Source organism: Corylus avellana, chromosome 1 (genome assembly GCF_965113065.1).
Source record: "Corylus avellana chromosome 1, dhCorAvel1.hap1.2, whole genome shotgun sequence".
NCBI classification, from domain to species: Eukaryota; Viridiplantae; Streptophyta; class Magnoliopsida; order Fagales; family Betulaceae; genus Corylus; species Corylus avellana.
The window spans coordinates 25,172,981-25,245,069 of NC_142490.1; the positions used below are offsets into that span (position 1 = coordinate 25,172,981).

Below are 72,089 nucleotides of genomic sequence, written 5' to 3' on the forward strand. Positions count from 1 at the left end.
GCTCGAGCCGAGCTTGAAACCCCTAGCTAAAGCTCGGCTCGATGACAATTTTGACACACTCGGGATCGCAAAAGAGCACTTTCGAGCCGAGTTGAGACCTCGACTGGCTCGACTCAGCTCGAGCTCGAGTTAGAAAACAAAAGTTTCAAAATCATGAAATTGAGCCCGAGCTTGAGCTCGAGCTTGGTTAAAAAGCCTTTTGAGCCTTAAACGGGTAGCTCGGCCCGATTAAGGCTTGTTAAGATTAATGGGTAAGAGTATTCTAAAACATTTAAAATTCAACAATGAATCAAGTTTATTCCAAAAGCCAATTACAAATCAGGTAAGATTCACTAGATCAAGTAAAAATCAGAACAAATATAGCAGGGCCAAGACCCATTATTCATGGAAAAACCTACAACTCAATAACTTACAAATTACAATTGCAAAAATTATAAACACCTAAAATTACATGCTTATAGGACAAGTGTATCACGGCCTTACAAATTACAAGCAACTTCAAATTGAAAAAAAAAAAAAACAAATTAATTTATAAATAGAATTACAAATCAAATTGAAGAAATTATAAATGACTGAAATGAGTCAAATGACCAAAAAGCAAAATTCATCTAAAGAGACTACTCCTCGACCTAGCTACCAACTGCCCACACCAGTCCACACTGCATTCAATGAAAAAAGAAAGGTGTTAAATGTTTTTAACTCTCTTGCAAGATGTCAATGGAGTTTTATCACTTAAGATTAAGTAATTAGCAAGTATTCAAAAAACAGATAAATAAATGCACATAAAATTAAATATTGCAAAATGTTAAGGATATCAGGATATGCCATTTTTAACTCCCTTGCAAGATGCCAATGGAGCTTTATCACTTAAGAGTTAAGATTTAGAAATAAAACAAAATTGGTAAGGATTTTCTATAGCCAAATAGCCTAAACCCACACATAACAAAGATCAACATGTACATCAAATTACAATAATTAGTAAAGAGAATAACTTATATGGGGAGGTTGCACAAAATGTGAGTTTTGTGCCACCAATCAGAAGGTGACACTTGAGCCAACTTACCAAACTTAAGTTTTTTTAAAAAAAGCACAACTACACTACATTATATCAAATATAAAAAATAAATAATAATAATCAATAAATAAATAAACTTAAAAAATTAACTAACCCACCTTCATGCCTGCGGTGGCCGGCGAGCCACCCCTAGGCCATGGGAGTGGCTGCGCGGCCACCCCTAGGCCTAGGGGGTGGCTGCCGGCCACCCCAAGTAGGGGAGGGGTGGCCAGCCAGCCACCCCTTAATTCTGGATGGGGTGGCTGGCGAGCCACCCCATGGCATGAAACTGTCCTTTTGTAAAGGAGGACTAGAAGCTGTTTCTTTGCAGCTTTTCCCCAACACTGCTGACAAACCCACTGCAGGAGCTGCTAGAGGAGATTATGGGTGACCATGAAATGCTGGTAAAGAATAAATCCCCATGGCATATTGCTTTATCTTCAGCAGATTAGATTGATTTTGTGGCAAAAGATCATCTACTTTTGCAGAATCGATCGTAAGCAAAATCCATATATTGATGAAAAGGGTATGGAAAATATGAATCACAGGAAGACCTAGGGGTGGCCGGTCCCTACCTCCCTTTGGGGTGGCTGCCGGCCAACCCCAAGTGGGGGAGGGGTAGCCAGCCAACCACCCCTTCAATTCTCTCTCTTTTTTTTTTAAAAAAAAAAAAAATTAATTTCTTATTTCATATAGAGTATAATCTGATGTGGTTGTGTCTTTGTTTTAAGTATAAGTCTAATGAAATTGGCTGATATGTCAGCTTCTGATTGGATAAGTGTCAAATATTGCATATTTGGACCCCTTTATTTACATTAGTTACTCCTTTAGCTGCGTCATTATTTAATGTTTTGTATTTTTAGTGTTTTCTAGGTTGTTGAAGAAAAACTGCAGTTTTAAAAGAAAAAATGCAAAGTTTGGAAGAAATCACATTTTAAGAAGACCTAGATGATATGGTTAAGTTTAACCCAATCAAGGAGATGATTAAATCGAAATTTCTCTAATCGGAGTAAAAATGGGATTGGATTCAAAATCAGATTTTGTGCATGTCTCAGTATTTTGACCATAACATTTTGCTCAAATATCATATTGAGATGATTTTAGCGGCATTAGAAAGCTAGCTCAAAATACTACAATTCATTGTGAAATAATATTTTTCTAATTCGGAATGTTACTATGTCAAACTCGCCCTTCAATAAAAGGACACAAATCTGGACGAATCTTATTATGATTTCAAACTTCTATTTGGACTGGGAGACAGACTTCCGAATTATTTAGGTTTACTATGGCTTCTATGACTTCCCTAAACTTATAAATAGACATCTTTGCATTCAATAAAATATATACAATTCTAAAAACTAGTTTTGGGATACAATTGTGTAGACAGAATATAATCCACAGCTTTTTTTTTTAGTTTAGTTTTTCTTTAGGTTTAGGTTTAGGTTTAGGTTTTAGTTTCATAGTCATGTGGAGCTAAATTCTCAACTAAAGTTGGGGATGAAGCCTCACCGATGAAGAACAACATCGTTTTATTGTAAGTTTTATTATTCTGATTTTATTGGTTTTATATTTAAATTTTTTACTTGTTTTCAATTGTGTTGAATGAATTTTGGATATCTTGTTGTGATTCAAGGATACACTTGATGATTTAGGATAATTTCACATGATTGATTGCTTGGTTTTATATGCCTAAAAATTGGATATCCCTTGTGATTTATTTTTTAGATACATCTTTTGTTTCAATTAAATTTGAATTTCTCTTGTGGGGTGCTTATCATACGGAGATGGAGCTATGTGTGTTATCAAAAAGTGGGGGTTCGGGGCACGATCAAAGTACAAAAATTTGTCAGGCTTGTTGGAAGCTCAGAGTACCCAATGTTGTTAAAATGTTCTTGTGGAAAGCTTTGAATAATCTTTTGCCGACAAAGAATAACCTATACAAAAAGGGGGTGATCAAAGATAGCCTATGTCCTATTTGTCGAAAAGCGACTTGCCGGGGTAAGGAATTCATCCAAGTTTTTGAGGACATGGAAACCAAATGTGATAATAAGGAGATGGAAACCTTTACTGTAATAGCTAGGCACATATGGCCTAGGAGAAATTCGGTAGTTCATGGAGACTATTTCACCCATCCTAACCAGGTGGTGAGAGAATCGGTTAAATCTTTGGAGGAATTCTGGGAAGCAAATGAAACAACATGGGAAGTGCCTGAGTCGCAAGCAACACTGACAGTTATTCCATGGCAACCACCTCCGATGACAATGTGTAAGATCAATTGGGATGCTGCTGTGGCGAAAAAAGATGGACGAATTGGTCTAGGGATCATCGCCAGGGACTGCTAGGGCAAGGTTATAGTAGCACGGAGCATTACAAAAACGGTCGTAGTGGACCCGACAACAGCAGAAGCCATGGCAGCAGTATATGGGGTACTTCTTGGTCAAGAGCTGGGAGCATATGGTCTTATATTTGAAGGGGATGCTAAGTAGATTGTTCAGGCAACAAATTCTCATGATCCATGCAACAGTATTTATGGGCATTAAGTGGAAAGCATCCAAACGGGGTTGACAACACTCAGCAATTCGAGCTTCAACTATATACCTAGAGATGTTAATTCTGCAGCACATGGTTTAGCTAAAGAGCCTATTAAACATGTCATAGACACAACGTGGAGGAATGAAATTCACCTGTGTATCTATGGTATTATACAGAGGGAGGAAGTTCTTCCCCCTCTTTGATTGTATCGTTCTTTTTGTAACTATTTTATGGCATGAGATATCCACTTTTCTGAAGTGAGAGATCCTCTTTATATCACCAGAAAGGTTTCCTCTGCTAACGAAGCAGCATTTTGACTCTTTAGAATATCTACTTTTTTTTTTTTTTGAAAAAATCCATTTTATCCTCATGAAGTTTGACCTCGTTTTAAATTTAAACTCCAATGTTTAAAAATTTGCAATGTACCCCACAAAGTTACAAAATTTTGCAATTCGAGCAATCTGTTAGTCAATTCCATCTTCTCAGACAAAAAGTCAAACATATGAGGATTTTTTTTCTCAATTTTTCCATATTACCCCTAATTAAAAAAAAAATGGCCACCCCTATCTAACCGGATTGCCACCCCCACAACCCTTGGGGGTGGTTCGACCACCCCCATTCACCCCATTGGGGGTGGCCGAAACTACTCCCAAACCCCTTGGGGGCTGCTCAGCCACCCCCATATGGCCAAGTGAGCCACCCCCAAATGGCCAAATTGGAGGTGGCGCTTGCCACTCCTATGGCCCATGGGGGTGGTTCGGCCACCCCCATTTGGTTTCTTGGGGGTGGCTCAATCCGGCCAGATGGCCACCCCCAAATGGCCAAAGAGAGTGGCTACGGCCACCCCCAATTTTTTTTAGGGACAATATGGGAAAATTGGGAGAAAAATCTTTACATACGTGGCATGTGTTTGATTTTTCGTTTGAGAAGACGGAATCGACTAACAGATTGCTCGAATTTCAAAATTTTGTAGCTTTGTGAGGATACATTGTAAATTTTTAAATATTGGGATTCAAATTGAAAATAGAGTCAAACATTGGGAGGTAAAGTGTATTTTTTCCTTTTTTATTTGGATTCTAGATGGAATATCTGCATTTATTACTAAGAGAAATGTTATGCACACTCCCACTCCTATACTTTTGTTCACACACTCTCTGACGTGGTTTATAAATTACTATTGGATTAAAATTCAATAATGATTAATTCTAAATTTAATGATGATTTTAAAAGTCATATCCAATAGTATGAAATGGGAGTGTGTGTAGAATTTTTTTTTTTTTTTTTTGACATGTGTGTGTAGAATTACTATATTACTAATGTTTTAGAGCATTTACATTGGTTTATGTATATTTTTATGCAAAATGGTTAATTAAAACTTACTTTATCTGTTTAGCTAATAAGTTTTAAATGACGTCATAAATCCGATTATCTATTTTTTTTTTATCTATATCATTTAATTTTTTTTATAAGGATTATATTTTTTTTTCTAAATATCCTATTTTTCAACTTTTAAGAAAAAAATAGATGTGGAGAGAAAAATAGTAAAAAAAATTTCTAAGAAAAGAGATATGTCGATTGAGAAATAATATATTAATAAGATGAATGTGTGAACCATAAAATTACTGTTCACAAATGCAAAGAAAAAAAAAATATTTTATATTTGAAATGCATAATCCGATATAAAGAGTTTTTAGTGTTTTACTTTTCTAAAACACTTTGATTTAGAATCGGAATACAAACAAATAATACTTTGCAATTTTTTGGTTTATGTGACGAAGGTTATAATCGGTCCATACGTCCCGGACCGGCCGGTCCGGGACCAATCCACCGAAATATCCGTCTAAATTCAAAATTCCTGGTCCTATAGTCTTTTGTCACTCTTTCAGTCTCTTTATCTCCCGCTCTCGCTCTCACTCTCACTCTCACTCCCGCTCCCGCTCTCGCAGCTCTCGGTGAAATCGATCGATCAGGGGCTCTGATTTGATCTGCTCTCAGACTCAGCCTCTCTCTCTTCTGGGTTTTTGATCTGCTCTCAGCCTCTCTCTCTCTCCTCATGTTTGATCTGCGCTCAGCCTCTCTCTCCGTCTCAGGTATGTTTTTCCGACAACTCCTAGATTTATCTGGGATTTTCTATACTTAGGCTTTTCTTCTTCTTCGAGATTTCTTTTCGCGAAAAAAATTTAGGAATTTTTTGACTTGGATTTAGGGTTTGGATCAAAACCCTAACCTTATGCCCTGTCCGCCGTTAATGGTAAGCGATTGAACTTCAACGTCTTTTTTTTTCGATTTCCTGGGCGATTAATTTCAACAACAGTTTGATCCGACATTGGAAACTCTTGAAAGAAATTCAGATCTGGTGTTTGATTGGAATCCAGCGCAATGAAACCCTAATTTCGAAATTCCGAAAGATATAGGGCTTAGATTTAGAGACTGATTGAATTTTATGCTCTATTTTTAGGGTTTTCAATATTTTTGTGGATTACTAAAATATATCAGTGTCATTGGAATTTCCAGATTTTATCAGATAAAGCATGGAAGGGGATACTTTCACGCTGAGCCCGGATGAGATTACTGTAGCTCACGCTCTGATCCAACTTCGTGGTTTAGACTCTGAATCAGAGTCTGGTCGCTCCTGTTTCGGAGTTAAGTGGGGCGTCCGGAGAAGGAGAACGTGCACTCTGGAATGCAACGCAGATGAGTTTTGCCGCACTTGTTTCAGTGTTAATTGGGGCGTTCGGAGAAAGAGATCAGACCCAATTCCGAAACCTTTCAAAGCTATCCAGGTTTCTTCTTCACCGATTGAATCCCGATACTTTGATTTGAATAAACCCATGCCTAGAGTGAGAAGGTTTAAGATCTGCAGGGCCAAGAATTCTAGTGCTGGTTATGGACCACGATACGTGGTACCGTTATAAGGTTTTGGGTGATCAATGATTCCTCATCTCATTTTTAGGTTTTTGTCTTTGTTTTCCTTTTTGTTTCTTTTGGGTTTTTCTTTTTGATTCTTTTTTCCTTTGAGTTTTTCTTTTTGATTCTTTTTTCTTTGGGTTTTTCTTTTGGGTTTTTGTTTTTGTTTTTATTTCTGTTTCTTTTTCCTTTTTTTTTTGTTCTTTTTTTCTTTTGGGTTTTTTTTTTTTTTTTTTGGTTTTTCTTTTTCTTTTTATTTCTGTTTCTTTTTTTCTTTTGGGTTTTTCTTTTCATTTATTCTTTTTTTTTTTTGGATGATTTACACCCCCAAACAAATGGAGATTTTCATTTTTTTTTTCCTTTACAAAACTGAAATTTTGATTTTTCTTCTAAAATTTTGGCGACATGGCCGAGTGGTAAGGCGGGGGACTTCAAATCCTCTTTCCCCAGTTCAAATCTGGGTGTCGCCTGATTAACAAAAAAATGATTCATTCTCTCCTTTTTAGGCATTTCTGGTTTTTTTTTTTTTTTTTGTTGGCTCTCTGTATATGCATATTTCATTTTGTATTGATTTTGCGCAATTTTTATACTGGGAGTTTGGTTTTTTGATTCTGATATGTACTTCTAAAATTTTGGATTTGGAAGATTGAGAAAACATTGCGTAGAATCGATGCTTCTGGCATATTCTGTATTTTGAGCTGCTGCTGTTTTTGGTAGAAGCATAGTCAAACATTGAAGGAAGGAAGGATTAACAGTTTGAGTCTTGGTATTTCTGCTTTTACCATCCTGATGCATTTTTAATGCATGCTTAGTTCTTTTTAAACTTTTTTTTTTTTTTTTTTTTTTGTCTACAATAGTTTGCCCGCTGTATCTTTGGGGGGGGGGGGGGGGGGGGGGGGAGGAGATGAGCTTAGGCCGCTACTCATACCTGATGGAAATTGTTGCAGAAACATTCTATTCCTAACTGATTACAATCACATACCATGTTGCTTTAAAATGTTGAATCTGTTGCATTCCTTAATATAGTTATATAATTTACATAGTGCATGTTTGGTGGAAATAGACTTCTGGCGTTTGCATTTATTTACATCTTCTATATGATTTGCAGGGTACATCTATGGTGCATGATCCATATAATTATTTTACCATAAAATCCTTAAGAAATTTCTGAATTCATGTATTGTTCGAATGTACTTAAATTAAGTATCTGGTTGTGCTATTTTTACCTAGACTAAAAGCAATCTCTGTAAAAATTTGATTTTGCAACTCCCAACTATTATTGCCAGAATTTCCTAATTTTAGTAGTAAATCAGTAAATGCTAAGAAAAAGCATATGCTTCAGAGGTTCAATACCTCAATTGATTTGTCAAAACTTTTGTGACCCTGCAGATTTTGTCCTGAGCTTCCATTTACTCCTTTAAGTACCTACCATGGGAGATAGTCACTAATCATTTTTGCGGTGGGATATAACCAGATCCATTCATGCAAAACTTTTAATCTTACCTGGATGGCTCTAGTATGTGATTGCAAATAATGAGCCATATAATATAAAACTTGATTGTGTTTTCCTTCCTTATTTTACGTGTTTCCAGCTTGTGCCTTTTCTGCTATACTTGAGATCGTTGTAGACATTACTAACAAGAGCACTTTGGTGTCTAAGATTTCATGCTTCCATCAATTTGTTAGGCTTGCCAATCATATTTTTATTGGTCTTTACTGTGGAGTTTTTTGAACTAGGGGTAGTGAAGTCGATTTTGCATTTTTCCTCAAATTGAAAATTCAACTTAAAACTTCAATTTTCTCTCATTTTCTTTGCAAATTGAAGAAACAATTAACCTCTTGATAGCTATGAGGCCTCATTTGATTAATTAGGCGAAAATCATTGATCTAGGACCACACTGCTGCATTTGAGCAAATATTTAAGCATGCAGATAAGAGAAGTCCATATATAGCATGGTCTTTTGTGTACAGCAGCGACAAATTCATCATTTTTCCATTGTGTATTCTACAATCGGTTCACGCTCGGGTGGTGTATTGTATTGTGGTTGGTTGAATCAGTTGATTCACTCTTTCCTCAGCATTTGTCAATTGGTGGTGTGGGAAAGAGGCATTCGATCAAAGGCAAAGATGTCAATGCAACTCATTATGCAAATTATGAATTCAAGGTTGGGGAGCGGAAATCCAGGGAATGCCTTAATTTATTTATTTCTTCATTATTTTCCATAAGGACAGTAGTGATTAGCTTTCTATTTCTAAATGCTTTAAGTTATTTATTTTTTCATTATTTTCCAGTGTCTCCTTTTCCTCTGCACACACACAGGCTTTACTATCAGAACAAGGGCAAAATGGATATGAGAAGAGAAAAAAGGGATTTCCTGATTCGACAAAAGCAAAAGCGGACTCGCTAAGCATTCATGCACAAACTTATGACTTGATTTTGCATAAGTCCATAACAGTTCAGCAAGATTTTTAGTACTCTGCTCAAGTGGGGGAAAAATTTGTTAACTGTATGGATTGACTAGCTTAAATGGCCAATTATTAATGCATGTAATCAGTGCTTTGCAACTAAGCCAAATCCTAACTGTCATTGTTCATTATCTGTTTGATACATGAATGTGTTACTTGATTGAGATGTTTCCACTACTGCTATTATTTTGCAGATAATAGTTCTATAGGTCTCACTTGGGGTTGCTCTAGATGATATGTAAGAAGAGAGCGCATTTCAAAGTGACTCATAAGCAGCAAAATTGATCGACCAACTGGGATTTCCAAAGGTTTGTTCCTGTCAGACCCTTCCACCTATGTGTCTCTGTGTTTCATTTTCTTGCAGGCAATTCCATAAGAACAATGGTGATTAGCTTTCTATCTCTAAATGCTTTAATTTATTTATTTTTTCATTATTTTCCAGTTTGTCTCCTTTTCCTTTGCACACGTGGATTTGCTTAGTTATCAGAAAGAGGGTAAAATACATTGATTTATCTTGATTTCTCTGTGATATATGCTTCTGATCCTTGACTTGGAGTACCTCACTATAGTTTATTGATGCTCCAAATTCTTGAAGAAACAGAGTGCAGTGATTTCACGTATGGAATATCAACATTACTTAATAGTGTCTGAACTGCCCAATTAATAGTCTGTTGTCCACGTGACTCAATGGACAGTAGTTGATTTCTTAGTACAAAGGGGTTGAGGTTTCCTCTGAATCTGCTTTCCTTAGAAGTACTTATGCTTCAAATGCATGAAATGTTTGTTATTTACCCCTTTCTTTTTATCCTGTACCACAACTCTTGGTCTTTCTTCCTTTTAGATAGTTTTTACTTTTATATATATATATATATATATATATATATATATATATATATATTTTTTTTTTTTTTTCTAGACAAATGGAATGAATAATTGGCCATGACACTATATTTTTTTATTTTTATATTCAGGCACTAAAAACAAATATGGTAGCCATGCAAAAATTAAATGTATGCAATGCATATATTCTCTCATTTACTGCATCATATGCACATTCTATTGCCACCCATCCCCGCAAAGCCACCAGCACCCCCTTAAATAAAATTCTTCTTTTGTTTTTTATTTTTTATTTTTTAACTTTTTCATGGGTCTAAACAATGGTTATTTCCATTTTAGAAGATTGATTCATTGAATCTTGGTTTTGGCTAAAAAAAGAAGAACTCTTTTGCTGCATGAAGAGCGTTCATTATTTTCTTTTAATTCATTCTTTTATTTCTGTTTTTTTTTTTTTTTTTTTTTCTTTCATTTCCTTTACGAAAATGAAAAATTGTTGTTCTTCTAAAATTTTGGCGACATGGCCGAGTGGTAAGGCGGGGACTTCAAATCCTCCTTCCCTAGTTCAAATCTGGGCGTTGCCCGATTAACAAAAAAATGATTCATTCTCTCCTTCTTAGGCCTTTTTTTTTTTTTTTTGGCTCTCTGTATATGCATATTTCATTTTGTATTGAGATTTTGGGCAATTTTTATACTGGGGAGTTTAGGTTTTTGATTTCTGATATGTGCTTCTAAAATTTTGGATTTGGAATTTGATTTCTGATACTTTTTTAAGTTCTTGAGTCTAATAAATTAATCTCAAGTACTTATCAAAAAATAAATAAATTAATCTCAAGTATTTACAGTGCATTATGGGTTCATTAGTTTGAGTTGTATTATGTTTGGTTGTTGAGAAAGATGAGGGAAAGGGAAAAAATGTGGATCTTTTGGGCCGTCTTGTATTTTTAGGGTTTTATTGGTTGTTTTCTACTTTTTGAACCCAAAGGGCCATTTTGATATGGTGATTTTTTACTTCATGTTTTTCCTACGGATCGGGGTCTACTGCCAAGATTGGGAATGGTTTTTATTCTGATTTTGACCATATCCAATACTGAATGCTCATTATGCCTGTACTTACAACAATTTAATGCCTGGGAATTGTGAAGTTTTTTGAATTTCTGATTAGAAAACATTGCGCAGAAATGTAGAACGGATACTTCTAGCATATTTATGTAGCTGGAGCTTAGGCAATATCTCTAAGTCAAAAATGAAGAGAAGAGAAGAATGTGAGGCCAAGATATTTTGACTTTGTAAGGCAGCTTAGGTAGCTACTCATACCTGATGGAAATTGTTGCATAAACTTTCTATTCCCAACTGATTACATTAATGTGATTGTCAACCGTATTGCTTTAAAATGTTGTATCCGGTGCATTTCTTAATATAGTTATATAATTTACAAGGTGCATGTGGGGTGGAAGTAGACTTCTAGCTTTTGCATTTATTTACATCTATATGATTTACATGATCCATGTAATGTATTTTACCGTAAAATACTTATGAAGTTTCTGAATTCATGTATTGTTCTAATGTACTTAAATTAAGTATCTGGTTGTGCTATTTTTACCTAGACTAAAAGCGATCTCTGTAAAAATTTGATTTTGCAACTCCCAACTATTATTGCCAGAATTTCCTAATTTTAGTGGTAAATCTAAATCAGTAAATGCTAAGAAAAAGCATATGCTTCAGAGGTTCAATACCTCAATTGATTTGTCAAAACTTTTGTGACCCTGCAGATTTTGTCCTGAGCTTCCATTTATTCCTTGTTGAAGTACCTACTATGGGAGATAGTCACTATCATTTTTGCGGAGGGATACATTCAGATCCATTCATGCAAAACTTATAATCTTACATGGATGGCTCTAGTATATGATTGCAAATAAAAAGCATATAATATAAAACTTGATTGTGTTTTCCTTCCTTATTTTACATGTTTCCAGCTGTGCTTCCTTATTTTAATGGGATGTCAACATTACTTGGTTTCTGAACTGCCCCCGATTAATAGTGCCTGTTGTCCTCGTGACTCAATGGACAGTAGTTGATTTCTTAGAACAAAGGGGTTGAGGTTCCCTCTGGATCTGCTTTCCTTAGAAGTTCTTGCGCTTCAAATGCATGAAATGTTTGTTCTTTACCCCTTTCTTTTTATTTTGTACTACAACTCTTGCTCTCTCTTTTTTTTTTTTTTTTTTTGGAAATTACACTTTACCCCCAATGTTTCGGGCATTTTGAATTTAACTTCCAATGTTTCAAAAATTGTAATGCGCCCTATCAAAGTTTCAAAAATTTTCGCTGTGACCAATTCATTAACCATTTTTGTTTTCTCTAACGGAAATAAAGGAAAATACAAATTGCCCCTACAATTTTGTTTTTTTTTAAAAAAAAAAAAAAAAATCTCAAAAAATAGAAGGAAAAAAAAAATGAATGGTGTCCAATTCCACATTCTAGCAGGCCTTCTTGGAAAGTGTTGGAGTGGTTCCGGACCTTCTTGACCTTGGGAGGCTGCTCGCAAGGACAAATGCATAAGAGCTTGTCGGAGTGGGCCGGCAAGAGATAGCTCCGATGTTTAAGTTAGAATCCTCATAGAAAAATGATTCATGAAAATACTCTAGTGATTTGAGTTTTTTGATCCTTTTACGTGTGGCGTTGTCACTCTTATTTATTTTATTCTCTTTTCCAGCGAGGTGAGCGGGCCCACCTTCAAGGGTATTGTGATGCAAAATTGACCTCCTTGGCCACCACGACTTGCAAAACCAACCGAAGATGACGACTACACTACTCCCGTAAAAGCTCATAACTGAAATACTTTATCAACTACTCATTAAGCCTCTAGTGCGTTTTCAGTGCATTTTGAAGGCATGGTCTGCTGTAATCAACGACACATTTCATCAAGATGCACCTTAATTGCTCCATTGAGACCAATTGAGAACGTGCGCTCATTGTAGTGACACAGAACAACGTTCCGTCATAGATTTCTACTTGCTAAACTTTTATAACGAGGAATGGTTCAACGAGGCCGTGGAGATCTTTTGGCCATTCTACCATCCAACAAAAGTTCTCACTACAGTTGTAGGTCATTGCAAGGGATTAGTTTGCATCCACAACTATCCCCTTTATTGGTCAATTTGAAAAAGAAACAAAAATCCCAATGAGACTGTTATTTGGAACCCATTAATCAAAAAATGCAAGAAGTTATCCTTTGAGCCGATTGAAAATATTGATGATTATGAATTAGAAGTAGCATTTGGGTACGACTAGGTCAACGACGATTACAAGGTTTTAAGGATTTTGAAGCAACATCAACATCGTCCCTTTCATATTGCAAGTGTCATTGCTGAATTTGGTCATCATGTATATAGTCTTAGAGGAAATTCTTGGAGAAAGGTAGAAGACAAATGGCCATATAAGGATTCATATTTTCATATTTAAGGCACAACTTCCTCGAATGGTTCTTTCCATTGGGTGATTGGTCGAAGGGGGTTGACAAGTACTATTGTTGCATTCGATCTCAGCACCAAGAAATTTCGAGCGCATGCGCTTCCAATTGAAATTAAATTGTTTAGCACATACAAACTCAATACCTGATTGGAGATCTTGGGAGGATGGCTTTATGTTTGGGAGGCTAATTTTGGACAATTTTGTGACTTTTGAGTGATGGAGTGCGGAGCGGTGGCGAGTACTTGGACATGGCTTCATACGTTGCAGCAAGCTCCGCACTAGACTTCTTCCTACTCCAAGCCTTTAGTCCTCTAGAATGACGGCAAAGAGGTTTTGATGAAGGAATACGATGGGAAACTATTTTGGTATGACATAAAAAAGAAGAGAAGAAAGATTGTTAAGATTCAGGAAATGATAAAAAAAAATGCAAGATAGTCACTCTTGTTGTGGGAAGCTTGTTTATCCTTGAAGGGGAGCGTATGCACGTGTTCTTCTATCATCTTTTGGCTTGAGAAATTTTTTGGGCATTTTGATGTTTGTATTCTTGACTATAGCCGATTAATAATGGTATTTCTTGTAAAAATTTTGGGTTTAAGTTGATTGATAACAATTGCTTTGAGTGTTTCAAATTAGAGATTGGCTGAAATTGGGGGTTTATTTGTATGCCTTTGATTTTCATTTGGATGATAGAATGAATTAGAGGGAATATATGGGCTACGGGTTTCTTCGGTTTGAGAATGGGTAGAACGAGTCTCTTTCTTTGAGTAAGGTTGGTGAATAACTTGGAATTATGGAATTATCTAGCAGCTAGAAATGCGTAGAGTGTCTGTGGACAGAAGCTAAACAAATGTAGCAAGATGCACGGTGAGTTTATATCATTCGTAGATGCTATGTGCAATAACTTGGTTAAGGATACTTTTTGAGGCAATGGCGGTGGTTGCACGGAATTTGTAGCTAAGAAGAAATTCTTTGGTCCATGGGGGCTTTTCATCATCCTACCCTACTTGTACGAAAGGCTATCGAGTCCATATAGGAATACAAAAATGCACAAATAAACATGTAAGAGAAGGAAGTCAGAGAAACAATGGTTTGCCATTCCTAGACGGCTCCTTCAGATGGACTTGTATAGGTAAATTGGGATGTTGTGATAGATATACATAATAAGAAGATGGGCATGAGTGATTGTACGTGATTCTATGGGTGTGGTGTTGGCCACTTTGCAATCCTCAAAAGTTAATATTACCGATCCAATTGTTGCTGAATATATTGCTGCTTTAAGGGCAATAGTTTTTGCTAAAGAGATCACGTAGAACAAGGTAGAATTGGAGGGACATATGTTACAGTTGGTGCAAACATTAAGAAATGACGGCAAAAATTGGTGTCGCTATGACTAATTAATTGATAATACCTGTATTGTATTGCAATCTCTTCAAAAGTGGAGGGTATATCAAGTCTAATGCAGTGGCGAAGTCAGGATTTTGGTTCAGAATGGTCAAAAAAAAAAAATTTATAGATGAATTTTTTTCTTTTTTTGAGTTGAACAAAAATTATTAAAGAATATAACTAACGAAATAAATAAACAATTCAATACAATTTAATTATTATTTAAAACTTATAAATGTAACTTACAATTTATTTTGTCATGCGTAGTGCGACAAAATCACGATTAACTAGTTGACAAGGTTCTTTTTGTAGATATGCTATTATGTCCCAAGTTTACTTGACAGTAACTAGTTGACAAAATCATGGTAACTACTAGGGGAAACTTCACTAAGGCCCCCTGAACTTCCGGCCGATTTTACAGACCCCCCCTGAACTTCAAAAACTCTCATTTTGGACCCTTAAACTTCTATTTTCTCTCACTTTGGACCCTTTAAACTTTTTATACCCATTTTACCCTCGACTAAAACTACGCCGTTTTGGACTTAAACAAAACTACGTCGTTTTTACTCCAAAACTACACCGTTTTGAGCTTCAGAACTACATCACCACCCAACCCAAAACGACGTCGTTTTGGTCATTAATATTAAAAAAATAATAATAAATAAAATAAATTAAAAAAAATAATTAAAAAAAAATAAAAAAAAAAAAAAGAAAAAGAAATCGGGGGTGGCTTCAGCCACCCCCTTGGCCAAAATGGGGTGGCCGGACCACCCCATTTTTGGCCAAGGGGGTCGCTCAGCCACCCCTGGCTGGTCTGGGGGTGGCCGGACCACCCCCTTGGCCATGGGGGTGGTCCGACCACCCCCAAAAGGCCGAAAAAAAAAACGCGGGGGGGGGGGGGGGGGGGGGATCGTGGGGGTGGCCGGACCACCCCCAAGGGGCTGGGGGTGGTTTCGGCCACCCCATACGGCCGGTATGGGGTGGCCGAAACCACCCCAGCCCCTTGGGGGTGGTCCGGCCACCCCCAAAGCACCCCGATCCCCTTTTCTTTTTTTTTTTTTTTGGGCCACGGGGGTGGCCGAACCACCCCCTTGGCCATGGGGGTGGTCGAACCACCCCCAGATCGGCCAGGGGGTGGCTCCAGCCACCCCCGATTTCTTTTTCTTTCTTTTTTTTTTTATTTTTATTTTTTTTTTAATTTATTTATTTTGCTTTTCTTTTTTTTTTTTTTTTTTAAAAAAAAAAAAATTAATGCATAAAACGACGTCGTTTTGGGCTGGGTAGGTGTTGTGATTTTAGGACACAAAACGACGTAGTTTTGGGGAAGGGTAAAATGGGTATAAAACATCCAAAACGACGTAGTTTAATGTTAAAAGGGTCCAAAGTGAGAGAAAATAGAAGTTTAAGGGTCCAAAATGAGAGTTTTTGAAGTTCAGGGGGGGTCTGTAAAATCGGCCGGAAGTTCAGGGGGCCTTAGTGAAGTTTCCCCTAACTACTACTAAGAGGGCAATAAGGCATGGGTCCTAGGTTTACCTGATAGGAGTGGGTACACTAAATGGTCATGTCTTAAAAGGGTTCACGATCATAAAAAAAATAAAAATAAAAAGATCTACAATTTGATTAGAGCTCAATAGAATAATTATTGTTGTTCATAATCTCATGTAACAAAAGTTATATATTTCATACAATTAAAATATGTAATAAAAACTATATATATTTATAAATAATTAATTTAGAAGAGCAATCTAAACATAAAAGCTTAATCAAAGTAACGTCTTAGGCTCTAAAAAAAAAAAAAAAAAAAAAAAAAAACTAAAAAAATTTATTTGAATTGTTGAAAACTTAAAGTAAAAAGAAATACTATATAAGAAAAATTTAATCGCAAATTGTTGAATTACTTATAATTATATAAAGAATGACAATTTGAATATTAGCAACTTTTACTGTTTGGCTAATCAAGATTTTAACATATTCCTCAATTGCAGTCGGCAAATGATTCAAATTGACAAATAAAGTCAGCATTCAGCAACATTAGCAAAGGCAAATAAATAAATAAAGAGAAATGCTGGGATAGTTTTAGTAAAACAGTGCCGCGTGTATTAAGCTTAACCCAGTTAAATGGTGCGACCCAGTTAAACGGTGCGTTTCTTTACATTTGTTATACGATAGTTTTAGTAAAGTTAAACGGTGCGTTTTTTAATGAACTAAAAAGACAATTTTTATCCTTCCTCTTCAACCTTCATCAGTTCCTCCGAACCTCTGACCTAATTACAGAACATAACGAAAATGGCATAAGTTGTGAATCTCATTTTTCTTGAATAATACTTGCCTCTTGATAAATGGTTGAGGGTGGGCAACTAAGATATTAGAGAAATTCTAGGGGGTGTTAGGAGAATTTTTGAAAGGTAAGGGGCATTTGACAACTCTCAATCCCTCCCTCCGCCCCTGGTTTGACTGGAGGTGAACGAAAGAGTGCACTCTACGGTATTGAAGCAGTGATTTATATAGAGGAAACTCCTTGCTGTGTTGCGATATTGTAATTTCACAATAGTTTTCAGTAATGAATGAAATGATGAAATGATTTTTTTTTTGTTAATTATATATATATATATATATAAAAACCATTTTCACCATATGTTTTCCGATTATTTTGGTCTTCTACATTTATTTACTTGATAGAAATGCCATATAATGCCATATTTATTTTTAAGTATTTATTTTATACCGTCATTTTTATTTTTATTTTGGTAGGAGTGAGCTTTTTTTTTTTTTTTTCTTTTTCCGACCAATCTAGCTCTGCCCATTCCTTTGCTTATGCTGTGTTACCTCCGTCCGCCCTCCACCGTACTGCGTTGCTTTTCGCCTCCTGGGAATCGATTGTGCTTTGTATCTAATTTTTCAAATATAGATCTAGTTTCCTCAATTGGTTTCACTTAGTCACACCCCAACCCACTATGCTCATTGGCTTCTCAGTTGCCTATTAGCGCAAAACAGTTCCATCTTGTCCACCACGCTTTGGCCAGTGCGCTTCACTTCCTTCGGCCCGACTGTTGTAGCTGTTTGCTGATTTTTTTATTGTTTGCTGTTTTTTTATTGTGTTCTTGAATAAGGTTTTGGTTTCTCCTTACATATACTTTCTTGAGTGATATTTTGAGGTGAATGTTTTTATCCTGGCCTTTGGGTCGAGAAGGATTAGTTTTGATTTGAGGGTTTTACTCCCATGGATGAAAAAATAAAAAGTTGTGAATATGGATTACCTATGTATTAGATTGAGTCTGTCTGAAACAGATCTATTCTATAACTAAAGTTTGGATATGGGTTAAGCGAATGATGAAGTCATAAATATGACTTGATTGTAAGATATTTATATTTATCTCTATGATGTTATAAACTCATAACTTTTCTATGATTTATTAGAGCACTAGTAGCAAACTCTGTATAGTCCATTCCCTTCTCTATATTTAAGGAAAATCTAAAAAAAAAAAGCACAAAATAGCACCCACACCAAAAGCCTAATACATTATTAAATTATAAAAAAACGATTCTCTCTCTCCTCTCTCCTTTATCATTGGTTGCAATAATAAAAAGAAATAGTATTTAATTCATATGAAAAAAAAATAAAAGAATTTATTGTGAAGTGTTTGTTTTTTTATAGGGAATAAAAAACACTATAAAAAAATGGTTTTAAAGCTACTGCTAGTGCTTTTAGAGTTTTATGCTGTTTGATATAAGAGTTTTATGCTTTTTACCTTTTTTTTTCAAGGAATGAATAAGAAAGATTCTTCTAAAAAAACATAAGAGTATTTTACTTAAATAAAATTGTTATTCGACTAAAAAAAATATATTGTTTTAATGTTATAGTTAAAATTACGATTAATATATTATATACAAATTAATTTATCCAAGAATTTAATAAAAATTTCCAAATTAAAGAATAAACAATTAAAAATGCATGATTCATTTTTGGTGACGTAATAATGACAGAAATTACACACTGCCAACCATGGAGACCATTCCTCTATCATTGCGCCTCCCACCTACTTCACCTCCCGTGTCTCAATTTCACATTGGGACTGGGGCCAGTAAACAAATATGCAAGAAAGGAACCCTAGTCAATGGGGCAGCTGTGGGGCCCAATCCTACGAGGCACATTCCACCACAACAGTTCTCTTCCTTCCAGAAAAGTGCAAAATCTTAAACTGGATTTGATATCCTTTGACGTCCACTAGGAAAGTGACGGATTCTTTTTTTTTATTATTATTTTTTTTTGGCGGGTGAATCCCTCCAGTTACACCAAATTACACCCAAAAATGAAAAAAAAAAAAAAAAAACCCTAAAGATTTTCCCGCTTACTGTTTCACTAGCTGACACTAAACCCCCTAAAAAGACTGAGCAAAAGTTAGGTGTTTTTTCCTTTTAATATTCATCCAATGCACAAACAATTTATGGGTTTGTTTGGTTGTCTTCACAATCTCACATGCACCTGTAAAGTGTGAAGAGAGTAGTGGAAAGGGACAAAGGCATTTTTCCTTCAAAGGTTTTTGTTGTTACATAAAAGGGTTTTGTAGTTACTTTCCTTAAAGAAAGATTAGGGCTTTTGTACTGTTTTTAAGAGCTTTTATGCCTCTCATGGCTAAAAAATTCCTGGGTCCCTTGTCTTGAATGCATTCCCTTTGTGTATTTGGTGGAGGCCCATTTCTTGTTTCTTCATGGTTTTTTTTTTTTGCTGCTGTAGTGCATGTGGAAGTTTATAGTATCAGATTGTTCAAAGCCCCGAGGTTTGCAAGGAAGTGACTTTGTTTGTCTCTTCAAAGACTGAATCTTTGGGAAGGAGGGTGGTGAAGCTACATTGTTCATCGACGAAGGGTATTGGTAAGAAAATGCTCTGTTTGCTTTGGTTAGATCTCTGAAAGTGACTCTGTTTTCCTAGCACATTCAGTCATTTAATGCTCTGGGTCAGCTTTGTGTTGTTAATAATTGTTGTTTGCTGAAGCAATAATGTATTTTCTGAGTTTTATCGGAGGAGGAGCAGTCTTTTGAGGCTCTGGTTGTTTGTCTGGAAAAAGTATTGGGTTGGTGAATACATTTGGGGGTTTTGGTTGCTTTGTTTTGTTCTAAGTTCTTGTTTTGCTTGCCGAAGTGGTGATTACTCACATTTTTAGGAGAAAGGTTGTTGCATGCCTCTTGTTTTACTGTAAAAATAGTCTGCGGCTTGGTTGGGTTTGTTTAAATTTGCGGTTTTGTGAGCTTGAAACCCCATTATCTTGACTACATTAGGTTGATTTCTCATAATATGGAGGGAAGGGTTGCTGAGTTGTTGCTGGGTTCTGTTCTGTTTTGAATCTGTGGGTTACAAGCCGGAAAGCTCTTTTGTTTTCTTCACATTGAGCTTTTTCATTACTTTGGTGAAGCCATTGACACAACTATATGAAGCTCATTAAGCTTTTAGTGGCATCCCTATTTTTCCTCTGTGCCTTGGGGCAGCTTCCTTCACAGGACATTTTGGCGCTGCTCGAATTCAAGAAGGGTATCAAGCATGATCCCACCGGTTATGTCCTTAGTTCATGGAATGAGGAGTCTATTGACTTCAATGGCTGCCCTGCTTCTTGGAATGGAATTGTCTGTAACGGTGGAAACGTTGCTGGGGTTGTTCTTGATGACTTGGCTCTCTCTGCTGATGCAGACTTGAGTGTATTTGCAAACCTCACGAAGCTTGTGAAGCTCTCCATGTCAAACAATTCCATAACGGGCAAGATTCCTGACAATGTAGCTGACTTGAGACGCCTTGAGTTTCTGGATTTATCTGATAATCTGTTTTCCTCGTCTTTACCACCGGGGATTGGTAGCTTAGCTAGCCTACAGAACCTCTCATTGGCTGGGAACAATTTCTCCGGCTCAATTCCGGATTCGATATCTGGTCTTGCATCAATCCTGAATTTGGACTTGAGCCGCAACTCCTTTTCTGGTGCACTGCCAACATCATTGACGAAGCTGACTAACGTGGTATCTCTAAATCTCTCTTTTAATGGCTTTACCAAGAGAATCCCTACAGGGTTTGATCTGATTTCTGGTCTCGAGGTGCTTGACTTGCATGGAAACATGCTTGATGGTCAGCTGGACGTGGAATTTTTGTTTCTGTCAAGTGCCACTCATGTAGATTTCAGTGAGAACATGCTAGTTAGTTCGAGTTCACAGTCGCAGAAGTTTTTACCGCGAATATCTGAGTCTATTAAGTATTTGAATCTTAGCCACAACCGGCTCATGGGATCACTGGTGAGTGCAGGTGCTCAGGTCTTTGAAAACTTGAAGGTGTTGGATCTGAGCTACAATCAATTGTCTGGAGAATTGCCTGGATTCAATTTTGTTTATGAGCTTCAAGTCCTCAAGCTCAGCAATAACAGATTCTCAGGGTTCATTCCTAATGGCCTATTGAAAGGAGATTCTTTGGTATTGACTGAACTGGATTTGAGTGCCAACAATCTGTCAGGTACTTGATCGGCTAACTTTGGTTTTTCTGGAAATAGTGGAATTTATATTCATATTATGTTCACTTCAACTGGCGCATGTCTGCACTGCTACTATGTAATGTAAATAATTGTCTCTCACATTCATGTTCATCTTTCAGGGCCCATAAGTATGATTACGTCAACAACTCTGCACATTCTTAATCTCTCCTCGAATGGGCTCACAGGAGAGCTTCCTTTGCTCACTGGAAGCTGTGCTGTACTTGATCTATCGAATAACAAATTTGAAGGAAATTTAAGCAGGATGGTAAAATGGGGGAACATAGCATTCCTTGATCTGAGTCTGAATCATTTGACGGGGGCTATCCCTGAGGTAACCCCACAGTTTTTGCGTTTAAATTATCTCAACCTTTCCCATAATTTGCTTAGTAGCTCTCTGCCAACTGTTATCACTCGGTATCCAAAGCTTAGAGTTCTAGATCTCAGCTCCAACCAGTTAAACGGACATCTTCTTGCTGATCTGTTAACAATGTCTTCTTTACAAGAGCTTCATCTTGAAAATAATTTACTGACTGGTGATGCTAAGTTCACTCTTCCTTCCCCCCCTGGTGAGCGCAATCTTCAGATTATTGATCTTTCTCGTAACCATTTTAGTGGCTATTTTCCTGATCAATTCGGGTCATTGACTGGACTTCAAGTGCTCAATATTGCTGGAAATAACTTTTCTGGTTCTCTGCCAACTTCCATGGCTGACATGAGCTCATTAAGCTCGTTGGATATATCTCAGAACCACTTTACAGGCTCTTTACCGGACAACTTGCCTAACAGCCTTGAAAGCTTTAATGCCTCGTTTAATGATCTTTCGGGGGTTGTCCCTGAAAACCTGAGAAAATTCCCAAGTTCTTCTTTCTTCCCTGGAAATACTAGGTTAAGTTTTCCTAGTGGTCCTTCTGGAGCAACCAATTCTCCAGGTGAAAATCACAAGAGGAAACCAATGAACACTATTGTCAAAGTGATAATTATAGTTGCATGTGTGGTTGCTGTGTTCATTCTTATCCTGCTTGCTATCTTTGTACATTACATCCGTATATCAAGGAGAACTCCACCAGAACGTACTATAAATAAAGACATCCGCAGGCAAGCGCCACCAAACCCCTCTGGCATTGGTGGAACGGATAGTGGTGGTGCTGTGGTTGTTTCAGCGGAGGATCTTGTGGCTTCACGGAAAGGATCATCATCCGAGATAATTAGTCCCGATGAGAAAATGGCAGCTGTAACTGGCTTCTCCCCATCAAAAACTAGCCATTTCTCGTGGTCACCAGAGTCTGGGGATTCGTTCACTGCTGAGCACTTTGCAAGACTAGACGTGAGGTCACCAGATCGATTGGTTGGTGAGCTGCATTTGCTCGATGATACCATCATGTTGACACCTGAGGAGCTGTCCAGGGCCCCAGCTGAAGTTTTAGGACGAAGCAGCCATGGGACTTCTTATAGGGCAACACTGGATAATGGGCTGTTCTTGACTGTGAAGTGGCTGAGAGAAGGGGTAGCAAAACAGAGAAAAGAGTTTGCTAAGGAGGCTAAAAAATTTGCGAACATCAGGCATCCAAATGTGGTGGGTTTGAGAGGGTACTATTGGGGCCCCACACAGCATGAGAAACTCATTCTTTCAGATTATATTTCACCAGGAAGTCTTGCAAGCTTCCTATACGGTAACACTTTTTCATTAACCTTGCTTTGATTATACAGTTGTCATGGAGCATAATTGTTCGATGGACATTAATGCGAAGCAATTTTGACCGCAAATTACGATGAGGATGCTATACTTATCAAAAATAAATGCCCATGCTTCCTTTTAATCTATAAATCTAAGCATAGCTTTTGGCATACACACCAGATCAGTTTGTAGGGGACCTTATATGAGTCCAACTGTCCAACTAAACAGTTCTTTCGTATGGGATTCCATGATCTGGTGAGAGAAATAAAGGTTAAATAATTTCAAAGTTTATCAAGCTTGTGTTATTAATTGACTGGTAGAATGGCATGATTTCAGCATCCTTTGTGCTAAATCTAATTCATGATGTGCAAAACAGCAGTGCTAAAACAGTAATTGGTAGCATCAATACTTACAAGAGCAACTAGATTTGCATACCATGGTTGTTTCATATAAATTACTTTGCCTAACTTAGCTTAATAATTGGCTTTATACTTCTAAAGGGCCTAAAAAATCAATGTTTCCCTTGAGACATTCTTAGCAGCGCCAAATAGGATAAACATTATCAACTTTTCTGGTGAATTGGGAAATTGGGTTATTAAATTCTTGTATAACCAGAGACCAAAACTTTAAAATCAATTATCCATTCAGTCAGCAACTTTGGTCATAGCTTGAAAGGATCATCCTTTTGACACTTCTGTTATTGATTCTTTCTACTGGCATCTATCTTGAGGATCATTCAAGCACTGGTAAACAATTGATTGAGTGTTTGGCATGAATCACTATGGTTAGTCACTTGATTGCACCTTATAGGTGTTACCCAAGATAACTTTAGGATTCAAACAATACAACTCTCTTATGTGGCAGCCCCATGCGCGCCATTCTCTTTACAAGCTTATGCGAAAGTTCTACTTTAACCCAGATGAAAACAAGTTATTCTTTTAATAGAATGTTAGATTTATAATATCTTCTTTTTTTCTTTCACGCTTCAGTGCTTGGTTTTTAATTTCTGATGCATTCCATTTTCAGATCGGCCAGGAAGAAAAGGCCCACCATTAACCTGGGTCCAAAGGCTCAAAATAGCGGTTGACGTTGCACGTGGCCTGAACTATCTCCATTTTGATCGTGCTGTACCACATGGTAACCTTAAAGCAACAAATATTCTGTTAGATGGGCCTGATCCGAATGCTCGTGTTGCTGATTACTGCCTTCACCGCCTTATGACCCAGGCTGGCACCATTGAACAGATTCTTGATGCTGGGGTCTTAGGTTATCGGGCACCAGAGTTGGCTGCTTCAAAGAAACCAATGCCCTCTTTCAAGTCTGATGTTTATGCCTTTGGAGTGATACTGTTGGAACTTTTAACGGGAAGGTGTGCTGGTGATGTTATTGCTGGTGAAGAAAGAGGGGTTGATTTGACCGATTGGGTGCGGTTGAGGGCAGCTGAGGGCCATGGCTCGGAATGTTTTGATCCTGCAGTGATGCTAGAAATGGGGAATCCAGCTACTGAGAAGGGAATGAAGGAGGTCCTTGGAATAGCTTTAAGATGTATAAGATCAATTTCTGAGAGGCCAGGTATCAAGACCATATATGAAGATCTTTCGTCTATATAGTTTAGTGTTGAATCCAATTTGTCTGGGGATTAATATCTTGTTGGCCTCCCTTTCTGAATTCTTGGTTGTGGCATTTTTTGCGTGCTCAGCTAATTATATTACCATTGTTGTAAAATTGGAGCATATTTCAATGGAAAAATTCTAAATGTTGCAATCATGATGAGCCCTGACCTTTGCTTTGTTATTTGGCTTCCCGAATGGCAATGCAATTGAGAATTGGCCTAGGAAATAGTTTCAAAAAAAGTGATCATTGACTGGTGGCCTATTCCCATTTCCCACCATGTGATTTTTGTACAGCCAATTTTGTAACTTCTGGAGACCATCTCCCTTTCAAAAACTATCCTGTTTAACTGAGTGCTCATATGCTTGAAATATTTGTTTGCTTACAATTGTGGTTGTTTACTGGCGGCTGAAAAATCTTACAGGAGGTCCAGTAAGTATAATCCTTGGGGAATGGTACCCTAAAAAATCTATAAGATAAAAGTTTATGGGTGACAATTTGTGTTTGTGTGTCGAATTTAGATTGTACTGATGTATGGATATAAGATTATAGATGTCAATTTTAATCTGACTCATTTAATTAAACATGTTAGACTTCTTAACTATAATCAGTTAATTTCGTGTTGGCTTTGTGTTAGGTTTGCAGGTCGTGTTAAAAATTGTCAACTATTATGTTGTGTGTCAGGTTTGGGCCATATCAAAACATGAGTATAAGATTATATATATCAATTTTAATTCGCTAATTTTGTGTTGAATACGTGTCAGATTCGCAGGTCACATAAAAAATTGCTTGTCCTAATAAAAGTGCGGTAGTACCAAGAAACAGGTAATGCTAATCTAACATCTATCTTTGCCAAATATTAGAAAATGAGCCACATTTAAATGCCAATGGACCTAAAGTGCTTTCTTATAAACACTTGTGATTAATATTCTATTACAAAATTGGTAACAATATTCTATTAAAAGCTTGGTATTATAATTGTTTGTTTAAGATTGTGATTAATATTCTATTACAAAATTTTCAATAACTTACCACTCTAGCTCCCATATGCATTTGTTATTATCAACAATTACTCTATTTCTCAAGGACTTGGTACCTCTAATTTACTTTTTTAGTATTGAGACTTTTTAATTTTATTTTATTTTATTTCCTAATTGAATAAGGAAAAATGATTACAATGGAGGATATTTTCCACTCCCGGAAAGAAAGAGAGATTGAGCAATCCTAAAAACGAAAAATGGGTGGGGTTCTCAACAACATACCCAAAATGAAATACAACAGTTTTAGTATTGAGACTTATGCGGGAAAGGAGTTGGCTCTGAAAACAACTAATTTTAGGAGGGTCTAGAAAAATTAAGTTGTGTTAAAAAAAAAAAAAAGGGCAGAAATTTCCTCTAAACCAGTTTGAAAGAAATATCATCCAAGCCCATTTATTTATTTTTTTTTGACATGTCCTCACATGAGGGGGGGGGGGGGGGGGGCGGGGGAGAGAGATTCGAATTAGTGACCCCCGTTTTATTAGACGTGGTCTTAACCGATTAAGCTACCTCTTGGGGACCCTCCAGCCCATTTAAAATAGTGTCAAATGTCTATAAACATTTAAAAGACACATTAAATTATTAACGTTATTAATAGTAGTTTACTAACTTAGACTAAATTTAATGGAGAAAGATTCTCTTCATTTCAAATAAAATAGAGGGAATCCATTTAGTTACTTTTAGGGGGCATTTTTGTCAAAAAAAAAAAAATGTAAAATGACAAAATTACCCCCTTAAAAATAACTAAATGGATTCTCTCCATTTCATTTGAAATAAAGATGATTTAGGTCCAAATTTAATGTGCCTTTTAAATATTTATAGAAACTTGGTAATATTTTAAGTAGGTTGGAGGATATTTCCTTAAAACTAGTTTGGAGGAAATTTGTGTCCAAAAAAGAAAAAATTGAATCCGATGATTTGCACACAATATCATAAGTAAAATCCTTATGTATTTTAAAATATATGATAAAATTATTTTCTTTCTATCTGCTTAAGTTTTTGAGATAATTATGTAATTTAATATGGTATTAGAGTAAAAGTTAGAAATTCTTCTCTGTCATTCACCATACTTCCCATTTTAATATGATTAAATTAATATTTTCCTATCAGATAAAACAAAATGGAAGTTACCTTTAAATAGATTACAAGCCATAATGTTAAGCTTATTAGGAGATAATAGTTTATTTCAAGTCCAGGGAAAGACATAATACCATATGCAACTGTGTCCCTTTTGTCTCCAGCACAGGAATATTAAAACAAGTCAAGTTGGCTTCTAGAGTCCAATAATCTGTTAAAATGTTAAAATAATTATTGGATCAAAATTTAATAGTTATTTATTTAAAATTTAACGGTAATTTTAAAAGTCACGTCAGTTAAAAAAATGACCCCTAACATTACTTGTCATTGCCGCTCTCTCTTTTTTATTTTTTTAAGGAGGGGGTCACGGGATTTGTTTCATTTCTTTAGCGTCTTAATCAATCTCAACAGAAAAAGTATTTGGTTTATTGCCCAAACTATTTATCTAAAATATTGATTATATAGATTTTAACTTTTACATGTTGAAATTCTTCCGGATGTGTTCAATTTTTTTGTTTTAATATTTTAGGGTAAAGTCCACTTCACACCCCTTCAAACTACCATACCAATGATAATTTACCCCATAAACTATCAATTGTGACAATTTATCCCACAAACTAACAAAACAATGACAATATACCTACAATTTTAACAAAATGACAAAATTACCCTTACTAAAATAAAAACTAAAATACTAAAATATAATTTTTTTTTTCAAAATTTTAAGGGTATTTTTGTCTTATAAAAATTTTATAAGGGTAATTTTGTCATTTTGCTAGCATTAGGGGGTTGCACTGTCATTGTTTTGGTAATTTGAGAGGTAAATTGTCGTAATTGATAATTTGTGAGATAAATTGTCATTGGGATAATAGTTTGAGGGGTGGTAAGTACACTTTATCCAATATTTTACTATAAACAATTTTTTTTTTTTTTTTTTTTTTTTAGCTTTTGTACAAATTCCCACTTTTGTTCTGTTTCAATTTCCTTTTATTTCTCTAATAAAAATGCTTTTCATGCTGATGAATTTCATAAATTTTTTTTGTAGGGAAATGTTTTAAAATTTCATTATATTATGATAGAAACGTAAAATAATGTTTAGAAACTATTTTTCATATTTTTTAATATTTTGATGGACCTAAAATAATAATTAATTAAAAATATTTTTTATTGTATCAAAATTTTATGGGGTAACTTTATTAAAGACTTCTCAATTTTCACTCGATTTGACAAACACTCTAAACTTCAAAATCTTTCAATTTAGTCTCTTGAACTTTTAATTGCTCTCAATTTGAACCCCTTCGTCAAATTTTGCCATTAGAAATACCAAAAAAGGCCAAAATATTCATGATTTTCGTTTTTTTTTTTTTTTTTTTTTTAAATAAAAAATGTTTTGAAATTAAAGGTAAAGCTGAAATTTTATAAAAAAATCAAGAGTATAAATGTCATTTAATGTTTAAAATCTGATATTGGGATTCAAATTAATTATAATTGAAAGTTCAAAGACTAAATTAAGAGATTTTAAAATTAAAAAAATATGTCAAATCAAATAAAAATTAGGAGATCTCCAGTGAAGTGGCCCCAAATTTTATTGGATAAGGCACCTTTTGCATGTCATTTTTCAAGAATATTTTCAGCAAAACAAAAACAAAAGAGTTGGCAAGAAAAAGACAGAAAACAATTAAATATTAATTTTCTCGTTTATCATCTTCTCTGAACGTACTACTGGATTAGCCAAACAATAGTAATTAAAGCTTATTCGTAGTGAACGCGATAACAATGGCGATTTGCAGAGCAAGAGCATTGTTTTCTTTCTCCAAGTGCAACTCTGCTCTCGTATCTCGTCCCTTTCATTCCTCCCCCATACGCAGTTTTTCCTCATCCCAGTTTGAGGTGGGTTTTTCTTCTTCTTCTTTGCTTTAACAGCTTTAGTATAACCTTTTCGTGAAACCATTGGTTTCAGGTCCTTTGGGCTTCTAGATACGAATAATCAATCTTTTTTATGCTGAATCTCGATTGAGATTGTGGGAAAATTGATGGGCTGGTTTTGTTTTGATGGAATTTCTTCTGGGTACATGTATGAGGAAATGATGAGCTAGTTTCTATCGTGTGAACGACACAACTTCAGTGTGTAAAGGAGGAAGATCGTTGCTTCACGTGCTTTTGTAGTTCAAACTTTTTTAAGAATATATGTTTTTAAGGTGCACAATCAGGCTCTTTTATTTAATTACTCTGCGAAACTGTTGATGGATTTGGTCTGCCAATTCTGTGAAATTCAAAAATCTTGCCTTTAGTTTGCAATTCTTTGAGGGGTATGGAGACTTCGAAAATACTGAGATATTATGTTATATGATGCTACTATATAGTTGATGCGGAATTGAGGCCTGGAATTTCGTGTTCGAGGCAGCTTAAACGAGTTACTCTCTGTTAGACAATGAAATCTGTGATTTCATTGTTTTTCTTTGATTTGAAATTTTGAATAGATTTAATGCTTTATCTTGTGGCCTTCTGGGGAATTCAAGCTCTAAAAGATTTATAATCAAGCTTACTTCAACTTTTCTCAAACCATTGATGTCTTACAGAGTGTTGGGTTCATAGGGCTGGGAAATATGGGCTTCAGAATGGTGAATAATCTAATAAAGGCTGGATACAAAGTTGCTGTTCATGACATGTAATGTATTGGAACTTTTTCTTTTCCTGAAGTTAGTATTTTGATTTCTTCATATTCTTTGAATTTCAAGTCTTTTTTTTTTTTTTTTGGAAATAAGAAATGCTCAAGTCACTGCAGACTTCGAATCATGCTATGCATCTGTGGAGAACAATGAACATGTAACTCATGGCAATGAAGCCCTATCAACTGTGCCATTAATTATATTGGGGTTTTATGTTCATGAAAAATTGACCATGTATATATATATTGTGAACTAATGCAAAAAAATTTCTTGTTTCAGAAACTGTAGTGTCTTGAAGAAGTTCTCTGACATGGGAGTTGTGACGAAAGAAACACCTTTTGAAGTTGCAGAAGCAAGTGATGTTGTAATTACAATGTTGCCTTCTTCATCCCATGTGAGTTCTATACTTCTATAATTCCATCTGCTCTTTCTCACACAGAAAATCTATTCCATTGTTTGCACAGTTTAATACTATGGTTTTCCATGATGTAGTAACTCATCAAAGTTAAAGCTTCATCTTCTCCAATATGTTTACCATCACTTTTATTGGATGTTAATGTGAACTTCTCATCAATTAATTTAAGGAACATATATTTAGCGGATTACTTCCATACAGTCTAATCAGGTTTCCTTTCCATTTAGAGGTGATTAATTATCCATAAATCTTTATTTAATGTGAAGTAGTCATTACCAATATTTGATTTGACTTTTATCTAACTTGAACTTCACATACTCTAGCTTAGTTTGGCTCATCCTCAATTCTCGAGATTCTAAATGTATGTCCAATGTTCTAATTTAGAATTGTCTTTACTCTTTATTCATCAACTGAACCTGTATTTATGGCCGATGATAGGCACTTGGGAACTCTTTTTATATATGCCCTTGTAATTATATCCTTATAAATTACAAATGGTAAGGTCCCTTGGGATCTTTAGTGAAAGCCATTGTAATTTTAAATCTGCCAATATATCTAGTTGAAGGCCCCATCTCATCAAAACCTATTAAAGTATATCTTCACTGTTGAGACCCCACCCCTAGCACATACTTTGCCTACACTGCTTTTCTTTTTTTGCTTCTTCATTTCTTCCAATTGTCTTATAAAATCTTTTCATCCGTAATGTGAGTGCTAACAAACAAATGAGTTAAAATATCTTTGAAATTTGATGAATTAATGTCAATTTCTTTCTATAATATCATAAGCTCCGGTTCCAGAGAAGTGAAACCATATTTGTACTAAAGATTGTAAAGATATGCAAAAATTCAGATTTTATATTAGCATAATTCGTCACTATTTGAAATTAGTAATTGCTAATCTACAACTAAACTACGAACATAATACTTATCCCTGTATTCAGTGGACAAAATAAAGCTTCGTTTCTTCTTATTCTTCTCAGGTTTTGTACGAGGTCCGTCTATGTGCATTAATGATTGTTGAATATGTAATCGGAATAAGAAAAATGCATTGAATTAAAGATCTATCTATCTTGATTATCATAGTAATCACTATCTGCCTTCCTTTTGCATTTTATTTGCTTGTTTTTGAGGATATGATCATTTTTCTTGGTTTTCTTCACTACATACCTGATTATCTGGTAAAAATTAGCCTTACAGGCATTGCTATATGTACGGTTCGCTTGTATGTAAGTGATGCCTGTTAGGCTATTTTGATAAAAAAAAGAAGTTTTTCTTATTAAAAAAAAGAAAAAGGAAGAGAATCTAGAAGATATCATTGATCTATCAACTTTGCTAAACTGTTTTTAATGCCAACCTCAAGGGGTAGCTGCGTCAGATAGGGATCATGTCTCATGAAGCGGAGGTTACTAATTTGAATCTCCCCTTCCTTCATCCTCTTGGGGCCAAAAAATTACTTATAAAAAAAAGAAAAAAAAAAATTAACTTGTTTGAAGTCATTTATGAATTAGATAAGTCTATAGGTTCATAAATCAATCACTAAAACATACAAATGAAAATTTGTATATTCTCTGGAGAGTCCATATTGCAAATCAAATAATTGAAATAACCACTCGTTTAAATTATTGACAGTATAAGACATCTTCATTAGTGCTGTTCTGTTTTCTAATCGAGCACGAACTCAAATTTTGATAGGTTGAGTTTAAGTTGAGGAATAGTAGAGTATAGACTATAGACTTGAATTTGTTTTGTAAATGTTTATACAATGCTTCTCACTTCAGACATTTTTGTTGTCATTAACTATGTGTAGATGTCAGAAGGATTTTTTTCCCTGGCATTGATGCCAGAATCATCACGCTGATAAAATTTATGTAGGTAGTTGATGTTTTCACTGGACCAAATGGTTTGCTTCATGGTGGAAATCTCCTAAGACCCTGGTTATTAATAGATTCGTCTACTATTGATCCACAAACGTCGAGAAAGCTTTCTGCTACTGTATCTAAATGTATTTTAAAGGAAAAGAAAGGTAAAAATAGTTAATTAAAATACTAAGCAGACTGTTTTAACTCCACTTGCTAGCTAGTCATAGTCATACTTACTCTGCTATCATATATGTTAATTTATCATTTTGAATATCATAATTTAGCCACTTTTGAAGTTCTTGTCTTGTTTGTGTGTGCTGATGCTGATTATAAAGTAGTGTCCACAAAATAGGGATGTGGAGCACTCCTCAGGACTTCTTTGTACTCTCTCTCTCTCTGATGCAGAGGTGTCACGCAGTCCAACAAATTGATAATCACGAAACCAAACAAACCAGTTGGAGTAAAACAAGCATATCTTTTGATTCCAATATCAGATGAAGGCCAACTTGGTGGCATTGTAAAGCTGATTCAAAGGGCTACAATTTTTTATTTTGCAAAAACTTTCCAATTTTGTGAAATAAAAAATTGTATCCCTTTGAATCAAATTTCCGCCACCACCAAGCTTGTCTTCATTTGATATTGGAATCAAAAGATATGGTTATTTTACTCCGACTGGCTTGGTTGGTTTCATGATTATCAATTTGCTGGACTGCATGAAGCCACATGTAAACCAAACTGCATCATCCTCCCCTGGTTGGAGAGAATTCGCCCACAAATTTGCTTTTTCACCTAATGAATTACCATGGAAATGAACCATATGCTTGACGGTATCCTTGGGGATATTCTGAATCTGAATAACTAGACCTGCTGCCTTTCTGACTTCCTTCTCCGGATTGTTTCTAATTAGTTTTGACTCCTTATATCCCATCTTCAGTTCATCAGCAATTTTACATAATGTCACATCCAAGCCTTTGTAACCTTAAGCTGTAGTTATGTTTCTGGAATCTTTACTGTCTTCTGTCCCTGAAAATTCTCTCCAATGGGAGTTTGATGACATGCAGAATCATTTACAATGTTGTAGATATTATTTTTCCCATCATGTATCGCTGCCTTATCAAACTGCTAGTGTCTACCCAACAGAAGGTGACAAGCGTTCATGTTGACGTCAACCACACACTATATCCTTATACTTGGACCCAAAGGAAAAGGACACCGAGCAACACTTGTTGAAAACTATTCCCTTTCCTTTCCTATTTCCAGCCAACATGTAGGGACTAGGGTGTTTCTCTGTTTCCAACCCCAATTTCTTGACAACCTCCTCAAAAATAATGTTCTAACATCTCCCTAAATCAATTACAAGCTGACATATCTTACCCCCACTAGTACAGGTGGACTGAAAGATAATGTTGCCACGCCAGTCATCCCCCTCAGACTTACAGGGTGTGAAGAATGCCCTCTTCATAACTAACAAAGGACCCTCATCTCCCTAGACAGACTGATCCTCTCTCTTTCTCCTCATCATATGTAGGCCCTTGTGCAGTATCAACCAAATTATTATCCACAGATTATTCCTTATCTACAAACAACCCTTTATCATAACAGTCTCACGTCCTACAATAAGTCATCCTATGACCCACTTCACCACATTTGAAACACCCTGTAGGGGCACTAGTCGAAGCGGCCCTATTAGGTTGCGCATTTGCTTGCCCTCTATTCTCTCTATTATGTGTAGGTGGTGGAACAACATTGCAAATGGGGTGTGGAGTTTGCGTGGCTACTACCTTTCCCCTACTACACCCATTGACCTCTTAGATAGTCTTCTTCAAATGAAGGGCCATTTGATGGGATTCAGATACATTAACATTATCAAAGAAATTCAAGGAATCTTGAAACTTTTGCCTCATACATCCGATGTTCCTTGAAACCAATTGATTGTCTGATTCTGCAAGATCAACATGCACCACCAGCCTAAAGAACTCTGCAATGTATTCACAAAATGCGTTCCCTGCCTGAAATTGTGAAGTTAATGATATATCTTCCTCACATAATTTTGGGGTAAGAACGTCACTCTCATGTGCTTCAACAATTTCTCCCAACTATTGATCTTTGACAGTTTGACTTTCCCTAGTGGACTCAACTTTGCTTCGCCTACCGCATCCACGCATCGACTCTCCCTTTGTACTAGCCACCAAAGGAACTTTCCTATCGTTAGGGACCTCCTTGGAATCCAAGACATCCTCCATAGCCGCGACCCAATTTAGGAATTCTTCTAGCTTTGAACCCATCCTCCCCATTTTCTAGCGTTGTTAGACACCAAGTGACAGCTCCCTCCTCGCTCTATGCTCCGTAAATGGATTAATGAGCTTTTTCTTTGACACTATCCTCATCATCCTCTTCTGTAGAACACATATTTGGTTGACAATGATGCTCGTTAGCAATGGCAGTAGCAGCAAATTGAGCAGCCAATGCTTCAATCGTGTCACCAAACTGATCAAATCACTACTCCATTCATTGCAAACATTGCTCTAGTTGCTCATCATGTGTTGCCTCATCGCGTTTATACACACCGCCAATGGTTGCATGTCTTCCCCCATGTGCTCCTCTGCGTGCTATGGTAGGAAAGTAGTTAGGCTTTGATACCAATTGATGTAGCGCAACTGAGATTTGATTCCAACTGATACAACATGGCATAGTGAGAAGCAGAAGTTGCATGCACTAAACTTCATAAATCTTCTATAAATCCTAGAAAATTCTAAGAATTATAGGGAATAGTAGAAAAATCTCGCAAGAGTATTTCTTATTAATAAAATTGAACAATAACATTAACTCGGGGCCCAAGCCATCCTTATTGTGCTTAAATAGAAGTTAGGGACACAACTTTGAAAAGAAATTTACAAAACTAGCCTTTATTGAAATATTCGCAAACTCGCTCCAGCAAAGGTCGAGCTAGAGTCGAGCAAAGCCTCTGTCCCACTATTAGTCACTTTGCTCGAGGGAGTTTGCAATTATTTCAATAAGGGCTAGTTTTGTAGTTTTCTTTTTAGGGCTGCGTCCCTAACTTTTTAAACACCATAAGGACGGTCTGGCTGCCCAGTTGATGTTATTTTTTAGTGTATCAATAACAGCCACTCTTGAGAGATTTTTCGCCATTTCCTAAAATTATTAGAATTTTCTAGGATTTGTAGAAGAGTTGTGAAGTCAAGTGTGTGCAGATTCTGCTTCTCACTACGCCTCTCTCCTTGGTTCAAGATCCATACACATGAATAGAGAAGGAATCATCAAATCAATCACAATGGACGAGTTACATAAGTAAACAGTTAAGAAACACACTTAGAAAACACCAACGTTGTAAACTTAAATACAATCCTTAGAAAGGGCCAAGGTCTTAGAATGTGACACTTTAATGCTAAGTTGAAAAGAAAGATTGCAGAGACTGACTAACTTGCTTTTGTAGTAAGTTTATACGATTTAAGCTAGATTATGAAATTGATGAAATATTCAAAATTGTTGTGGTGCAACAGTGCCACTCTGCTCACTTGGATGGCTCTTATAACATGCATTATGGGGTGCGATTTCAAGTGCCATAAAAGGCTTTGGCTTCCCTCACTGTAGATTGGTTTTCATATGAGATAATCAAAGGCCTGATTTAACAAATGGTGTCAAAGTTAAGAGTCATGGGTTTGAGTCGTGGGAGCTTCATGTTGAGGGAGGGATTGTTGAAGTACAACAGTGTCGCTCTGCTTATGTGGATGGCTATTGGAACGTGCTTGGTGGGGTGCAATTTTGAATGCCATAAAAGATTTTGGCTTCTCTCATTAGACATCAATTGGTTTTCAGATGAGATGGTCAAAGGTCCCGATCAAACAAAACTGAATATTGAGGGTACTAAGTTTTGTCTATTAAGAAGGTAAGAAATATAAACCAAGAATCAATTTACTATGGAAGTTAAGGAAATGCTGAGTGTAACTAAATAGCGCTGCATCTGAATAATCAATTGTTCGTGTATTGGTTCCTCCTCCATAATGTACCATAAATCTAACATTACCTTGAAAGTATGGATCACCTAGTAGGTTATCATATGTTATAGGATCAGACTCATCTTAAAAATTAGGAATTATCTTCTAACTGCATTTCTTGAACTTTCTTTGAGTCTTAAACAAATACTTTCTTTGAAACTTACCTTTATATTGATATGAACCAGGGATTTGTCAGCCCCTTTACAGTTTGAAATTGGTTTATATTATTTTTATTTTAGTGGCGAGAGTGAAATTTTGATACATTATGTCACCGATTTTCTCTTTAGATATGTTGACTGACTTTTTATTTTTTCCTATATTTACGAACTGACAGGTTTTATTATTTGTAGATAACTGGATGAACCCTGTAATGTTGGATGCTCCTGTATCTGGAGGTGTTCTTGCTGCAGAAGCTGGGACACTTACTTTCATGGTATAATTTCACTTCTGACCTTCAAAGTCAAGATATTAAATTCCTTCTGCTTTAATTATGGTCTTAGAATGGAAAGAATGACACATTGCTTAGTGGAAACACTTTGGACTTGTTCCCTTAGTGATGTACATCATTTTTGTTTAATCTGCATAACCTGAACTCAGTATATGGCTGGGGAGTGGGGAATGACATTTTTTTATAATAGCCATTGCAGGGTTTGATTTGTTAAATGTTTTTGTAAAGCATTTGATGAATGGACGCTGATCAGAATATGGTACTGATTTTAGGCTATATGGAAGTAAATGAGCTGAACTTCTCTGATACAGTTATTTACCTCATCCATTGTTTCTTTTTGGTGCTGTGAAAGTAGTCATGTGGGGTCTTAACTTGGGTGGGTTTAGTAAGATAGAAAAGTAAGAACCTGGGCATAGGATTATATCTTTTTCCGCCATAAAAGTAACATATTACATTTCATACTGCACTAATTACAATCGAGAACTGTTATGGCTTCCTGTTTTTCTCACCTTCTTTGGTGACTTCTTATCACATATATTTGTGGCTGGAAATGAATGGCGTTGGTTTAAGTCCATATCATCCACCTAAACTGTACTCTACTTGTTTAAATTGGACAAAAAATCTCGAAATTCACCTATCTGAGAAATGCCAATCCTGGATCAATCTGGCAACCTACTATTTACTTAAATTCAAGAGTAATGTGTCAATAAATGCTAACCAAGTTGGCAGGTCCAGCATTCTAACCAGAAGCCAACTTCTTTAGGCCTCAAACATTAAGAATTGCACAATTCAAACACTTATACGTTAGTAAATTTGCAAGCCCAGCAAAGTTTGCCAGTATGGATTTCAACTATACTATATCTAATTATAGCCTCTCTCAAAGATATTAATTGGTAATGCCGTTGCTTTAACATTTTTCAGAGTTTCTTTTTCTTTTTAGAAATATATTCAGTTATCATAGGGGGCAATTTTTCATGTAAACAAGGGGATTGTATACAGCTAAGACAAGTCTCTGGTGCTAGAGGTCGAGGAGGCTGTGTTAGGTTAATGGCACCAAAGTTTTGTGCTCTGATAATAATCAACTTATGAACCAAGGCTAACATTTTTTCCAGGTTGGTGGATCTGAGGAAGCCTACCAGGCTGCAAACCCCTTATTCCTTTCAATGGGCAAAAACACAATATACTGTGGGAAAACAGGAAATGGTTCGGTAAGTTCTCATACATGATGTTACTACATTCTGGTGTTATTTTTTGTAATTTTTTCATACAGAGTATTTAAATGTTATTTAATGATTGAAGAAATAATTTCATATTCTCAGTATACACGCTTACATTATTTCCTTTCCAAGGCAGATCTTACTTTGCTTATTGACTTGGACTAACAAAGAAGTGTGCATATGACCACGTATCTAATAAAATGCAATGAGTTCTCATAAATCATGCGATTTATTTAATAAAATACAAGTTAATTGTTGGTTTGTTTGCATGCTTTGTATTCTCATCTTTCTAGGCAGAACTGAAAGTTCAAATCTAGCTATTCTGAAATTTAAATGAGCGAGTCATGAATCATAGAAATTTGTAGTGCATACCAGACAATGGGTTAGGTGTTATATAGCATCTTTTAGTATTGTTAAAGTAATGATTAAGTTATTAAATTTATCTCTTCCTATGAGCTTAAGCTTTTGGGATAAGTGGTAATTTAACATGGTATCAAAGCCAAAAGGTCCTGAGATCGAACCTTGACTCCGTCAAATCACTCCCCATCTAAATTAAATATTCCACGTGTTGGGTCTCACCTATTAAAAAGGAGTTTGTGCCCACACGTAAGGGGGAGTGTTAAAGTAATGATTAAGTGATTAAATTTATCTCTTTCTATCATATTAAGCTTTTGGGATAACTGGTAGTTTAACAAGTATTTATAACCATTTATGAAGAAAGCCTTATTGCTTTGCCATTAGAATATATGATCAGGATAATCTCTGTATATCCAATGGATAGCTAACAGAATCACTTAGAAAGCTTAAAAAATCAATTAGATTGATAGGTTGGTTTGTTGAATTAGTAATTTTCTGATTCATGTGGCGATATGAGCTGCAATCACCTGAATTTACTTGGTTTTCTATCCAGAGATTCTGTGGCATAATTTAGCATAGTTTGCCTCTTGGATTTCATCACCAATACAACACTGGTTGTATTGTGTTTTGGAAAGGTTATAAGCTACTGCTTATTTATAATCTAGCATGCCCATGCCAACATGTTTATTTGGATAAGAAGGTATAAGTCATGCCCTTGGAAATGGGCATAACCCATCAACTCAAATGGGTCTGAACCTGGTCTCAACTGAAATTTGATTTTTTTTTTTTTTTTTTTTTAAAAAAATCACCTTGATCATGCTTATTAGGTCTTTAACTTGCTTTTGTGGTAGTTTGCCAGTCATGAATGACATGATGCAAATGTTGTACTCCTAGAAAGATGGAAACTGTTAAGAAAACATCAAAATTATCTGTTTAACGACACTCTTCTCAGGTTTCCTTCCGTTATCCTTAATCATTATGAGGATACACTTCCCTGTTGCCTGTGTGATAGTCACAGCAACTGAAGGAAAATATAATTGTTCTCAGCTTGTTCTTGAACTTGGTGCTTAATGCTTAGCCTATCAGAATTTGTTGCTAGTATTTTAAATTTTTGAGCATGGTTTGTTGTTTAGGCAGCAAAGATCTGCAATAATTTGGCAATGGCTGTAAGTATGCTTGGTGTCTCTGAAGCCCTTGCTCTTGGTCAGTCTCTGGGAATTGCTGCCAACACTCTGACAAGAGTATTGAACTCTTCAAGTGCTCGCTGTTGGAGTAGGTATTTAATACTTCTCTACTATTGATCTGTTAGTGAGATTTGATGCTCTTCTTTGAGCAAGACTACAATGGAAGCACCAATACCTTATACCAGTTCTGAAATTTGAGCTAAAAGACTATCTTAACCTGACCAAATGTTTGTAGCTGTAGAATGAAATAGAACTAAGATGGTAGCTCTTCCTTGAATTACAAACTAGGTTGCGCTGGAAAGTGCTTAAAATATCCCAAAAAATAAAAAATAAGAAAAGGTTCCTTGCAGACCCATATGTGGCCTGGATTCACCTCCTTTTTTCTTTTCTCCTCATCTCTTTTAAGGACATAGAAACAAACTCTCATTGAAAAAGTAATTTGGGTAAAGGCATCTGCCCATCTGTAGTAGAAACTGTTACTAACCCTCATTAAGAAGTGGGCCACCAATGCATATCAAGCACGCATTATTGCATTAACTGAAACAAATCAGAAACACAGCTTTGCTAAAGCATGAGATACCAACAGATTATAGTTGTCTGGCTAAAATTTAAGTAAATTTTGCATTTCATCTAGATTAATTAATATGATGTATGCTAAGGACATTCAAATGACAGTGACAGCTACAATCCAGTTCCTGGAGTGATGGAAGAAGCACCCTCTTCGAGGAATTATGATGGTGGGTTTGCATCTAAGCTTATGGTAAGTGATCTGGGACTGTTGCTTTTGAAATTATGTTTTTGTTAATATTGAAGTACAAAACATGGCCATGTGCAATAAGAATAAGACCAAAAGAGTCTTCATAAGAGACCATTTAAGCTGCAGATTATAATGCTCCTAGAAAGGCATATTTCGAATAGAGAGGAGTGGAAGTTCCCAAATAGTTCAGTGGGCCACCACTTGGATGGGATGTGAAGACCTTTTTTGTGTTCAGCGCAAAGATTTAGCTCTTTGTTTGCAGTGAACATAACTATTCTGGTGTTATGGCTTGCTAACATCTAAGATGAGTCAAACAGTCTTGTTGATGCATCTTTGATTACATTGACATTTTAGGTATATCATCCTTGATCATAAAGTAACACTACTACGTCCTTATTATCAAATCTATAGAAATGGACACCCGTAAAAGTTCGTATAGTAAGTAAGTGCTTCTGTATTTGATCTCTCATTGGAAAATGTCAATAAATCTAACATTTTTTTAGTGCATCTTATGTTTTAGTAGAAGGCTATATTTCTCGCCAAGAAAAAAGAAGGGAAAACTCACTTACACCCTCGAAGTTTAAGCGGTTTTCTAATGTTGGTATTCCATATTTCAGCTCCTTTTAATTTCACCTCTATTTTGTTAAAATGCCCCATTTTTTTTTTTTATAAAAAAAAAAAGTGAATTCACCAAATGAGTCCAAGGCATTTATTATTATTATTGTTTTTTAAAAAACAAATGGGGGGCATTTTGACAAAAAATGGTGAAATTAAAAGAGGCTGAAACATAGGATACTGACATTGCAAATTTTTAAAGTTCGAGGTTATGATTGCAAAATTGTTTATACTTAGGGAGTATAAGTGAAGTTTCTCAAAAAACAATGAAAATTATGCACTCAATTGGAAGATATGATTATTGGTTTTTCATGCCTTCAAATATTATTGAAACATGCCTAGCAAATGATCTTGAATTTCTCTTCTAATAATCGTTGGACCCGTGTGCTGACCATGAGTCATTGAGCATTGAGTTTATATTTTTCTGTATGACGCAGGCTAAAGACCTAAATCTTGCTGCATCATCAGCCAAAGACATTGGTCAAAACTGCCCGTTGACATCCCAAGCCCTAGAGATGTAAGCCGTTTTGCCTTTTTATACCAACTTCTAGGCCTTAAGATTGTAGTGTCAGGTGTGATTCAGTTTCTTTTTTCTTTGTAACAATAGTTTGGGTAAATTATACATTTTCGTCCTAAACCATGGGGTTATAGAGTCCCACATTGAAAATATGTAATAAGTTTAGGTCAAAAAACTGATTTGTCGAAAAGGTATAGAGTCCCATATTTTCAATGTGGTACTCTATCAACCATAGCTTAATTTCCACCAAAAATCAACCATAGGTCAAAAAACTTATGAACCATTTCTTTGCTGCAGATATACAAAGCTTTGCAAGGATGGCCATGAAGCCAGGGACTTCTCCTGTGTTTTCCGTCATTATTACTCTGGCAAGGATGAGCAATAGTTCAACCACTAAAGTTTGCTTGAAAAGAATCTTAAGTGCTGGAAAACTTTGAGCTTCCTTTTTGTAGCATCCTACCTTGCTATTTCACAGGCCTCATGGTTCAACTCTGTTACGGATTGTTAAAGTGGTTTGTTTCACATGAAAATAAGCTGCGTAAAGCACTAGAAAATCTCTCTCTCTCTCTCTCTCTCTCTCTCTCTCTCAAACTGGTTGTATTAAAACACTTTATTATTTATACTAATAATCTACAAAACCTCAATTGAATTGAAGTTTAAGATAAGTTTCAATTTCTTTTTGCTCTTCAAGTGGGGTATAGAGTGGGAGGGGTCTCTCACACACATGCTGCCTTTAAGCTCAACTCTCTCTCTCTCTCTCTCTCTCTCTCTCTCAAACTGGTTGTATAAAAGCACTTTATTATTTATACTAATAATCTACTAAACCTCAATTGAACTGAAGTTTAAGATAAGTTTCAATTTCTTTTTGCTCTTCAAGTGGGGTATAGAGTGGGAGGGGTTAGATTTTGGATATCACAAATTTTGGATTAAGCAATGGTCATAAGGTTGGTTCAAAAAAAAGGCTAGACCGCTTGAGCTGATGAGAAGTGATTCGTTTTACAGGTGGTTCTTGTTGTAAACCAAAATACCGACTTGCACCTTCCATTCTAGTTTCGTCCATTAAAATAATGGAGATCTACGTCAACGCTCTTGAAAACACTACACTCGTCCCATGTGCCACATATTTAAGCCAACTTAGCATATCCTACAATGTGTCATTGTATCACACGTAGTATTTGTTGCATTTAAGCCATGTTAGATGCTAAAAATGTTAAAAAATTATCGAGACTAAGTTTTACCCAAATTTAAACAAAAACAAAAGTAGTTCCATTTATCCATTATTCCAAACATATTTGACCCTTAGGTTTCCACATACACCTTTCATTTCTCCATTTTTTTTTTAAGCTTTAGCATCACAGTGTAGTTGTGAGTATGTGAGATACGAGACAAAAGAAAAGAAAAGAAAAACTAAACTAAACATAACCTTATACCAAATCTAAAATGACATCATTTTGGTGAATATATATATATATAGCGAATAGCGAATAATTGCGGTTAATATCTGCTTTCATGTACAACCCTAAGTATAGGTGTGACAATGGGTTTGTTAAGGTTTTACTGTTGGATGTTATATGCAAGGGTTACAATTTGAACAATAACTTAAACATGTTATGTAAGGGTTTTCTGCCATATTGAAGTGTTGACCATTTGAACAATTACTTTAATGGATAAATGTTATATGTTGACGCAAGTTGTCTGTTAATCCCCATGCTCTAAACATGTTGTATTCAACACTTGATGCCTTATGTATACATGATTGCAAACAATTGATTTCAACACATAAAATGTTCTAATTCCATTACATAAGTCAACTGAATGTAAGTCAAAGTACATATTACAAAAGTCAAAGTACTCCAGTACAGAACGAGTTAAAGTTATGCATTAAGTGCAATACAAACAACCGGCTAACAACATCAAAGCAAAGACTAAAGATTTCTCCCTTGCCTTATATATGTCATTTTCTTTCTCTATGAAATTAACTCTTCCGTCTATGTGTCACATTCTTTCTCTTGTTGCATCTCTAGTTGGGGTTGTACATGCGAATGTGGTTATTGACAATAACCGTATCTGTATCCATATTATGCGGTTATCAATATTAAGTAACTGCATCCAAATGTGGTTGATAACTGTTTTTCGCGTGATTTTATATCATGTATTGGGCTTTGGGGCATATTTTAGTCTTTTGTGCCTTCTTTTGACCTTTATTATGGCATATTTTAATCGATTTTGAAAATGTTTTGGATGTGTGTTTTTTTAAGCCCTAGTGTTTTGGTGAATTTGTGTGTGTCAGGTCTCTATAAAAGTTATTCTTTATGTATGTGTGTGCTAGGTCTTTATAAAAGCTTGTGTGTCTATGTATGCCAAGTCCTTATAAAAGTTATTCTCTGTGTGTTTGTTCCAGGTCCCTGTAGAAGTTTGTGTGTCTGTGTGTGCCAGGTCCCTATGTGTGCACGCTCCAGGTTCCTATAGAAGTTTGTGTGTTTATCTGTGTGCCAAGTCCCTATAGAAGTTATTATGTATGTGTGTGTGTGTGTGCTATGTCCCTATATAAGAGTGTGTGAACGCGCGTGCTAGGTCCCTATAAAAGTTATTGTTTGTATGTGCCAGGTCCCTATGCGTGCAAGGTCCCTATAGAAGTTGTTTTGTGTGTATGTATGTTAGGTCCCTATAAAAGTTATTTTGTGTGTGTGCCTGTGTGTGTCATGTCCCTATAGAAGTTTTTTTGTGTGCGTGTCTGCACATCAGGTCCCTATAAAAGTTATTGTATGCGTGTGGGTGGGTGGTGGGGGAGGGGGGGAGTTGTGTGTGTGTATGGTTATTCTGTGTACGAGAGCTAGGTTGCTATAAAAGTATTTATATTTGGTTATTCTGTCTTTATGTGTGTGCGCGTGTCAGGTTCTTATAAAAGTTATTATGTCTGTGTGTGCATGCGCGCGCGAGGTCCCTATGAAAGTTATTCTCTGTATGTGTGTGTGAGCGTGCATGCGAGGTCCCTATAAAAATTATTTGCGCGAGGCCTGCAAGATTCCTATAAAAGTTATTCCGTGCACACCAAGCCCCTATAAAAGTTATTTGCGCGAGGTCCCTATAAAAGTTATTTTCTGTGTGTGGTCAGATCCCTATAGAAGTTACTATGTAAGTTATTTTGTGTGGTGTGTGTGTGAGACTGAAAGCTGAAACGCACCTTCCTCAAAAGTTGGATACATTTTTTCATCATATTCAAACACAATGAAGAAGCTGCAATTATTTAAATCAATAGTTAAGAACCAACTAAAGAACATGGAGCAAAAAATGGATAGGTTATGATAAACATCTTGCACTGATACAAAATGGGATGGATAAAAAGGTGGGGCCATTTCGTAGAAGTTTGTGCTCAAAATACAGGCCTTAAACAATAAATTGCAGGCATATCTAGATGGGAAAGGGTGCTCAAGTTTGAAAATTAGCTTATAAATCATTGATGCCATTGGCTTGCCACAGTATAACCAACAATGAGTCATCCAGTGTGAATAATAACTATATACTTGCAAACATTTGCTAACCATCAATGTTTAAATATCCTCTTGGCCTGAAAAATTATGAAAAAAGCAAACAAATGAATTTTCTTTCCTTCATACAAGAAAATGGGTTCATAAATTAAGGAACAATTCCTACAAGGATTGGAACACAATCAATAAAAGAGAGGAGAGGAGGAATATTGAAGGTTATGAACCGGTAGAAAATGCAGAAAAGTCAGGCATAGCAAGGGATTCAAGGAAAAGCTTGTTGCCCTAGAAAGCTTTCTCTTAATATTGAGATTAAACGTCATCAACAATTGAACAAGTAAATTGTTCCCCTTTGTCTTTTATGATGCCTATGGAAAGAAAGGAACGCGAGATGTTTCGAAGATTTGTTGAGGAATCTTGAGGACCTTGTTCATTTCTTTTTGTACACGCTTTTCACATATGGACCGAAGGCTGGCTTGCTCTTTTAGTGATTAATTTTCCTGATTTTCTTTTTATGTTCTTTTCTTCTTTCTCCCCCACTTAGTCGCTCTCTTGTATACTCCCTGTGTACTTGGGTTGCGCCCCTCTGCGCTCTTTAATGCATTATTACTTATAAAAAAAAAAAAAAACAATTGAACAAGTAAATATTTTTTATCCAAGTTAATATAGAAAAAGGAAAAGGGTGAATTACTGCCACAAGCAGCCAGAAAATACCAATGTGCTTCTGCAACTATTCAAATCTTAACTACTCCGGAACTCAAAACAATGCAACTGAAAATGTGGCTTATCGGCGAGTATCTGAGAGTGAGATTTGGCAACTAACCACTCTTAAGACTCAATGTAAGGATTTGACAACTAACCAATCGTGTGAAGCAACATAGTTCAGAAGGTAGGGGAATAAATTCCAAAAAAAATAGAGCTTCATATGCAAAATGACTGAAACATGGAGAGATATACCGAGACAAAACTAGGAGCTCTATTTCTATATTGTAAGGCGCCAAAAGGGAAGTAAATAAAAAACAAAAACCTTTCTAAACAAAAAGCACCAAGAGTTATCATCTAGAGTGGTGGTTTAGTGGTCTCAAGAAAATCCTCAAAAGTGATCAGGTACACACTATGGCCTGAGTTCGAATTTCGTAATAAAAATCTTTATGCCTAATTAGTGTAAATCATTATGGCCCCACTAATATCTTGATGGGACTAGGTCAAAGCGTAGTTCAATCAGACTTGAGGAAGCGCCTGCGGTCCAAACGAAGAGGTGTTACCATGATCACGTCTAGGTAAAGTAGCCACTCTAGTCGCCTCTTCCTATTTTTTATGCTTAAAGCGAAACTTCACTTACCCCCGAGTTATCACCCATTTTTCAATGTCTCCCCTAAAGTTCAAAAACCTCTTAATCTAGTGTATCAAACTTTTAATTTTTTTTTCAATGTCTTCCCTGGGTTAAGATTTTCCGTTAAATCCCAAAAAAATTCCCAAAATACCCCGATTTTTTTTCAGAAAAAATATTTAAAATTTTTGCCAAGGGCATGGGTATTTTGGTGAATACCATCAAATTTTGACCAACACCGTAATCTTTGCAACTTGTTTTTTTTTTTTTTCTAAAACAATATGGGTATTTTGAAAATTTTAACTCATCAGTTATGAGTCAAAGGAAATCTTAACGAATGGGTGACATTGAAAACAATTGAAAGACGGATACACTAAATTGGGAGAAATGAACCTCAACCCCTTTGTATTGAGAAATCAACTACTGTCCACGGAGCCACGTGGACAAAAGACACTATTAATTGACAGTTCAAATACTATTAAGTAATGTTGACATCCCACAAGTGAAATCACCGCACTCTGTTTCTTAAAGAATTTGGAGCATCAATGAAGTATAGTGAGGTACTCCAAGTCAAGGATGAGAAGCATATATCAAATAGGGATATGGAGAAATCAAGATAAATCATGGCATTTTACCTACTTTCTGATAACTAAGCATCCATGTGGGCAGAGGAAAAGGAGACACGCTGGAAAATAATGAAAAAATAAATAAATTAAAGCATTTAGAGATAGAAAGCTAATCACCATTTTTCTCATGGAATTGCCTGCAAGAAAATGAAACACAGAGACACATAAGTGGAAGGGTCTGACAGGAACAAACCTTTGGAAATCCCAGGTTGGTCCATCAATTTTGCTGCTTATGAGTCACTTTGAAATGCGCTCTCTTCTTCCACATCATCTAGAGCAACCCCAAGTGAGTCCTATAGAACTATTATCTGCAAAATAATAGTAGTAGTGGAAACATCTCAATCATGTAACACATTCATGTAGCAAACAGATAATGAACAATGACAGTTAGGATTTGGCTTAGTTGCAAAGCTGTGATTACAAGCATTAATAATTGGCCATTTAAGCTAGTCAATCCATACGATTAATAAAATTTTCCCCTACTTGAGCAGAGTAATAAAAATCTTGGCTGAACTGTTATGGACTTATGCAAAATAAAGTCATAAGTTTGTGCATGAATGCCTAGCGAGTCCAACCTTTTTTTTTTTTTTTGATAAGTAATAAGAAGTTTTATTAAAAAGCGTATAGGCGCCCCAAGGTACACTGGAAGTATACAATAGGATCACCTAACTAGAAGGAGAAAAACGAAGAAGAAAATCATCATAACTAATCGAAACAGGAGAGACATGCGCAACGGTCCAAAGATACAAAGTTTGAAAGCAAGAGGCTAAAATGTCTTCCCAAGTCCCCTCCACATCCTCAAAGCACCTATTATTCCTTTCCCTCCATAGACACCAAAAAAAACACGTAGGCACCATTTTCCACACCGCGGCACTCTCCCTCCTCCCCGAAGACCACCAACAAGCGAGAAAATCCGAAACCCTCTTCGGCATCACCCAAGACAACCCAAACCGACCGAAAAAGGTGCTCCACAAAGTATAAGCTACCTCGCAATGAAGGAGAAGATGATCCACCGTCTCCTCGGACTTCTTGCACATACAACACCTATTTGTCACAATCACCCGTCGCTTTCTAAGATTGTCCAGGGTCAAAATTTTTCCCAAAGCCGCCGACCACACAAAAAAACTCGCCCTCAGAGGAGCTTGGGTACGCCACACACTCTTCCACGGAAATCCTCCCCCAACAGGACTCGCCAAGGCGGCGTACAGGAGCTTGACCTTGAATCGGCCTCTTTTGGAAGAATTCCACCACAACCTATCTTCACACCCTCTCCTCACTTGAGCAGCATGTAACACCTGGAAAAAAGAAGCCAACACCTCCACCTCCCAATCATGCGCTTCTCTAAAAAAGCTCACATTCCACTGGTTAGTGCCTCCCAGCACCTCCAGATGCTCCGCCACTGAAGCATCCTTAGCGCAGGCAATGCTAAATAAACCTGGAAAGGCATGCTTAAGAGCCAAATCACCACACCACAGATCGTGCCAAAAGCGCACCTTAGACCCCTCCCCAACCTGAAATCGAGTAAACCTTTGGAAATTGGCCCACCCCTTCCTGATGTTCTTCCATAACCCCACCCCCAGAGGACCCCCCGGCTCCAAGGAACACCACCCTCCCCAAAGACTACCAAATTTCGCATTCACTACAGCCCTCCACCAAGAATCTCTTTCTAACCCATAACGCCACAACCACTTCCCTAAGAGGGCGCGATTGAAGACCGTAAGGTTCCTGATACCCAAACCTCCCTCCTTCATCGGAGTGCAAACCTTCGCCCACCCCACCAGGTGGAACTTGAACTCATCGCCTAGACCTCCCCATAAAAAGTCCCGCTGCAACTTCTCGATCCTCATTGCAACACTACCTGGAATGGGAAAGAGTGACAAATAGTACGTCGGCAAGTTGACGAGAGTACTCTTGATAAGGGTTATTCTCCCCCCCTTAGACAGATAAGATCTTTTCCACCCGGCCAACCGACGTTCTATCTTCTCAATAACTCCATCCCAAATATGTGTAGCCTTGCAAGAGGCCCCTAACGGCAAACCAAGGTACCTAACAGGCAATGAAGCAACCCCACACCCCAGAATCTCAGCTAACCTGTCCACTTGGACCACATCCCCCACTGGAATAATCTCCGACTTGGCCAAATTAACTTTTAACTCGGAAGCAGCTTCAAACAACAGAAACACACTCCTCAAATACCGAAGCTGGGCAGGCCTAGCATTACAAAAAATCAAAGTATCGTCCGCAAACAAAAGATGAGACGTAGTAATATGACCGACCTGAAACCCCTCAATAAAACCCCCGTTCACTGCCGCCGAAATCATTCTGCTTAGAGCTTCCATAACAAAGACGAACAACAGAGGAGATAAAGGGTCCCCTTGTCTCAAACCCCTGGAGCTGCTGAAGAAACCATTAGGCAAGCCGTTGATCAGGATTGAGAACCGCACCGAAGAAATACAATGTTCAATCCAAGAACACCAAATCCCACCAAAACCACACCTCCTAAGCATGTATAACAAGAAACCCCAATTCACATGGTCATAAGCTTTTTCTAGATCCATTTTGCATATAACCCCTGGTTCCCCAGATCTCAGCCGACTGTCTAGGCATTCATTAGAAATCAAGACAGGATCGAGAATCTGCCTACCTTTAATAAAGGCACTCTAGGATTGAGAAATGACCTTATCCAGCATAACCTTCATTCGATTTGCTAACACCTTTGCTATGATCTTGTACATACCTCCCACAAGGCTAATAGGCCGAAAATCTCTGAGATTAGTAGCTCCGGGAATCTTCGGAATTAGCGAAATGAAAGAGGCATTAAGGCTCTTCTCAAACCTCTCCCCAGCATGAAAAGCATAAAACACCTTCATTACATCCTCCCTCACCACCTCCCAACAAACTTGGAAGAATGCCATAGAAAACCCATCAGGACCCGACGCCTTATTGCCATTCATTTTAAACACTACCTTCCTTACCTCCTCTTCTTCGAAATCTCTCTCCAACCATCTAGCCTCCTCCTCCGAAATGGAATCAAAGGAGATACCATCCACCATAGGCCTTCAGTGACATTGCTCCGAAAAAAGTCTTTGATAGAACTCAACCACATACTCACTAATCTCGGACGGATTTGAAGAGATGCTGTCTCCAATCATGAGAGAATCCATAGAATTGTATCTTCTATTAGAATTAGCTATGGAGTGAAAAAATTTCGTGCATTTGTCTCCTTCCTTTAGCCACATCACCCTGGACTTCTGCCTCTAACTCACCTCCTCCATAAGCATGCAATTCTCTAGCTCTCGAGCCACATCCGCCTTCCTCCTAACTTCCCCTTCCTCCAAAGCCCTACTTTCTTCATTCGCATCCAATAACCGAAGCTCTTCAAGAAGCATCCTCTTATTCCTATCAAGGTTACCAAAAACCTCTTCGTTCCAAATCTTCAAATTCAGCTTTAAGGCCTTTAGCTTGCTAGCAAACACGAAACTTGGCGAACCATGAAACTCATAGGAATCCCACCATTGTTTCACTTGGGCCACAAAACCATCTGCTTTAAGCCACATGTTCTCAAACTTAAACGGCCTCTTCCCTCTTGACACTTCCCCCATCTCTAGTAAAATTGGGAAGTGATCCGAGCACAGGCGAGAGAGTCTCTTTTGCTTAACCCCTGGACACCGTGCCTCCAACTCCGGAGAAATAAGAAACCGATCAATCCTTGACCATAGGGGGGATCATTTGAAATAGACCATGTATACAAACCCCCAATCAAGGGAAGATCCATGAGCCCTTGATCCGAAATGAAATCCGAGAATTCCATCATGGACGAGTCTAAATGAGCATCACTTGATCTCTCACTGGGAAAGCGAGTTACATTGAAATCACCCCCAATACACCAAGGCATATCCCACCAACTAATAACACCCGCTAATTCCTCCCATAGCAGCCTCCTGTCCCTATAGAGATTCGGGCCATAAACCCCAGCAAAAGCCCAGACAAAAAGATCTCCACTGTTTCTAAAAGAGATTGCCAAGGTGTAAAACCCCACACAAACCTCGACCTTCTCCACCACCCTATTATCCCACATAATTAAAATACCTCCCGAAGCCCCACTAGAATCCAAACAACACCAATCCACATGACTCCTCCCCCATAAGCTACGGACTATACTGCGAGACATCTCCTGAATCTTGGTTTCTTGAAGACAAACAATATCAGCCTTCCAATCCCTAAGCATATTACTCACCCTCAGGCGTTTATCCTTCCTGTTCAGCCCTCTCACATTCCAAGAAAGTATTTTTAACTTCATAATGACACCACCTGCCCCCTCCCCTTCCTATTTCCGCGACTTGAACTCGCCCCTTTAGTATCATAGTTCACAGAACACTCCAAATTCCTAATCTCCCTCTTACCCTTGGCCCCACTACTCGTATTCAAAATCATCTCATTGTTCCCACGTTCCTCTTCCAAGAAGGTCAAAAGCGCAAGCAATTGTAACTTGTGACCCGTGTAAGAGATCCCCACAATCGGATAAATCTCATTAGCACACTGGATTACCCAATCCGAGTATCCCTTCACACCCCCATCATTGGGCCCGTACGACTTCAAGGGAGAAGGCACACTGACCTCACAAAAATCTGTGTCTACAACTCGAGCTTCACCCTCCCTGCCCACCTTCCCAGCAGAGTAATCAGCTATGATCCTAGTGTCCTGCAACAAGCCCAGCCCCTCACAAGCCTCCAGACCTGCCTGAGACCCTTCTCCCTGCGCCCACGGCACCAGCCCATTATCCTCGGTCAGAGCCTGAACTAGAACTCCCTCCCCTCTGACCTGCGACAGCAACTCCGACTGGCTAGGAGGCTCACCAGGCAGAACACGAGACCCCACACTGCCAGCATCCACTCCCGGCGCCACCTCCACTGTTTCTGCGATCTTCACCATCGTCGAGCACTTCTCTTTCAACAACTGGGCCTGACCTGCCGAGCCTTGGACCACCAAACCCTTCAACGACGCACTCTGGGAAGCTCCGGCAAGCACTGAGTTCTTCTTGCCAACAGAATGGGCTTCGGCTAGCGAGTCCAACCTTGAATTCATAACTTGCATAATGAGTTGCATCGACATCTTTGCCTGGGATCAAATGCCCCTTTCCCTTGCCACCAATTGCCGAATGCCGAGGAAGGAGTGAATCAACAGATCCAACCAACCACAATACAATACACCACCCGAGCATGAATCGGTTGTAGAATACACGATGAAAAATGGAGAATTTCTTGCTGCTGTACACAAAAGACCATGCTATAGATGGACTTCTGTTATCCATGTTTCCTGACATCTAAAATTTATGAACTATTGTTCTCATTTTGCTTCTTGTCGTATATTTCACATGAACTTGAATGCTGTGCAATCCCCCCCAAGCCCATTGCAACCATTTTTCTTCTTTTAAAGATTATGTTTTACTTACTCTTATCTGCATGCTTAAATATATGCTCAAATGCAGCAGTATGGTCCTACATCAATGATTTTCACCTAGAAAATTTGTGTACCTCATAATCCAAAGAGTTGTTTTCTATTTCGAAGTCCCAGACACCCTTCTACAGCATTAATTTAAATCTTCCATTCCAACTTATTCCACCATTTCAAAAGAATCACCTTTTATTTGCTCCCTAATTAATCAAACTAGCTTAGAGCCCGCGCTACGCGCCGGTTTTTTTTTTTTTTTTAATTTTATTTTGTAATTTACTCAAAAAGTCTTTAAAAGATTATCAACAACAACTTTTATTTTCTTCTCTTAATTAACTAATTAGCTACCAAAAATGACAAATGTTCATAAGATCTTTTTAAACCATAGTTTTACTCAATACATATCTAATAAATTTAAAAATTTAAAAATTCATAAATTTTAGTTCTTATAAACTGAAACATATTAAATATTTGTTCCCATATATGTAGTTTAAAACGAAATATAAAGGAAAGAAATTCAAAATAAAAACATAGATTAATCAATTATACAAAATGATTGATTAATCATTATATTCCAACAATGACACCACTTCTCCTCCATTACACAATCCAATCCATTATGGTAAACTTTTGTCTTTCAGGAGTTAAACTTTCTCCTCATAAACAATTTTTTTGAAAAATTTTTCTATTACACTAACAAAAATAAAGAAGTGTTCTAAAATATATGAGCATATTGATATTTGATTACAGTTATGTTTACTAATTTTGTAAACAAAAGAATGTTGGTAGTTTAATTTTTCTTTTTAAAAATGAAAAGAGGTGAAAAACATTGACAGGAATATTGACATAATCTAATTATACATCGTACCAAAAATAATGATAGGAAACTTTTTCACTATCATTTTCCTTAATTCAACGTGAAATTTCCAAAAGAAAACTAATCAATTTGAATAAATAATATATAAATTAGTATAAAATTTAAGGGAAAAAAATGGAAGAACATAACCACTTTTTTTTTTTTTTTTTTTACAACCATCCTTCACATATATAAAGTAAATGAAACTAATTTTAAGACATACAGGAAAACAAAGACGAAAAAATCTACACAATGAACATTGACATAATCTAAAAAAGCATCATACACCGTACCAAAAATAATGATAGGAAACTCTTTCACTATCATTTCCTAATTCAATGTGAAATTTACAAAAGAAAAATATTCAATTTGAATAAATAATATATAAATTAGTAGAAAATTTAAGGGATAAACAAAAGAATGTTGGTAGTTTAATTTTTCTTTTTAAAAATGAAAGAGATAAAAAACATTGACAGGAATATTGACATAATCTAATTATACATCGTACCAAAATAATGATAGGAAACTTTTTCACTATCATTTCCCTTAATTCAACGCGAAATTTACAAAAAATCAATTTGAATAAATAATATATAAATTAGTATAAAATTTAAGGAAAAAAAATGGAAGAACATAACCACTTTATTTTTTTACAATCATCCTTCACATATATAAAGTAAATGAAACTAATTTTAAGACATACAGGAAAACAAAGACAAAAAAGTCTACGCAATGAACATTGACATAATCTAAAAAAGCATCATACACCGTACCAAAAATAATGATAGGAAACTCTTTCACTATTATTTCCTAATTCAATGTGAAATTTACAAAAGAAAAATATTCAATTTGAATAAATAATATATAAATTAGTAGAAAATTTAAGGGATAACAATGGAAGAACATAAATACATTAAATAAAGATAAAATAAAAAACTAAAAATAAAATTTTAATATAATTGAAAGAATTGTCTTTTTCTACTGTATACGTTTCTCGATTCCAATGAAACATTAAAAACCAATGTCATCAATTAATTAAGCATGTAAACAGATAAAAAAAAAAATTAAATAACTCAATGAACAACATGTACAAACTAAAAAATTATCAACCAAAAATAACGATAAGAAACTCTCTCTTATTATTATTTCTTGAGTTCAATGTAAAATTTACCAAAGAAAAGTAATCATTTGAATAAAAAATAATATATAAATTAGAAAAAAAAAATAAGGGGCAAAAAAAAATGGAAGAACATAAGCACCGCAAATAAAGATTAAAAAAAAAGGAAAAAAAATGAAAATACTAATTGAAAATAACTATTGTAGATAAAAAAAAAAGAAAAAAAATTATAGTATAATTTTTCATTAAGAAACAACGATTGGAAAATTGAAAAGAACTGTTCTATATATATATATATATATATATAAAAAAAAACTGTAGTATAATTTTTCATTGAGAAACAGCAATGCAAATCTCTCTCTCTCTCTCTCTCTCTCTCTCTCTTTCTCTTGTCTTTTTCTAAATTGATTGTGAAATTTACAAAGGAACATTGAGATATAAATAGAAAGTAAGAGAAGGAAAAAAAATTAGAAAAAAATATAAGGGACAAAAACAAAAATCGAAGAACATAAGCACCGAAAATAAAGATAAAAAAAAAACGAATAAAATGAAAATACTAATATAATTGAAAATAACTATTCTACTCTTCATTGAGAATAGTATAATTTTTCATTGAGAAACAACGATTGGAAAATTTAAAAGAACTGTTTTTGCAAAAAAATAAAATAAAGAAAAGAAATCATTGAGAAACAACGATTAGAAACTCTCTGTACCTCTCTCTTGTACTCTTGTCTTTTTCCTGATTTGAGTGTGAAATTGACAGAGGAACATTGAGATATAAATAGAAAGCAAGAGAAGAGAAAAAGAAAAATAAACAGAGAGAGAAAGAGAGAATTTGGGAACCTTTTGTTTTCTTCATTAAGACAATTAAATATATTACAAATAAAACTCATATATTTTAATTGTCTCATATTGAGATATAAACATAAAGCAAGAGAAGATAAAAAGAAACTTAAATAAAGAGAGAGAAATAGAGAATTTGAAAACCTTTTGTTTTCTTCATTAAGACAATTCAATGCATTACAAATAAAAAATCAAAAAATCGGTTCAAACATAAATTATGGGAGAGAGAAAGATTTAAGACATTTAAGTGGAGATAAAGGGAGAGAGAGAGAGAGAGAGAGAGAGAGAGAGAGAGACCTACGGATTTATGGGAGAGAGATTTAAGACAAAAAAAAAAAAAAAAAAAGGTTTAGGACACGTGTCGCAATTCTCTCTGAGCCAAAACTTGGCTTTTATATATGATGATGATGAATATATATAATAATATATCTCACATTGAGATATAAACATAAAGCAAGAGAAGATAAAAAGAAAATTAAATAAAAAGAGAGAAATAGAGAATTTGAAAACCTTTTGTTTTCTTCATTAAGACAATTCAATGCATTACAAATAAAAAATCAAAAAATCGGTTCAAACATAAATTACGGGAGAGAGTGAGAGAGATTTAATTTAAGCGGAGAAAATTATGGGAGAGAGAGAGAGAGAGACAAAATTATGGGAGAGAGAAATAGTTAAGACACTTAAACCATATAATTAGTTTAGAGAGAGAAAAGAAAAGGTTCAAACATAAAATTATATTAAAAAAAAAAACGGTTGAAACATAAATTATGGGAGAGAGAGAGGGGGATTATAGGAGAGTGAGAGTTAGCACAATTAATTAAAAAAAAAAAAAAAACAAATTCAAATATAAAATTATGGGAGAGAGATTTAAGACAATTAAGTGGAAATAGAGGGAGAGAGAGAGAGAGAGAGACAAAAAACGGTTGAAACACAAATTATGGGAGAGAGTTAGCACAATTAATTAAAAAAAAAAACGATTGAAATACAAATTATGGGAGAAAGATTTAAGACAATTAAGTGGAGATAGAGGGAGAGAGAGAGAGAGAGAGAGAGAGACAAAAAACGGTTGAAACACAAATTATGGGAGAGAGTTAGCACAATTAATTTAAAATAAAAAATAAAAATAAAAAAACGATTGAAACACAAATTATGGGAGTAAGAGTTAGCACAATTAATTGTCTTAAACCATAGAATTAGTTTAAAGACATTTAAGTGGAGATAGAGGGAGAGAGAGAGAGAGAGACAAAAAATGGTCTAAACACAAATTATGGGAGAGAGTTAGCACAGTTAATTAATTAATTTTTTTTTTAAAAAAAAAACGATTGAAATACAAATTATGGGAGAGTGAGAGTTAACACAATTAATTGTCTTAAACCATAGAATTAGTTTAAGACATTTAAGTGGAGATAGAGGGAGAGAGAGAGAGAGAGACAAAAAAGGGTTAAAACACAAATTATGGGAGAGTGAGAGTTAGCACAATTAATTAAATGTCTTAAACCACAGAATTAGTTTAAGACATTTAAGTTGAGATAGATGGAGAGAGAGAGAGAGAGAGAGAGAGACGTGAGAGATGGAGTTAGGAGACACGTGTCGCAATTCTAAGCATTCCCTACGTCAAAGCTCGGCTTTTATATATATACTAGCTTAGAGCCCGCGCTACGCGCCGGTTTTTTTTTTTTTTTAATTTTATTTTGTAATTTACTCAAAAAGTCTTTAAAAGATTATCAACAACAATTTTTATTTTCTTCTCTTAATTAACTAATTAGCTACCAAAAATGACAAATGTTCATAAGATCTTTTTAAACCATAGTTTTACTCAATACATATCTAATAAATTTAAAAATTTAAAAATTCATAAATTTTAGTTCTTATAAACTGAAACATATTAAATATTTGTTCCCATTTATGTAGTTTAAAACGAAATATAAAGGAAAGAAATTCAAAATAAAAACATAGATTAATCAATTATACAAAATGATTGATTAATCATTATATTCCAACAATGACACCACTTCTCCTCCATTACACAATCCAATCCATTATGGTAAACTTTTGTCTTTCAGGAGTTAAACTTTCTCCTCATAAACAATTTTTTTGAAAAATTTTTCTATTACACTAACAAAAATAAAGAAGTGTTCTAAAATATATGAGCATATTGATATTTGATTACAGTTATGTTTACTAATTTTGTAAACAAAAGAATGTTGGTAGTTTAATTTTTCTTTTTAAAAATGAAAAGAGGTGAAAAACATTGACAGGAATATTGACATAATCTAATTATACATCGTACCAAAAATAATGATAGGAAACTTTTTCACTATCATTTTCCTTAATTCAACGTGAAATTTCCAAAAGAAAACTAATCAATTTGAATAAATAATATATAAATTAGTATAAAATTTAAGGGAAAAAAATGGAAGAACATAACCACTTTTTTTTTTTTTTTTTTACAACCATCCTTCACATATATAAAGTAAATGAAACTAATTTTAAGACATACAGGAAAACAAAGACGAAAAAATCTACACAATGAACATTGACATAATCTAAAAAAGCATCATACACCGTACCAAAAATAATGATAGGAAACTCTTTCACTATCATTTCCTAATTCAATGTGAAATTTACAAAAGAAAAATATTCAATTTGAATAAATAATATATAAATTAGTAGAAAATTTAAGGGATAAACAAAAGAATGTTGGTAGTTTAATTTTTCTTTTTAAAAATGAAAGAGATAAAAAACATTGACAGGAATATTGACATAATCTAATTATACATCGTACCAAAATAATGATAGGAAACTTTTTCACTATCATTTCCCTTAATTCAACGCGAAATTTACAAAAAATCAATTTGAATAAATAATATATAAATTAGTATAAAATTTAAGGAAAAAAAATGGAAGAACATAACCACTTTATTTTTTTACAATCATCCTTCACATATATAAAGTAAATGAAACTAATTTTAAGACATACAGGAAAACAAAGACAAAAAAATCTACGCAATGAACATTGACATAATCTAAAAAAGCATCATACACCGTACCAAAAATAATGATAGGAAACTCTTTCACTATTATTTCCTAATTCAATGTGAAATTTACAAAAGAAAAATATTCAATTTGAATAAATAATATATAAATTAGTAGAAAATTTAAGGGATAACAATGGAAGAACATAAATACATTAAATAAAGATAAAATAAAAAACTAAAAATAAAATTTTAATATAATTGAAAGAATTGTCTTTTTCTACTGTATACGTTTCTCGATTCCAATGAAACATTAAAAACCAATGTCATCAATTAATTAAGCATGTAAACAGATAAAAAAAAAATTAAATAACTCAATGAACAACATGTACAAACTAAAAAATTATCAACCAAAAATAACGATAAGAAACTCTCTCTTATTATTATTTCTTGAGTTCAATGTAAAATTTACCAAAGAAAAGTAATCATTTGAATAAAAAATAATATATAAATTAGAAAAAAAAAATAAGGGGCAAAAAAAAATGGAAGAACATAAGCACCGCAAATAAAGATTAAAAAAAAAGGAAAAAAAATGAAAATACTAATTGAAAATAACTATTGTAGATAAAAAAAAAGAAAAAAAATTATAGTATAATTTTTCATTAAGAAACAACGATTGGAAAATTGAAAAGAACTGTTCTATATATATATATATATATAAAAAAAAAAAACTGTAGTATAATTTTTCATTGAGAAACAGCAATGCAAATCTCTCTCTCTCTCTCTCTCTCTCTCTCTTTCTCTTTCTCTTGTCTTTTTCTAAATTGATTGTGAAATTTACAAAGGAACATTGAGATATAAATAGAAAGTAAGAGAAGGAAAAAAAATTAGAAAAAAATATAAGGGACAAAAACAAAAATCGAAGAACATAAGCACCGAAAATAAAGATAAAAAAAAAACGAATAAAATGAAAATACTAATATAATTGAAAATAACTATTCTACTCTTCATTGAGAATAGTATAATTTTTCATTGAGAAACAACGATTGGAAAATTTAAAAGAACTGTTTTTGCAAAAAAATAAAATAAAGAAAAGAAATCATTGAGAAACAACGATTAGAAACTCTCTGTACCTCTCTCTTGTACTCTTGTCTTTTTCCTGATTTGAGTGTGAAATTGACAGAGGAACATTGAGATATAAATAGAAAGCAAGAGAAGAGAAAAAGAAAAATAAACAGAGAGAGAAAGAGAGAATTTGGGAACCTTTTGTTTTCTTCATTAAGACAATTAAATATATTACAAATAAAACTCATATATTTTAATTGTCTCATATTGAGATATAAACATAAAGCAAGAGAAGATAAAAAGAAACTTAAATAAAGAGAGAGAAATAGAGAATTTGAAAACCTTTTGTTTTCTTCATTAAGACAATTCAATGCATTACAAATAAAAAATCAAAAAATCGGTTCAAACATAAATTATGGGAGAGAGAAAGATTTAAGACATTTAAGTGGAGATAAAGGGAGAGAGAGAGAGAGAGAGAGAGAGAGAGAGACCTACGGATTTATGGGAGAGAGATTTAAGACAAAAAAAAAAAAAAAAAAGGTTTAGGACACGTGTCGCAATTCTCTCTGAGCCAAAACTTGGCTTTTATATATGATGATGATGAATATATATAATAATATATCTCACATTGAGATATAAACATAAAGCAAGAGAAGATAAAAAGAAAATTAAATAAAAAGAGAGAAATAGAGAATTTGAAAACCTTTTGTTTTCTTCATTAAGACAATTCAATGCATTACAAATAAAAAATCAAAAAATCGGTTCAAACATAAATTACGGGAGAGAGTGAGAGAGATTTAATTTAAGCGGAGAAAATTATGGGAGAGAGAGAGAGAGAGACAAAATTATGGGAGAGAGAAATAGTTAAAACACTTAAACCATATAATTAGTTTAGAGAGAGAAAAGAAAAGGTTCAAACATAAAATTATATTAAAAAAAAAAAACGGTTGAAACATAAATTATGGGAGAGAGAGAGGGGGATTATAGGAGAGTGAGAGTTAGCACAATTAATTAAAAAAAAAAAAAAAACAAATTCAAATATAAAATTATGGGAGAGAGATTTAAGACAATTAAGTGGAAATAGAGGGAGAGAGAGAGAGAGAGACAAAAAACGGTTGAAACACAAATTATGGGAGAGAGTTAGCACAATTAATTAAAAAAAAAAACGATTGAAATACAAATTATGGGAGAAAGATTTAAGACAATTAAGTGGAGATAGAGGGAGAGAGAGAGAGAGAGAGAGAGAGAGAGACAAAAAACGGTTGAAACACAAATTATGGGAGAGAGTTAGCACAATTAATTTAAAATAAAAAATAAAAATAAAATAAAAATAAAAAAACGATTGAAACACAAATTATGGGAGTAAGAGTTAGCACAATTAATTGTCTTAAACCATAGAATTAGTTTAAAGACATTTAAGTGGAGATAGAGGGAGAGAGAGAGAGAGAGACAAAAAATGGTCTAAACACAAATTATGGGAGAGAGTTAGCACAGTTAATTAATTAATTTTTTTTTAAAAAAAAAAACGATTGAAATACAAATTATGGGAGAGTGAGAGTTAACACAATTAATTGTCTTAAACCATAGAATTAGTTTAAGACATTTAAGTGGAGATAAAGGGAGAGAGAGAGAGAGAGACAAAAAAGGGTTGAAACACAAATTATGGGAGAGTGAGAGTTAGCACAATTAATTAAATGTCTTAAACCACAGAATTAGTTTAAGACATTTAAGTTGAGATAGATGGAGAGAGAGAGAGAGAGAGAGAGAGAGAGACGTGAGAGATGGAGTTAGGAGACACGTGTCGCAATTCTAAGCATTCCCTACGTCAAAGCTCGGCTTTTATATATATATGATGATGAGGCCTAGGCCTCATAGCTATCAAGAACCAATTTTTTCTTCAATTTACCAAAAAAAATGGGAGAAAATTAAAGTTTTACGTTGAATTTCCAATTTGAGGAAAAATGCAAAAACGACTCCACCACCATTAGTTCAAAAAACTCGATTCCAGTACCACAGTAAAGACCTATAAAAATATGAATGGTAAGCAAACATCTTCTATCATAAAGAATCCTAACAAATTCATGGAAGCATGTAATCTTGGACACTGAAGTGCTCTTGTTAGTAATGTCTACAATGATCTCAATTATTGCAGAAAAGGCACAGCTGGAAACATGTAAAATAAGAAAGCAAAACACAATCAAGATTTATATTATATGCTTATAATTTGCAATCATATACTAGAGCCATCCATGTAAGATTATAAGTTTTGCATGAATGGATCTGATTATATCCCACCGCAAAAATGATAGTGACCATCTCCGATAGGATTTTATGGTAAAATACATTATATGGATCATGCACCATAGTTGCACCCTGCAAATCATATACAAGATGTAAATAAATGCAAACGCTAGAAGTCTATTTCCACCACACCTGCACCATGTAAATCATATAACTATATTAAGGAATGCAACAGATTCAACATTTTAAAGCAACACGGTTGACAATCACATAAATGTAATCAGTTATGAATAGAATATTTATGCAACAATTTCCATCAGGAATGAGTAGCAGCCTAAGCTCCCCCCCCACCCCCACAAAGGATACAGCAGGCAACTATTGTAGACAAAAAAAATAGTTTAAAAAGAGCATACCGTAATTTTTCTACTGAATATTTCTGCAACTGGCTTGCAACTCTTTGAGCTAAGCATGCATTAAAAATGCATCAGGATGGTAAGAGCTGAAATACCAAGACTCAAACTGTCAATCCTTCCTTCCTTCAGTGTTTGACTATGCTTCCACCAAAAACAGCAGCAGCTAGCTCAAGCTACAGAAATATGCCAGAAGCATCGATTCTACGCAATGTTTTCTCAATCAGAAATTTCGAATCCAAAATTTTAGAAGTACATATCAGAATCAAAAACCTAAACTCCCACTATAAAAATTGGCCAAAATCTCAATACAAAATGAAATATACATATACAGAGACCCAAAAAATAAAAAAATAAAAATAAAAAACAGAAATGCCGAAAAAGGAGAGAATGAATCATTTTTTTGTTAATCAGGCGACACCCAGATTTGAACTGGGGAAAGAGGATTTGAAGTCCCCGCCTTACCACTCGGCCATGTCGCCAAAATTTTAGAAGAAAAATCAATTTTTCATTTTTGTAAAGGAAATGAAACAAAAAAAAAAAAAAAAAATCTCCATTTGTTTGGGGGTGTAAATCATGCAAAAAAAAAAAAAAAAAAAAAAAAAAAAAACAGAAATAAAAGAATAAATGACAAGAAATTAAAAAGAAAAACCCAAAAGAAAAAAAGAAACAGAAATAAAAAGAAAAAGAAAAAGCAAAAGAAACAAAAAGAAAAAGGGGAAAAAGGGGAAAAAAAACCAAAAAAAAAAGAAAAGAAAAAGAAAAGAAACAAGGAAAAGAAAAAAGAAAAAAGAAAAAAGAAAAAAGAAAAAAGAAATAAAAACAAAAACAAAAACCCAAAAGAAAAAAGAATCAAAAAGAAAAACTCAAAGGAAAAAAGAATCAAAAAGAAAAACCCAAAAGAAAAAAAAGAAACAAAAAGGAAAACAAAGACAAAAACCTAAAAATGAGATGATGAATCATTGATCACCAAAACCTTATATCGGCACCACGTATCGTGGTCCATAACCAGCAATAGAATTCTTGGCCCTGCAGATCTTAAACCTTCTCACTCTTGCTTGAGCAGGCATGGGTTTATTCAGATCAAAGTATCGGGATTCAATCGGTGAAGAAGAAACCTGGATAGCTTTGAAAGGTTTCGGAAGTGGGTTTGATCTCTTTCTCCGAACGCCCCAATTAACACTGAAACAAGTGCGGCAAAATTCAAATTCAGAGAACAAAGCAGGAAGTTGGAGCAGTATGTCAGACACGTAAGCCTCATCTGCGTTGCATTCCAGAGTGCACGTTCTCCTTCTCCGGACGCCCCACTTAACTCCGAAACAGGAGGGACCAGACTCTGATTCAGTGTCTAAACCACGAAGTTGGATCAGAGCGTGAGCTACAGTAATCTCATCTGGGCTCAACGTGAGAGTATCCCCTTCCATGCTTTATCTGATCAAATCTGGAAATTCCAATGACACTGATATTTTAGTAATCCACAAAAATATTGAAAACCCAAAAAATAGAGCATAAAATTCAATCACAGTCCCTAAATCTAAGCCCTATATCTTTCGGAATTTCGAAATTAGGGTTTCATAGCGCTGGATTTCAATCAAACCCCAGATCTGAATTTCTTTCAAGAGTTTCCAATGTCGGATCAAACTGTTCTTGAAATTTAATCGCCCAGGAAATCGAAAAAATTAAAAAAATTAAAAAAAAAATAAAAAAAATAAAAAAGACGTTGAAGTTCAATCGCTGACCATTACCGGCGGACAGGGCATAAGGTTAGGGTTTTGATCCAAACCCTAAATCAAGTCAAAAATTTCCCAAATTTTTTCGCAAAAAGAAATCTCGAAGGAGAAGAAAAGCCTAAGTATAGAAAATCCCAAATAAATCTAGAAGTTGTCGGAAAAGCATACCTGAGATGGAGAGAGAGGCTGAGCGCAGATCAAACACGAGGAGAGAGAGAGAGAGAGGCTGAGAGCAGATCAAAAACCGAGAAAAGAGAGAGGCTGAGAGCAGATCAAATCTGATCGATTTCACCGAGAAGAGCGAGAGCGGGAGCGGGAGTGAGAGCGAGAGCGAGAGCGGGAGAGAAAGAAAAAAGAGACTGAAAAGAGTGACAATAGTCGTTTGGACCAGGAATTTTGAATTTAGACGGATATTTGGATGGGTTGGGCCCAGACCGCCCCGTCCCGGCCCGTATGGACCGATTATAACGTTCGTCACATAAACGAAAAAATTGCAAGTTGCAACTACTATTTGTTTGTATTCCGATTCTAAATCAAAGTGTCTTACAAGTGTTTTTTACTTTTGCAAATCTAAATCAAGGCCGGCTTAGTATATATTTCGTTAATTTCTTAATTAGTTACTTTAGTATTTTTAATTAACAATATATTATGAAATATGAACATTGTTTCTTGTTAGGAATAAATGTATCTCATTTGGGCCTGGTGCCCATCAATGAGGCCATGATCCAAATCTCAATCAGCAGGCTTCATAGCTAACAGATATTCAGCCCAGAAGAATTGACAGTAAAGAGTTTAAAGACTGTAGAAGCCCGGTCGGCCAAAGACGAAGCCTCGGGAACAGACTTATTGGGAGTATCAAATTCTTCGCTATATGGAAGAGGTTAAATGATTAGATAGACTATATGAATGATAGCTATAATTTAATGTCTACCTATATAACATGATTACTCTACATCAAAGTATCGGTGATTGTTACTGGAATTGTCCCCTTACTTCTTTAAAATAAACTATATTTCTATAGCATAATAACGGAGACAATACAAGTTATATTTTTGAAACCCACGTTTATCATTTCAAGATACAAATTGTCACTTATAGGCTCATTGCATGCTCAATTGGTAATATTTTCTAATTAAGTCATGGACTTGCACAGTTCTTTGTGGTTTAGTAGGTCACTAGAATATAGAGTGAGAAAGTTTGCTAGGGTGAAGACGCCAAGTGAATGTCTCGCATTTCCAGGTCTGGTTAGTTACTTGGAATATTGTTGGAGGCTCTGGGTCTATAATTGATGATATTTATGGACGATTATGATTATCGTAACCTCAGATCATGTATTTCCATTTTTTTTGCTTATTTTACTCAGTTATGTTTGACGGGTGATACCACCAGTCAGTTGCTAGTTAAAGTTAGACTTAACAATTTTTATCATACGTCACATAGCTGATAACTTTAACAATTTTTATTTCAAAACTAACCCGTTTCTTAAAACGTTTCCACAAATAGTTTAGGTATCTGTTTAAGGGAGAGGTTATTATATAATTTATATAAACATTCCCAGCAGCTTCATTGTCATTTTTCCTACATTTAAGGATCCAAACTACTTTTTGCTTTCTTATGTCAAAATACACCACAATAACTTCTCTTAATCATTCCCTATAAAAAGAGACATGGACGACAGCATAACCGAGAGCTGGCGAGGGGAGGACGGCAGCGAAACAGAGAGAATTTGTGCTGGGGTGAGGACAACGGCAGCGAGAGAGAGAGACGAGAGATTTTGAGAGGCTGCTGAGTGATTTTGCTTTAGGTTTAGTTTAGGGTTAGGAAGAGATGAATAAATATGGGAATTGAAACGACGTAGTTTGGGCCTTCAAATTTATTGTTCAGTTTTAAAAAATTGTTCAACAAATAGTTCAAAAAAATTGGTCAAAAAATTGTTAAAAGAATTTGTTCAAAAAATGGTTCAATTTCTTTCTTCAGAAAATGGTTAAAAAATGGTCAAAACAGTGTTTGCATATTAATTGGGCAACAGACTAATAATTGGGCAGTTCAGACACTATTATGTAATGTTGACATCCCATAAGTGAAATCACTGCACTCTGTTTCTTAAAGAATTTGGAGCATCAATAAACTATAGTCAGGTACTCCAAGTCAAGGATCAGAAGCATTTATCACATAGGGATATGGAGAAATCAAGAATAAATCATTGCAGTTTACCCTCTTTCTGATAACTAAGCATCCATGTGTGTTGGGAAAAAGGACACACTGGAAAATAATGAAAAAATAAATAAATAAAAGCACTTAGAGATAGAAAAGCTAATCAGCATTGTTCTTATGGAATTGCATGCAGGAAAATGAAACACAGAGACACATAGGTGGAAGGGTCTGATAGGAACAAACCTTTGGAAATCCCAGTTGGTCCATCAATTTTGCTGCTTATGAGTCACTTTGAAATGCGCTCTCTTCTTACACATCTTTGTTTATGAGCAACCCCAAGTGAGTCCTACAGAACTATTATCTGCGAAATAAAAGTAGCAATGGAAACATCTCAATCGTGTAACACATTCATGTATCAAACAGATAATGAACAATGACAGTTAGGATTTGGCTTAGTTGCAAAGCACTGATTACATGCATTAATAATTGGCCATTTAAGCGAGTCAATCCATACGGTTAACAAATTTTTCCCCTACTTGAACAGAGTCTTAAAAATCATGGCTGAATTGTTATGGACTTATGCAAAATCAAGTCATAAGTTTCTGCATGAATGCTTAGCGAGTCCGCTTTTGCTTTTGTCGAATCAGGAAATCCAATTTTTTCTCTTTGCTTTAGTCGAATCAGGAAATCCCTTTTTTCTCTTCTCATATCCATTTTGCCCTCATTCTGATAGTAAAGCCTCCATGTGTGCAGAGGAAAAGGAGACACTGGAAAATACTGAAGAAATAAATAAATTAAAGCATTTAGAAATAGAAAGCTAATCACCACTGTCCTTATGGAAAATAATGAAGACATAAATAATTAAAGCATTCCCCGGATCCCCCCGTCCCCAACCTTGAATTCATAACTTGCATAATGAGTTGCATCGACATCTTTGCCTTTGATCGAATGCCTCTTTCCCACACCACCAATCGACAAATGCCAAGGAAAGAGTGAATCAACTGATGCAACCAACCACAATACAATACACCACCTGAGCGTGAACCGATTGTAGAGTACACAACGGAAAAATGATGAATTTGTCGCTGCTGTACACAAAAGACCATTCTATATATGGACTTCTGTTATCCCTGTTTCATGACATCTAAAATTGATGAACTATTGTTCTCATTTTGCTTCTTGCATACTTCACATGAACATTTTTTCGTTCATGTTCAATCCCCCAGCCCATTGCAACATTTTTTTGGTTTCCTTTTTTTTTTTTTTTGGGTTAAAGATTCTGTTTTACTTTACTCGTATCTGCATGCTAAAATATGTGCTCAAATGCAGCAGTATGGTCCTCGATCAATGATTTTCGCCTAATTAATCAAATGAGGCCTCATAGCTATCAAGAACCAATTGTTTCTTCAATTTGCAAAGAAAATGAGAGAAAATTGAAGTTTTAAGTTGAATTTCCAATTTGAGGAAAAATGCAAAAACGACTTCACTACCCCCTAGTTCAAAAAACTCCACAGTAAAGACCAATAAAAATATGATTGGCAAGCCTAACAAATTGATGGAAGCATGAAATCTTAGACACCAAAGTGCTCTTGTTAGTAATGTCTACAACGATCTCAAATATAGCAGAAAAGGCACAAGCTGGAAACATGTAAAATAAGGAAGGAAAACACAATCAAGTTTTATATTATATGCTCATTATTTGCAATCATATACCAGAGCCATCCAGGTAAGATTATAAGTTTTGCATGAATGGATCTGATTATATCCCACCGCAAAAATGATAGTGACTATCTCCCATAGTAGGTACTTAAACAAGGAATAAACGGAAGCTCAGGACAAAATCTGCAGGGTCACAAAAGTTTTGACAAATCAATTGAGGTATTGAACCTCTGAAGCATATGCTTTTTCTTAGCATTTACTGATTTACTACTAAAATTATGAAATTCTGGCAATAATAGTTGGGAGTTGCAAAACCAAATTTTTACACACAGATTGCTTTTAGTCTGGGTAAAAATAGCACAACCAGATACTTAATTTAAGTACATTCAAACAAAACATGAATTCAGAAACTTCATAAGGATTTTATGGTAAAATAATTATATGGATCATGCACCATAGATGCACCCTGCAAATCATATAGAAGATGTAAATAAATGCAAACGCTAGAAGTCTATTTCCACCACACATGCACCATGTAAATTATATAACTATATTAAGGAATGCAACAGATTCAACATTTTAAAGCAACACGGTTGACAATCACATAAATGTAATCAGTTAGGAATAGAATGTTTCTACAACAATTTCCATCAGGTATGAGTAGCAGCCTAAGCTCCCCCCCATACCCCCAAAAGATACAGCAGGCAACTATTGCAGACAAAAAAACAGTTTAAAAAGAGCTAAGCATGCATTAAAAATGCATCAGGATGGTAAAAGCAGAAATACCAAGACTCAAACAGTTAATCCTTCCTTCCTTCAATGTTTGACTGTGCTTCTACCAAAAACAGCAGCAGCTCAAGCTACAAAAATATGCCAGAAGCATCCATTCTACGCAATGTTTTCTCAATCAGAAATTCCAAATCCAAAATTTTAGAAGTACATATCAGAATAAAAAACCTAAACTCCCAGTATAAAAATTGCCCAAAATCTCAATACAAAATGAAATATGCATATACAGAGAGCCAACCCAAAAAAAAAAAAAAAACCAAAGAGAAATGCCTAAAAAGGAGAAAATGAATCATTTTTTTGTTAATCAGGCGACACCCAGATTTGAACTGGGGAAAGAGGATTTGAAGTCCCCCGCCTTACCACTCGGCCATGTCGCCAAAATTTTAGAAGAAAAATCAAATTTTCAGTTTTGTAAAGGAAATGAAACAAAAAACAAAAAACAAAAAAAAATTGAAAATCTCCATTTGTTTGGGGGTGTAAATCATGCCAAAAAAAACAGAAATAAAAGAATAAATGAAAAGAAATTAAAAAGAAAAACCCAAAAGAAAAAAGAAACAGAAATAAAAAGAAAAAGGGAAAAAAACAAAAAACAAAAAGAATAAAAAAAAGAAACAGAAATAAAAACAAAAAGAAAAAGCCAGAAGAAAAAAGAATCAAAAAGAAAAACTCAAAGGAAAAAAGAATCAAAACGAAAAACCCAAAAGAAAGAAAGAAACAAAAAGGAAAACAAAGACAAAAACCTAAAAATGAGACGATGAATCATTGATCACCTAAACCTTAAATCGGCACCACGTATCGTGGTCCATAACCAGCAATAGAATTCTTGGCCCTGCAGATTTTAAACCTTCTCATTCTTGCTTGAGCAGGCATGGGTTTATTGAGATCAAAGTATCGGGATTCAATCGGTGAAGAAGAAACCTGGATAGCTTCGAAAGGTTTCGGAAGTGGGTTTGATCTCTTTCTCCGAACGCCCCAATTAACACTGAAACAAGTGCGGCAAAATTCAAATTCAGAGAACAAAGCAGGAAGTTGGAGCAGTATGTCAGACACGTAAGCCTCATCTGCGTTGCATTCCAGAGTGCACGTTCTCCTTCTCCGGACGCCCCACTTAACTCCGAAACAGGAGCGACCAGACTCTGATTCAGTGTGTAAACCACGAAGTTGGATCAGAGCGTGAGCTACAGTAATCTCATCCGGGCTCAACGTCAGAGTATCCCCTTCCATGCTTTATCTGATCAAATCTGGAAATTCCAATGACACTGATATATTTTAGCAATCCGCAAAAATATTGAAAGCCCTAAAAATAGAGCATAAAATTCAATCAGTCTCTAAATCTAAGCCCTAAATCTTTCGGAATTTCGAAATTAGGGTTTCATTGCGCTGGATTCCAATCAAACCCCAGATCTGAATTTCTTTCAAGAGTTTCCAATGTCGGATCAAACTGTTCTTGAAATTTAATCGCCCAGAAAATCGAAAAAAAAAAAAAAAAATTCAAAAAAAAAAAATAACGTTGAAGTTCAATCGCTGACCATTAACGGCGGACAGGACATAAGGTTAGGGTTTTGATCCAAACCCTAAATCAAGTCAAAAATTTCCCAAATTTTTTTCGCGAAAAGAAATCTCGAAAAAGAAGAAAAGCCTAAGTATAGAAAATCCCAAATAAATCTAGGAGTTGTCGGAAAAACATACCTGAGACGGAGAGAGAGGCTGACCGCAGATCAAACACGAGGAGAGAGAGAGGCTGAGAGCAGATCAAAAAACCCAGAAGAGAGAGAGGCTGAGAGCAGATCAAATCAGAGCCCCTGATCGATCGATTTCACCGAGAGCGAGAGCGGGAGCGGGAGTGAGAGCGAGAGCGTGAGCGGGAGAGAGAGACTGAAAAGAGTGACAATAATCGTTTGGACCAGGAATTTTGAATTTAGACGGATATTTGGATGGGTTGGGCCCGGACCGGCCCGGCCCGGCCCGTATGGAGCGATTATAACGTTCGTCACATAAACGAAAAAATTGCAAGTATTATTTGTTTGTATTCCGATTCAATGCTCAAGGTTTGACATTTTAAAGGGTTTTTTACTTTTGCAAATCTAAATCAAGGCCGGCTTATTATAGATTTCTTTAATTTCTTAATTAGTTACTTTAGTAGTTTGAGTTAACAATATATTATGAAACATGAACATTGTTTCTCATTTGAATTAAAAAAATTTGAAGTTTTATATTAAAGAAAAAAAAAATGAAATGATTTATGAAAAATGTTAATAACTGGTTTATAACCGATTTTCAATAACTACATAACTGTCAGTTGTGGTTGTGGTTATTTAAAATAGAATAACCGCCTAAATCGGTTGTCATTACGGTTATGAGGAAATAACCGTTGTCGCAGCTATTTGTACACCTCTACTCAGGGACAACTCCAATCCTACTAAAAAGAGATTAAAGGCTTAGATATATTATATGGAAGATAGCTATAATTTACTATCTACCTATATAACATGATTATTCTAAATCAAATGATTGTTACTAGAATTGTCCCCTTACTTCTTTAAATAATATACATTTCTATAGCATAATAACAGAGACTATACACGTTATATTTGTGTAAACCCACATTTATCATTTCAAGATACAAATTGTCCCTTATAGGCTCATTGCATATTCAATTGGTAATATTTTCTAATTAAGTCATGGACTTGCTGTAGTGACCCAAATAATTAACTAAGTTTAAGTAGCTTAGTTGTAGAGTTAATTTGAGTTTTGGGTTACTATGAACAGTTAGGACGGCATTTTGAGAATTTCAAACTTTATGACCGTATATACGCATGGGGGAGCACGCGGATGTACGCCTGTAAATAGTACACAGATGTACTCGTGGAAGAGCACGCGGACGTACGCTTGTAAATAGTACACAGATGTACGCGTGAAAGACCACCCAGACATACTCTGACTTTTGGTTGACTACTTGTTAATGCCCGTACGTACGAAACAACCATTGATCCATTGGGTAAACAGTACACAGACGTAGCATCTCATCAAACATTTTCTAAGCATATATGATTTTCTCACATTTTGCAAACATGTAAACCATGAAGTGTGCCATTAAAAAACAATAAAAGCATATAATTTCAAAAAACATATGGTGTTTAACGATTGACCAAAAATGTTTTTCAAGTTGAACAAGTTTTTGAAACACAATCAAACACCCAAAGATATTGAAAATGTTTTACGTCAAAACAAACATATATTAAGTTTCATCAATCTTCTCTTTTTTTTTTCCCAATAAATGTTCGCTCTTTGTCGAGACAGCAAAAATTACAATCAAATGAAATAATAAATGAAATTATTTAATGATAGTTTTCACTGCTGCGTCAAGAAGTGAGCACTTAAAAGTATGTGTAGCATTTCTCTTTTATATATATGTACTCATTCAACAAGCTGGATTAAAATTGGCTTAAATTCCCAAGCCTAAGCATGAAGCAAAAAATAGGACATGCAAACAGGCTTGAAAAATCCCAGGCTTGGTGCAAAACATTGGAGGACATGTTAAGTACTACATGCTAGAGGCCTTTTTTGCCTCCCAATTTGGGTGTTGCCACAATCTCCTCCCTACATTGAAGCACCAAAGCCTATTGGCTCTCAAAAGTCAGCAGTCAATTTCTTTATGTATCAAACTCATAACTTTAAACAAACTTATGTTTCTACAATCTGCAAAACGGAATACAAGTGTTTTATACTTCTTTTCATCCCCTCTTGGTGATAAAAGCTCGCAAGTAATCTAATGACAAAACGTCAAATTCGTTAAAAGTAATTCAATGACCAAGTGAAAATGTATATTTCACTTCTTCCCACCCCCAGAAACATTAAACTTGAAAAATATAATGTCTCCATCTTGAGCCACATAAGTTTTCCCCTCCTGTCTGTACTTTCCGGCTGCCTGTGAAAAAAGATAAAGAAAAAGAAAAATGCATTAGGGGTTTAATTCCAAACTAGAAACAAACAAGGAATTCAGACAATCCTGAAAAGGTTGGACCAATTGAACAATAAGACAAATAAGAACAATTGTAGAAAATTAACTTCTGGTTGAAATAAACGGCATTTCAGTTGCAATTGGGAGGTAAATGCCATGTGATTAAGGATCATTCCGAGATAAAACTAAGTGAAAACCAATAAGATATTTATAATTCTACCATCTCATGAATGGTCTTCTTTGTTGTCCATTCTACATAATCGCAAGATTACCATATGTTACTGTTTGCCACACTCCAGTGAAATCTCTAGCTCCAGGGATGCTAGGCCACAATCACTCTCACACCACACTTTGCCAAGGGCTGCTTAGCCCATTGAAACCCCTAGAACCCTAAATCTGTAGTATGAGGTCCAAACTTTCAATTATAATAACCAATCTTGTTAAGAGAAAAAGGGGGGGATGCTCTTAAATATCTATCTGTCCTTTAAGGGATTGGAGAAAGCTAAACTCCTATTTATGTTGCGCATAGAACGAATAGACCTACAATGGACCCCCCATCCCCACCCAACAAAGGAAAGAAAAAAGGAGCTGCATATTCACTTGTGTAGCACTGCAAGGTAGAAGTAAACGTTCGCAACCATATAAGATATCTACCTTCACAGCTGACTCACTACCAAGTTCCTTCAGATCTTCAAATTTCATTACCTAAACATCATCATAAAACAAGTCAGTAAATTTGAAGGGCTTACCGGATTCATCAATAACATAGAAAACAATTAGAATCAAATATC

General features: G+C 35.3%; 3 protein-coding genes and 1 pseudogene across 7 annotated transcripts; all 4 read left to right on the plus strand.

Moving 5' to 3' along the window:
- Window positions 1-2,838: 2,838 nt before the first annotated feature.
- LOC148588170 (uncharacterized) lies at window positions 2,839-3,396 on the plus strand. The gene has a single exon (XM_088514477.1). The coding sequence runs from the start codon at window positions 2,839-2,841 to the stop codon at window positions 3,394-3,396; it is 558 nt and encodes a 185-aa protein (XP_088370603.1).
- Window positions 3,397-12,519: 9,123 nt separating this feature from the next.
- Window positions 12,520-13,776, plus strand: LOC148588171 (F-box protein CPR1-like; annotated as a pseudogene).
- Window positions 13,777-19,095: 5,319 nt separating this feature from the next.
- GHR1 (Leucine-rich receptor-like protein kinase family protein) lies at window positions 19,096-24,717 on the plus strand. 2 transcript variants are annotated; one of them, XM_059582967.2, is made up of 4 exons: window positions 19,096-19,519; window positions 19,925-21,134; window positions 21,273-22,823; window positions 23,855-24,717. In XM_059582967.2, the coding sequence occupies exons 2-4, from the start codon at window positions 20,075-20,077 to the stop codon at window positions 24,436-24,438; spliced, it is 3,195 nt and encodes a 1,064-aa protein (XP_059438950.1). In that variant the 5' UTR covers window positions 19,096-19,519; window positions 19,925-20,074; the 3' UTR covers window positions 24,439-24,717. The 2 variants fall into 2 exon arrangements, with proteins under 2 accessions (XP_059438950.1, XP_059438949.1); XM_059582966.2 differs by having other exon boundaries at window positions 19,096-21,134.
- Window positions 24,718-28,263: 3,546 nt separating this feature from the next.
- On the plus strand, window positions 28,264-41,263 carry LOC132168528 (6-phosphogluconate dehydrogenase family protein). 4 transcript variants are annotated; one of them, XM_059579517.2, is made up of 10 exons: window positions 28,264-28,443; window positions 29,133-29,221; window positions 29,502-29,616; window positions 31,509-31,659; window positions 35,862-35,944; window positions 37,072-37,167; window positions 38,667-38,809; window positions 39,393-39,477; window positions 40,527-40,606; window positions 40,904-41,263. In XM_059579517.2, the coding sequence occupies exons 1-10, from the start codon at window positions 28,330-28,332 to the stop codon at window positions 40,989-40,991; spliced, it is 1,044 nt and encodes a 347-aa protein (XP_059435500.2). In that variant the 5' UTR covers window positions 28,264-28,329; the 3' UTR covers window positions 40,992-41,263. The 4 variants fall into 4 exon arrangements, with proteins under 4 accessions (XP_059435500.2, XP_059435501.2, XP_088368529.1 ...); XM_059579519.2 differs by having other exon boundaries at window positions 28,353-28,443; window positions 29,149-29,221; window positions 40,904-41,262; XM_059579518.2 differs by lacking the exon at window positions 31,509-31,659 and having other exon boundaries at window positions 28,265-28,443; window positions 35,846-35,944; window positions 40,904-41,262.
- Window positions 41,264-72,089: the final 30,826 nt, after the last annotated feature.

What these genes read in the sequence shown, in the direction of transcription:
- LOC148588170 (XM_088514477.1), top strand. Translation starts at nt 2,839, where the DNA reads ATGGAGCTATGTGTGTTATCAAAAAGTGGGGGTTCGGGGCACGATCAA.
- GHR1 (XM_059582966.2), top strand. Translation starts at nt 20,075, where the DNA reads ATGAAGCTCATTAAGCTTTTAGTGGCATCCCTATTTTTCCTCTGTGCC. An exon ending in GAGTGCCAACAATCTGTCAG is followed by an intron (nt 21,135 to 21,272) that starts GTACTTGATCGG and finishes TTCATCTTTCAG; the next exon opens with GGCCCATAAGTATGATTACG. An exon ending in TCTTGCAAGCTTCCTATACG is followed by an intron (nt 22,824 to 23,854) that starts GTAACACTTTTT and finishes TTCCATTTTCAG; the next exon opens with ATCGGCCAGGAAGAAAAGGC.
- LOC132168528 (XM_059579517.2), top strand. Translation starts at nt 28,330, where the DNA reads ATGGCGATTTGCAGAGCAAGAGCATTGTTTTCTTTCTCCAAGTGCAAC. An exon ending in TATTTTAAAGGAAAAGAAAG is followed by an intron (nt 31,660 to 35,861) that starts GTAAAAATAGTT and finishes TATTATTTGTAG; the next exon opens with ATAACTGGATGAACCCTGTA. An exon ending in CTGGGACACTTACTTTCATG is followed by an intron (nt 35,945 to 37,071) that starts GTATAATTTCAC and finishes CATTTTTTCCAG; the next exon opens with GTTGGTGGATCTGAGGAAGC.